At 46.1% G+C, this 72,089-nt stretch overlaps 1 protein-coding gene and 1 pseudogene across 10 annotated transcripts; both read right to left on the bottom strand.

Annotated features, from left to right (window-relative positions):
* Nucleotides 1-23,751: 23,751 nt before the first annotated feature.
* LOC103631511 (U-box domain-containing protein 27-like) lies at nucleotides 23,752-24,768 on the bottom strand (annotated as a pseudogene).
* A 1,088-nt stretch (nucleotides 24,769-25,856) lies between these two features.
* Nucleotides 25,857-47,626, bottom strand: LOC103630323 (cysteine-rich receptor-like protein kinase 2). Of its 10 annotated transcripts, XM_020539554.2 has the most exons (9): nucleotides 46,504-47,626; nucleotides 34,083-34,202; nucleotides 33,863-34,008; nucleotides 33,549-33,774; nucleotides 33,209-33,443; nucleotides 31,472-31,625; nucleotides 26,753-26,900; nucleotides 26,480-26,518; nucleotides 26,290-26,382 (listed from the first exon to the last, which is right to left on the bottom strand). In XM_020539554.2, the coding sequence occupies exons 1-8, from the start codon at nucleotides 47,303-47,305 to the stop codon at nucleotides 26,493-26,495; spliced, it is 1,857 nt and encodes a 618-aa protein (XP_020395143.1). In that variant the 5' UTR covers nucleotides 47,306-47,626; the 3' UTR covers nucleotides 26,290-26,382; nucleotides 26,480-26,492. The 10 variants fall into 10 exon arrangements, with proteins under 10 accessions (XP_020395138.1, XP_020395137.1, XP_035816090.1 ...); XM_020539549.2 differs by lacking the exon at nucleotides 26,480-26,518 and having other exon boundaries at nucleotides 25,857-26,382; nucleotides 33,863-34,002; XM_020539548.2 differs by lacking the exon at nucleotides 26,480-26,518 and having other exon boundaries at nucleotides 25,857-26,382; nucleotides 46,504-47,625.
* Between the last annotated feature and the right edge of the window lie 24,463 nt (nucleotides 47,627-72,089).

Below are 72,089 nucleotides of genomic sequence, written 5' to 3'. Positions count from 1 at the left end.
ACTATCTAGTGAGCTAAGCACCTACCATGAGATGATTGACAACCTTAGGAATGTGTAAGGAAAATGGACCCCGGGCCTTTTGGCTAATTGAGTTTTGGTGTTTGATGAACAACACAATCCGTGAACTAATAAGTTTTCTAGTGTTTGTGTTTGTAGTTCACAGGATGCGAAGAGAATTGGACCAAGGCAATGAGGATGCAACACCTCAAAAGAAGACATAAAAAGATGCATAGGAGTCCAATACTCAAGAACAAAGAAGCCCAAAGAAATCAGCGAAGAAATCCAAGACAAGGGCTGTCAGCCAGCGCCTGGTGGCGCACCGGACATTGGTGTCCGGTGTGCACCGGACTGTCCGGTGAGGCACCGGACTGTCTGCGCAGAGAGGCCGCAGACAGGCGCTCTCTGGCTGTAGCACCGGACTGTCCGGTGTGCACCGGACTGTCCGGTGTGCCAACGGGCAGACGGCAACGGTCGGATCCAACGGTCGACTGCTACAGGCGCCAACGGTCGGCTGACGTGGCGTGCACTGGACATCTACTGTGCAGTGTCCGGTGGTGCACCGGACTGTCCGGTGCACCCGACGACAGAAAGCTGCTGCTTTCTGTCCAACGGCTAGTTTGGGGTGTGGAGGCTATAAATACCACCCCAACCGGCCATTCTCTAGTGTGAGAGCCCAAGCAACATACCAAGGCATATAGTGCACATTTCTAAGAGCTCAAACACCCAAGTGCTTAATAGAATCACTCGGTGATTAGCGTAGGTGCTTTGCGAAGTGCTTAGGTTAGTTAGACCGCTTTAGCGCTTGCTCTAGGTGAATCCTAGTTAGTTGAGTGAGTTTTGTAAAACCACACAACCCCTCGGCTCTTGCGTGAGTCATTGTAATTGTACCGAGTGGGGCGAGAGTCTTGCGAGACCGTGACAACCGCGTTTGTGTCACGGCCGCCACCGTGTACCGGAGGGAACGAGGCCCGCGGCGTTTCGGCCGGAAGCTCGATAGTGGAGACGGCGGGGAGCGTCCGAGAGGAGCCGGAAGCGGAGCACCACTGGCGCGTGGAGAAGGCCCGCGGCTCTCTACGGAGTTACTCGAGCGTGGTGCTTGGCCCTCGCATGGGCTTCCCTTTGCGTAGGGGCACCAACGAGGATTAGTCGAAACCTTGCGTGGTTCCGGATACCTCGGTAAAAATACCGGCGTCATCCACGAGAGTTTGCTTCTCTACTTAGCTCTTTACATTCCGCATTTATATTAAGCATTTAAGTTTCAATCTTGTAGTCATACTTATTTAGTGTAGATTGAAACTTAGCCTTTTGCGGTAGAGATAGCAACACTTAGACAAAACCTAGTTTGCATATTCCAGTTTTGATTATTTGCATAGGTTTTGCTCTAGGGATTTAATTGTGGCCTAGTTTAGTAAAAGTTTTAGAAGTCCTAATTCACCCCCCCTCTTAGGCGTCACCCGTTTCCTACAAGTGGTATCAGAGCCCGGTTTGGCTCATTTGAAACGCTTTAGCTTCACCGCTAAAAGAGCCGACGCTTTTTAGAGGAAGGGATGGATACCCATAGGCCACCACACTTCGACGGCACTAACTTCCCATATTATAGTGCTAGAATGGCTTGTTACCTAGAGGCCGTTGATCTAGGTGTTTGGAGAGTCACTCGTGACGGGATGAAACCCCTCAAGAATCCCGAGAAACCCACCACAAGTGAGGAAAAAGAAATTCATTTAAATGCTAGAGCCAAAAATTGCTTGTATGAATCTCTTAGCATGGATATTTTTAATCAAGTATTTACCTTGAAAACTGCTAATGAGATTTGGCTAAAATTGCATGAGCTCCATGACGGCACATCCAATGTCCGTGAGCAAAAACATTGCTTAGTCTTAAATGAGTATAATTCTTTTGCCATGAAAGATGATGAGCTTGTTAGAGACATGTATTCTCGTTTGAATCTAATAATCAGTGAGCTCAACTCTATTGGCATTAATAAGCTAGGTGATGCGGACATTGTGAGGAAGATTATCTCCCTGCTACCACAACAAAGATATGGGAGCATCATCACCATTCTTCACAACATGGAGGATTTGAGCAACATGACCCCGACCATTGTGATTGGGAAAATCGCGGCCTTTGAGATGTCGCGAAAAATGAGTCGGGGAGAGGAGCCAACTTCCTCAAGACCATATGCTTTTGCATGTGATGAAAGGAAGAAGGCTCCCACTCCAAGTTCCTCAAGCGAAGAAGAGGAAGAAGAAGAAGAAAGTGATGATGATGAAGATAATCAACCATGCACATCATCCTCCGAGGACGAAGAAACAATCCGACGCGTCGGAAAGGTAATGAGGATGATCCGCAAGATTAATCTAATGGGTGTGCCCCTGCAGGTCGAGGATCTTCTCTTTAACATTGACAGGAAAAAGCAAAGGAAGAGAGGATGCTTCGCATGTGGGGAGAAGGGCCACTTCAGGGACAACTGTCCAAATATGGCCAAACCCAAAAAGGAGAGGAGCAAAGGCAAGGCGCTCACAAGTGTTAGAACTTGGGATGATTCTTCAAGTGAAGATGAACCTCCAAGGACGCGCAGCCACCGGTCCTCGTCACGATCATCACGGTCATCACACAAATGCCTTATGGCAAGAGGTAACAAAAGCATTCCATCCTCTAGTGATGAAAGTAGTAGTGATGATGAAGGTGAGGGAAAGGCCTCTCTAGAAGAGCTTGCGGAAGCCGTAAAATTTTTCCAGGATGTTTGCACTAAGCAAAAAGCTCAACTTAAAACTTTGAAAAATAAGTTGGTTAGCTCTCAAAATGATTACAAAGGTTTGCTAGAAAAATTTGAAACTCTTGCAAACTTAAATAGTGAGCTATCAACTAAAATTGAGCTATTAGAATCTAGTGCTCCATCCACTGCTACCGATGATAGCCTTATTAAAAAGAATGAAAAACTTAAGGCTAAGTTAGCTAGCTCCCAAGAAGCTATTGAGAATTTGCTAGAGAAAATGGAAATTCTTAGCATACACAACAATGAGCTAACTACTAAGCTAGAAAACATTGGTAGCACCCCAGCAACATCTTTAGTTGAAATACCTGAAATAATTAAGAAAGATGCTTCTACTTCCTGCTTTGATTTAATTGATGATTCTAACCCCTGCAACCAAGTCGTTGTTCAGAATATTGTTATAGAGACATGTTCGGATGAGGTTGCAAAGGAAAATGAACAATTAAAGCAAGAAGTGGCTCGCCTTGGCAATGCTTTGTATGACAAGAAAGGCAAAGCCAAACAAATCCGACCTCCACAGGATAACACCACTGCGGGAGTGAACAAGCCTATGGAGGGAGAAACTGTGATTTGTAGGCTATGCCACAAAGAAGGCCACAAGTCTTTCCAATGCAAGGCGATGACCGGGGATAAGCAAAGGCAAAAGCTCAAGCAAAAGCCATCAAGCAAAATCTCCAACACCTACATCAAAAAGGTGAACAAGAAGGATGCTACATCATATTTGATCAAGAAGAAAAAGAACGGAAAGGTGATAGCAATCAAGGCGAACAAGCAAGCCAACAAAGGAAAGGAGGCCAAACGCATCTGGGTGCCAAAGGAGATAATCTCAACCATGAAAAGCACCAAGAAGGTTTGGATCTCGAAAGGGAAGTGAGTGGACCGAAGGTCGTCGGGAAATTTGGAGACTTGGCAAAGTTGGGATGTATATCATGGGGTACATCATGTTGGATCAAGTTGATTGCCAAGTGGGTTAGTGAAAACTTTGGACCCAAATTTCCCACCCATGACTAAGGTAACTAGATTTTATTTCTCGTCTTTAGATATGTGTATCTATTTATCTTTTATCTAGTTTACCTTTCTTGCCTAGTATTACATTTGTTATGTACTTTTGTTTAAAATCATGCATACTAGGTAAATCATATGGTAGGATTTCTTGTTTTTAATTCATACACTTAAGCAAACCTACATGGCTTAAAATGTTTATTTAAGCACGGCACATAGCTTTTATATCACTCCATAGTAAATGATGCATCAATTGAAAATTGTTGATTTCCACAAGTGTATCATTTAACTTATATGTGCCAAAGTTTGGATTATGGATAATTTGCCCCTCTTGATATCAAATCAAAGTGCATGTCTCCTACAAGTATTCAAAACTTGTATGCACACCTTTAGGGGGAGGTTACTCTATAATCTAACACTTTGAGACTAACACCTTTTCAAGTCTATTTCATGTGATAGTCTCATTGTAAGGAAAATGAAGTCCCCGGAGAAAGACAACAATCTTCCACTGCAAAATCTCCAAGAACTCTCATGTCTCTCAAACTCACCATTGACTTTCAATTGGTATCTTTTGAGACTACATTCAGTATCATTTACATGTCTTCTCCAATATTTGATTAGACTATATTTCATATCATATGCTTCCATGTTGCTAAAAATGCATAAGTAGTTAACTCATACTCTGTTACCTATGCATAAGGGAAGTTAGTCTTTTCAAATCATGTCTTGCACCTCTAATTTTTCACATGCTTTTTCCTAAGTAGAGGATCTCTGTCAGGGGGAGTATTTCTTCATCTCTAAAGGGGGAGAAAAACTCTTTCTAAAGGAGAATACTCATTTAGGGGGAGTAATCTTTTGAGGAACTCCTACCAGTGGTATCATTCATGGCTTAATTTAATATCTTTCTAGTGATATCATTTGATACAATTCCGGTGAGGGCAAGCTTTTATTTACTTCCTACATGCTTTTAATGTCTTCCTTTTTCGGTGGTTGATGCCAAAGGGGGAGAAGTTTAGGGACCAAAGCAATGAAAACTATATCAAACACCAAACACCACTAATTTAAAATTTTATATGTCCAAATGACTTTTTCAAGTGGTTTTGGTTATTTGGTCCAAAAATAGGAAGTAAGTGAATTATGGAGTTAGGGGGAGGCTTAAGTCCATAATATCACAATGTGGGGACAATCATGCATCTTAGCAAGTAGATTGCATAGTTTCACCCAAATACTTGTATTATTTGCTTGCTTTGGTTGTGTTGTCATCAATCACCAAAAAGGGGGAGATTGTAAGGAAAATGGACCCCGGGCCTTTTGGCTAATTGAGTTTTGGTGTTTGATGAACAACACAATCCGTGAACTAATAAGTTTTCTAGTGTTTGTGTTTGTAGTTCACAGGATGCGAAGAGAATTGGACCAAGGCAATGAGGATGCAACACCTCAAAAGAAGACATAAAAAGATGCATAGGAGTCCAATACTCAAGAACAAAGAAGCCCGAAGAAATCAGCGAAGAAATCCAAGACAAGGGCTGTCAGCCAGCGCCTGGTGGCGCACCGGACATTGGTGTCCGGTGTGCACCGGACTGTCCGGTGAGGCACCAGACAGTCTGCGCAGAGAGGCCGCAGACAGGCGCTCTCTGGCTATAGCACCGGACTGTCCGGTGTGCACCGGACTGTCCGGTGTGCCAACGGGCAGACGGCAACGGTCGGATCCAACGGTCGACTGCTACAGGCGCCAACGGTCGGCTGACGTGGCGTGCACCGGACATCTACTGTGCAGTGTCCGGTGGTGCACCGGACTGTCCGGTGCACCCGACGACAGAAAGCTGCTGCTTTCTGTCCAACGGCTAGTTTGGGGTGTGGAGGCTATAAATACCACCCCAACCGGCCATTCTCTAGTGTGAGAGCCCAAGCAACATACCAAGGCATATAGTGCACATTTCTAAGAGCTCAAACACCCAAGTGCTTAATAGAATCACTCGGTGATTAGCGTAGGTGCTTTGCGAAGTGCTTAGGTTAGTTAGACCGCTTTAGCGCTTGCTCTAGGTGAATCCTAGTTAGTTGAGTGAGTTTTGTAAAACCACACAACCCCTCGGCTCTTGCGTGAGTCGTTGTAATTGTACCGAGTGGGGCGAGAGTCTTGCGAGACCGTGACAACCGCGTTTGTGTCACGGCCGCCACCGTGTACCGGAGGGAACGAGGCCCGCGGCGTTTCGGCCGGAAGCTCGATAGTGGAGACGGCGGGGAGCGTCCGAGAGGAGCCGGAAGCGGAGCACCACTGGCGCGTGGAGAAGGCCCGCGGCTCTCTACGGAGTTACTCGACCGTGGTGCTTGGCCCTCGCATGGGCTTCCCTTTGCGTAGGGGCACCAACGAGGATTAGTCGAAACCTTGCGTGGTTCCGGATACCTCGGTAAAAATACCGGCGTCATCCACGAGAGTTTGCTTCTCTACTTAGCTCTTTACATTCCGCATTTATATTAAGCATTTAAGTTTCAATCTTGTAGTCATACTTATTTAGTGTAGATTGAAACTTAGCCTTTTGCGGTAGAGATAGCAACACTTAGACAAAACCTAGTTTGCATATTCCAGTTTTGATTATTTGCATAGGTTTTGCTCTAGGGATTTAATTGTGGCCTAGTTTAGTAAAAGTTTTAGAAGTCCTAATTCACCCCCCCCCCTCTTAGGCGTCACCCGTTTCCTACAGAATGAAAATGCTATTTTAAATGCTAAGGTTGATTCACATGTTTGTAATGTTTCGATTCCCAATCCTAGAGATAATAATGATGATTTGCTTGCTAGGATTGAAGAATTGAACATTTCTCTTGCTAGCCTTAGAGTAGAAAATGAAAATTTGATTACTAAGGCTAAAGATCTTGATGTTTGCAATATTACAATTTCCAATCTTAGAGATAACAATGATATTTTGCGTGCTAAGATTGTTGAACTTAATTCTTGCAAATCCTCTACATCTACTGTTGAGCACACTTCTATTTGTACTAGATGTAGAGATGTTGATATCAATGCTATTCATGATCACATGGCTTTAATTAAACAACAAAATGATCATATAGCAATATTAGATGCTAAAATTGCCGAGCATAACCTAGAAAATGAAAAGTTTAAATTTGCTAGAAGTATGCTCTATAATGGGAGACGCCCTGGCATCAAGGATGGCATTGGCTTCCAAAGGGGAGACAATGTTAAACTTAATGCCCCTCCTAAGAACTTGTCTAACTTTGTTAAGGGCAAGTCTCCCATGCCTCAGGATAACGAGGGTTACATTTTATACCCTGCCGGTTATCCCAAGGACAAAATTAGGAAAATTCATTCTAGGAAGTCTCACTCTGGCCCTAATCATGCTTTTATGTATAAGGGTGAGACATCTAGCTCTAGGCAACCAAACCGTGCTAAGTTGCCTAAGAAGAAAATTCCTAATGCATCAAATGAACATGCCATTTCATTTAAGACTTTTGATGCATCTTATGTTTTGACTAACAAATCCGGCAAGGTAGTTGCCAAGTTTGTTGGGGGCAGACACAAGGGATCAAAGACTTGTGTTTGGGTACCCAAAGTTCTTGTTTCTAATGCCAAAGGACCCAAAACCGTTTGGGTACCTAAAGTCAAGAACTAAAATTGTTTTGTAGGTTTATGCATCCGGGGGCTCAAGTTGGATACTCGACAGCGGGTGCACAAACCACATGACAGGGGAGAAGAAGATGTTCTCCTCCTACGAGAAAAACCAAGATTCCCAACGAGCTATCACATTTGGGGATGGAAATCAAGGTTTGGTCAAAGGTCTTGGTAAAATTGCTATATCTCCTGACCATTCTATTTCCAATGTTTTTCTTGTAGATTCTCTAGATTACAATTTGCTTTCCGTTTCACAATTATGTCAAATGGGCTACAACTGTCTATTCACTGATGTAGGTGTCACTGTCTTTAGAAGAAGTGATGATTCAATAGCATTTAAGGGAGTGTTAGAGGGTCAGCTATACTTGGTAGATTTTGATAGAGCTGAACTCGACACTTGCTTAATTGCTAAGACTAACCTGGGTTGGCTCTGGCACCGCCGACTAGCCCATGTTGGAATGAAGAATCTTCATAAGCTTCTAAAGGGAGAGCACATTTTAGGACTAACAAATGTTCATTTTGAGAAAGACAGGATTTGTAGCGCATGCCAAGCCGGGAAGCAAGTTGGCACTCATCATCCACACAAGAACATCATGACTAGTGACAGGCCACTGGAGCTCCTACACATGGATTTATTTGGGCCGATTGCTTACATAAGCATCGGCGGGAGTAAGTACTGTCTAGTTATTGTGGATGATTATTCTCGCTTCACTTGGGTGTTCTTTTTGCAGGAAAAATCTCATACCCAAGAGACCTTAAAGGGATTCTTGAGACGAGCTCAAAATGAGTTCGGCTTAAGGATCAAGAAAATTAGAAGCGACAACGGGACGGAGTTCAAGAACTCACAAATAGAAGGCTTCCTTGAGGAGGAGGGCATCAAGCATGAGTTCTCTTCTCCCCACACTCCACAACAAAATGGTGTAGTGGAGAGGAAGAATCGAACTCTATTGGACATGGCAAGAACCATGCTTGATGAGTACAAGACTCCGGATCGGTTTTGGGCCGAGGCGGTCAACACCGCCTGCTACGCCATCAACCGGTTATATCTACACCGAATCCTCAAGAAGACATCCTATGAACTCCTAACCGGTAAAAAGCCAAATATTTCATATTTTAGAGTTTTTGGTAGCAAATGTTTTATTCTTGTTAAAAGAGGTCGAAAATCTAAATTTGCTCCTAAAACTGTAGAAGGCTTTTTACTAGGATATGACTCAAACACAAGGGCATATAGAGTCTTTAACAAGTCCTCAGGACTTGTTGAAGTTTCTTGTGACGTTGTGTTTGATGAGACTAACGGCTCTCAAGTAGAGCAAGTTGATCTTGATGAGATAGGTGAAGAACAGGCTCCATGCATAGCGCTAAGGAACATGTCCATTGGGGATGTGTGTCCTAAGGAATTCGAAGAGCCTCCACATGCACAAGATCAACCATCCTCCTCCACTCAAGCATCTCCGCCAACTCAAAATGAGGATGAAGCTCAAGTTGATGAAGTAGAAAAACAAGCAAATGAGCCACCTCAAGAAGACGACAATGATCAAGGGGGAGATGCAAATGATCAAGACAAGGAGGATGAAGAGCAAAGGCCGCCACACCCAAGAGTCCACCAAGCAATTCAACGAGATCACCCCGTCGACACCATCCTCGGCGACATTCATAAGGGGGTAACCACTAGATCTCGTGTTGCACATTTTTGTGAGCATTACTCCTTTGTTTCCTCTATTGAGCCACACAGGGTAGAGGAAGCACTTCAAGATTCAGATTGGGTGGTGGCGATGCAAGAGGAGCTCAACAACTTCACTAGAAATGAGGTATGGCATTTGGTTCCACGTCCTAATCAAAATGTTGTAGGAACAAAATGGGTCTTCCGCAACAAGCAAGATGAGCATGGTGTGGTGACAAGGAACAAAGCTCGACTTGTGGCCAAAGGATACTCCCAAGTCGAAGGTTTGGATTTCGGTGAAACCTATGCACCCGTAGCTAGGCTTGAGTCAATTCGCATATTATTGGCCTATGCTACTTACCATGGCTTTAAGCTTTATCAAATGGACGTGAAAAGTGCCTTCCTTAATGGACCAATCAAGGAAGAGGTCTATGTTGAGCAACCTCCCGGCTTTGAAGATAGTAAGTACCCTAACCATGTCTATAAGCTCTCTAAGGCGCTTTATGGGCTCAAGCAAGCCCCAAGAGCATGGTATGAATGCCTTAGAGATTTCCTTATCGCTAATGGCTTCAAAGTCGGCAATGCCGATCCTACTTTGTTCACTAAAACTCTTGACAATGATTTGTTTGTATGCCAAATTTATGTTGATGATATCATATTTGGGTCTACTAACGAATCTACTTGTGAAGAATTTAGTAGGATCATGACACAGAAATTCGAGATGTCTATGATGGGGAGTTGAAGTATTTTCTAGGATTTCAAGTCAAGCAACTCCAAGAGGGCACTTTCATTAGCCAAACGAAGTATACTCAAGACATTTTAAGCAAGTTTGGAATGAAGAATGCCAAGCCCATCAAGACTCCCATGGGAACAAATGGGCATCTCGACCTCGACACGGGAGGTAAGTCCGTGGATCAAAAGGTATACCGGTCGATGATTGGTTCATTGCTTTATTTATGTGCATCTCGATCGGACATTATGCTTTCAGTTTGCATGTGTGCAAGATTCCAATCTGACCCTAAGGAATTCCACCTTACGGCCGTAAAACGAATCTTGAGATATTTAGCTTATACTCCTAAGTTTGGGCTTTGGTACCCTCGGGGATCCACATTTGATTTGATTGGTTATTCGGATGCCGATTGGGCGGGGTGTAAGATTAATAGGAAGAGTACATCGGGGACTTGCCAGTTCTTGGGGAGATCCTTGGTGTCTTGGGCTTCAAAGAAGCAAAATTCGGTCGCTCTTTCTACCGCCGAAGCCGAGTACATTGCCGCAGACCATTGTTGCGCGCAATTGCTTTGGATGAGGCAAACCCTGCGGGACTACGGTTACAAACTAACCAAAGTTCCTCTTCTATGTGATAATGAGAGTGCAATCCGCATGGCGGATAATCCCGTTGAGCATAGCCGCACTAAACACATAGCCATTCGGTATCATTTTCTTAGGGATCACCAACAAAAGGGGGATATCGAGATTTCTTACATTAACACTAAAGATCAATTAGCCGATATCTTTACCAAGCCTCTTGATGAACAAACTTTTACCAAACTTAGGCATGAGCTCAATATTCTTGATTCCCGCAACTTCTTTTGTTAGATTGCACACATAGCTCATTTATATACTTTTGATCATATCTCTTTTATATGCTATGACTAATGTGTTTTCAAGTCTATTTCAAATCAAGTCATAGGTATATTGAAAGGGAATTGGAGTTTTCGGCAAAGACAAAGGCTTCCACTCCGTAACTCATCCTTTGCCGTCGCTCCAAGCCACTCTCCATCTTTGGGGGAGAGAGCAAAAGGACTTCATCTTTGGTATAATCTTAACTCATTTGTTTATGACCAAAGGGAAAAAATTACTTCGAGGGCTCTAATGATTCCGTTTTTGGCGATTCATGCCAAAGGGGGAGAGAGTATGAGCCCAAAGCAAAAGGACCGCACCACCACCAATTCAAAAACTTAGTTTTTCAAAGAATAATTTTTCAATTGGTATCCCATTATGTTCAAAAGGGGGAGAAAGTAGTATTTCAAAAATGATATATCAAAACCCTCTTGAACACTAAGAGGAGGATCTCATTTAGGGGAGTTTTGTTTAGTCAAAGGAAAAGCATTTGAAACAGGGGGAGAAAATTTCAAATCTTGAAAATGCTTTGCAAAATCTTACTCATTTACCCTTGACTATTTGCAAAAGAACTTTGAAAAGGATTTACAAAAGAGTTTGCAAAAACAAAACATGTGGTGCATGCGTGGTCCAAAATGTTAAAAATGAAAGAAACAATCCATGCATATCTTGTAAGTATTTATATTGGCTCAAATTCCAAGCAACCTTTGCACTTACATTGTGCAAACTAGTTCAATCATGCATCTCTATACTTGCTTTGGTTTGTGTTGGCATCAATCACCAAAAAGGGGGAGATTGAAAGGGAATTAGGCTTACACCTAGTTCCTAAATAATTTTGGTGGTTGAATTGCCCAACACAAATAATTGGACTAACTAGTTTGTTCTAGTGTATAAGTTATACAGGTGCTAAAGGTTCACACTTAGCCAATAAAAAGACCAAGAGTTGGGTTCAACAAAAGAGCAAAGGGCCAACCGAAGGCACCTCTGGTGTGGCACACCGGACTGTCCGGTGTGCCACCGGACAGTGTCCGGTGCACCACCGGACATGTCCGGTGCACCAGAGGACTCCAACTCAAACTCGCCACCTTCGGGAATTTCCAGAGGCACTCGCGCTATAAATCACTGGACTGTCCGGTGTACACCGGACAGTGTCCGGTGCGCCAAGGAAGAGCGGCCTCAGGAACTCGCCAGCTTCGGGAATCTCTAACGGCTAGTCCGCTATAATTCACCGGACATGTCCGGTGTGCACCGGACTGTCCGGTGCAACTCCGGAGCAACGGCTATTCGGCGCCAACGGCTACCTGCAACGCAATTAATGCGCGCGCAGCGCGCGCAGAAGTCAGGCGCGCCCATGCTGGCGCACCGGACAAGGAACAGTGCATGTCCGGTGTGCACCGGACATCCAAGCGGGCCCACAAGTCAGAAGCTCCAACGGTCAGAATCCAACGGCAGTGATGACGTGGCGGGGGCACCGGACATGTCCGGTGTGCACCGGACTGTCCGGTGCGCCATCGAACAGACAGGTTCCACCAACGGTCAAGTTTGGTGGTTGGGGCTATAAATACCCCAACCACCCCACCATTCATTGTATCCAAGTTTTTCACTTCCCAACTACTACAAGAGCTCTAGCATTCAATTCTAGACACACCAAAGAGATCAAATCCTCTCCATATTCCACACAACGCCCTAGTGACTAGAGAGAGAGATTTGCTTGTGTTCTTTCGAGCTCTTGCGCTTGGATTGCTTTCTTCTTTCTTGATTCTTTTTTGTGATCAAACACTCACTTGTAATTGAGGCAAGAGACACCAATTGTGTGGTGGTCCTTGCGGGAACTTTGTGTTCCAAGTGATTGAGAAGAGAAAGCTCACTCGGTCCAAGGGACCGTTTGAGAGAGGGAAGGGTTGAAAGATACCCGGCCTTTGTGGCCTCCTCAACGGGGAGTAGGTTTGCAAGAACCGAACCTCGGTAAAACAAATCCGCGTGTCAATCCCCTTGTTCTCTTGCGATTTGTTTTGCACCCTCTCTCGCGGACTCGATTATATTTCTAACGCTAACCCGGCTTGTAGTTGTGTTTATATTTGTAAATTTCAGTTTCGCCCTATTCACCCCCCCCCTCTAGGCGACTATCACCCGCCCATTCCTGCCCGACGTCCTGGCGAATCGGCTCAAGTGCTCCTGCTCCCTCGTCGAGCCTGGCCTACACCCCGCGGGTTTGCTCGAGCTGTGGGTCATGACCCCCCGCCGGAACGGGGACCACAACTAGCTCCCGTAGGATGTCAACGCGTGGCACAGGCCTAGGGAGATCACCGTTCTCCGGCATACCGAGATGGTTGCCCTCGGAGGGACCCCCTAGATCGACATGGAAACATTCACGACTTGGGCCACAGTCCTCGTCGCCGAGGCTGCGTCTACCGTCGGAACAGTCGGAAAGGCAGTAGTCGCATGCGGTCATGAAGTCCCGCATGGCACTGGGGTTGCCAAGTCCAGAGAAATCCCAGCAGAAGTCGGGCTCATCATCTTTCTCGGACCCCGAGGGCTCGTAGGTCGAGACGTCTGTCAGCCGGTCCCAGGGTGACCGCATACGAAACCCCAGAGGGTTTGGACTCGCCTCTACTAGAGCGTCCGCCAAAGCGGAGTCGCTTGGCGGGTCGAGGCTGAATCCAATGGGCGTGAGATGGGAACCGGTGGGTACCTCTTGGTCGACGGGCGGTGACGAAGTCATGTCAGGGACTGACTGCACCATCATCCCAGGTACGAGGGTGACGCCCAGCAAGCCTTTCGCGAGCGTGTTGGCGTCGTCCATTTGCTCGGAATTGGCGTGTCGCGGGGAGACGGCGCTCGTCTTCGTCTCAAACGCGAGGTCGATGCCCGACGCGCCCCCTGTTGGGGCGCCGGCGCCGTCGACTTGCTCGACAGCCGACGAGGGGCCGCCTCCTGCTTGGCCTTAGTTGCCCCGCCTCCTCCTCCGTCGGCGGGGGAGAGGGCGGGGTGAGCTTGAATGTTGTTCTTCCACCAAGCGGGGAAGACGTCGTCGATTCCGCCGCCGGCGGGCGGGCTGTCGGCCGCCATTGTCGCTGTCGCACGGCGGGGGAAGGAGTATCATGTCGTAGCTGCCGTCGAGGGACATGAACTCAAGACTCCCGAAACGGAGCACCGTCCCGGGCTGGAAAGGTTGCTGGAGACTGCCCATCTGGAGCTTGACGGGAAGCTGTTCGTCAACATGCAGCATGCCCCTACCTGGCGCGCCAACTGTCGGCGTTTCAAGACCGGGGGGTCCCTGGGTCGACGAGTGAAATGTCGCCGCGTGCCCCAGCCCAGATGGGTCGGCGCGAGGCCGAGCGCGAAGGGGGAAGAAAGGCAGCCAGAGACGGGCGTGAGAGAGGTGGGAATCCCGCAGCCTTCGTGTTCGTCCCGCGCCCAGGTCGGGTGCGCTTGCAGTAGGGGGTTACAAGCGTCCACGCGGGAGGGGGAGCGAGCGGCCTCACGCGAGCGCCTGTCCCGTCCACTTCCCCGCGCGGCCCACCCTCTGTAAGAGGGCCCTGGTCCTTCCTTTTATAGGCGTAAGGAGAGGATCCAGGTGTACAATGGGGGTGTAGCAGAGTGCTACGTGTCTAGCGGAGGAGAGCTAGCGCCCTAAGTACATGTCGTCGTGGCAGCCGGAGAGGTTTTGGCACCCGGTTCGTGTGGTGTCGTGGCCGTCGGAGGAGCGCTGGAGCCTGGCGGAAGGACAGCTGTCGGGGCTGTCGAGTCCTTGCTGACGTCCTCTTGCTTCCGTAAGGGGGCTGAGAGCCGCCGTCGTCACAGAGCGTGCGGGGCGCCATCATTGCCTATCTAGCGGAGTGAGCCAGATGGGACGCCGGTCTTGTTCCCCGTAGCCTGAGTCAGCTTGGGGTAGGGTAATGATGGCGCCTCCTGTCGACGTGGTCGGTCCGCGCCCTAGGTTGGGCGATGTGGAGGCTCCTCCGAGGTCGGGGTCGAGTCTGTCTTCCGTGGCCGTGGTCGAGTCTGAGCCCCTAGGTCGGGTGAGGCGGAGACCGTCGGCTGAGGCCAGGGCTGAGTCCGAGCCCTGGGTCGGGCGAAGCGGAGTTCGTCGTCTTCTGGGGCTGAGCTCAAGTCCGAGCCCTGGGTCGGGCGGAGCGGAGTTCGTCGTCTTCTGGGGCTGAGCCCAAGTCCGAGCCCTGGGTCGGGCGGAGCGGAGTTCGCTGTCTTCCGGGGCTGAGCCCAAGTCCGAGCCCTGGGTCGGGCAGAGCGGAGTTCGCCGTCTTCCGGGGCTGAGCCCGAGTCCGAGCCCTGGGTCGGGCGGAGCGGAGCTTCCTATGGTGCCTGAGGTCGGGCCTGACTGCCTGTCAGTCTCACTCTGTCGAGCGGCACAACAGTCGGAGCGGCGCAGGCGGCGCTGTCCTTTTGTCAGGCCAGTCAGTGGAGCGGCGAAGTGACTGCGGTCACTTCGGCTCTGTCGACTGGAGGACACGTGTCACGATAAAGGTGTCAGGCCACCTTTGCATTAAATGCTCCTGCAATCTGGTCGGTTGGCGCGGCGATTTGGTCAGGGTTGCTTCTTGGCGAAGACAGGGCCTCGGGCGAGCCGGAAGTATGTTCGCCGCTGGAGGGGGGCCTCGGGCGAGACGGAGATCCTCCGGGGTCGGCTGCCCTTGTCTGAGGCTAGGCTCGGGCGAGGCGTGATCGAGTCCGTCGAATGGACCGATCCCTGACTTAATCGCACCCATCAGGCCTTTGCAGCTTTATGCTGATGGGGGTTACCAGCTGAGAATTAGGAGACTTGAGGGTACCCCTAATTATGGTCCCCGACACTATATTTAATATATCTAATGATTATTTAAATATTTGATGAAACATATACTAAAGTTTAGTTAAGTGGAACCAAACACGTAGACCAACCTTCTAGTTAGAACAGTGTAAGGGCCCGTTTGGTAGGGCTTATTTTTCAGCTTCGGCTCTGGCTCATGCAAAAGTTGTGCCAAACACCTCTTTTTCAAATGGCTTCACCAATGAAGTGCTTTTCCAAAATGAACTAGAGGGCATGAGCCAAAAAAAGTGGCTCACCCGGCTTTAGCTCACATCATTTTTGCACAATAGCCCTCCCACCAGTCCAAATTATTATTTTTTGGTCCTGCCCTTAATCCCTAGCCACGTACAAGAGAGATCGACCAGTATAGGGTTTTTATGAAAAACAACCTATAAGCCGTTTTACCAAATGATTTTTCAGAATGGCTTTGGTTCATCTAAAGAAGTGGCTTGACCTCGTGAACCAGAGCCAAAGCCATTTTTGGAGAAGCCAGAGCCTTGCCAAAGGGGCCCTAAGTTTGAGTCTTTATTTGTATTTAATATTTAATATCACGATACTTGAGCAAATTTGATAAATTTGAGGGATAGAGACAATTTCATTATAATAAAACTTATTAGCATAGTTACTAACATAAAAATTTATATGACAATTTTATTAATTGTGCTATGAAAAGTTCCTATTAAAATTGTTCTTATATAAAAAACGATTCACTCATTCAGAGACAAGTTTGGTCAAATCCAACATAATGACTATGGGAGAAATAATCAGATTAGAGTATGATTTTGAGGTTCTGCTTGGTTTCCATGGATTAACAACTACTCCTCCCTCCCAATATATAAGGACACGTACAACACTATGTAATATAGGGTCTCTTGAGAGGTTTTTAAATGGTTAGTTGAAAAATACAAAAGACAGACTCTTCACATCTCTACACAACTTTCCATATAAATTGTCTCTTACTTATATTTATGATATAGAAGCTCAAAGTTGTATTATGCAGTCTCTTAGTTATCACTTGTAGTCTTGTACTTGAAAAATCAATAGAGAGTCTTAGGGTTGTACATGCCCTAAGGCGTAATCACCTCTTGTTCAAAGACTAGGAATGTATTTAATTTTCTCTATCAACATTAATACTATTGTATCGCTGTACTTATGCCTAGAGAGAGCATGTCCTATATTACTCCCTTCCGTCTCAAGATATAAGGTGTAACTACTTTTTAGTTTGTCTTACGATACTAGGTGCTGACCTAGCTCCTTTGCCAATTTTTGCTGGATGCTTTGGAATTGCATACATGCATGCAAAGGGCTACATGAGTGGGAGAATGTATAGCCTGCAATTAAGGCTATTCTCAATGGTGGTTTTATGCACATTTAATAGTATGACACATCGTATTTTTTGGTGATATGAGATAGATTTAAGAGGATTGAGTTTTATGGGATGAAATTAGTTTCATGGGAATAAAACTATGTCAACTCGTTTCCAAGGTCTTGGAAACCCTGTGAAACCTCCATTGAGAGTGATTTGTTTCATATTCACATAATTTACTAACTTCTATTGGTCATTGAGTTGCAACATTTAATTTGTATGTTAGCCTATGAAGTAGTAATGTGAAATATTGCATTGAGAGACATTGTTTCATTCATAGTTTCATAGCACTTATGATGATGTGACATCGTTGGAAAAAGTGCTACGAAACTCCTATTATGAATAGCCTAATTAGTGGTGGAATACATGCCTTTTTTAAGAAATAAGTGGTAATTAATGTCTTTCTTGGTCTTTGTGTTTTTTGAGTTGCGCCTAGTATCCTAGGATAGAGATATTACGAGATTAGAATAAAAAGCGGTTACACCTTATGTATTAGGACAGAGGGAGTAGCTGCTAAACTTTAACCGCTTGTTTGGTTAGAAGGGGATCAGAGGTTGGTGAGCACCAAATCTGGCGTTTGGATGACCGGACGGTCCGGTCTTGTGGCCTAGACGGTTTGGACCTCTGATGATCGCAAGAGTAGCCCAAACAGTCAGTGATTAAATTAGTTCAGACTCGAATTCGTATCCATTGCGTGGTTATCTTAACAACTCATAGGAAACTATTGGGTTTCACCTAGAAACGAATCTAGACCTCCCCATATAATAGGGTACAACCAATTGAAACACAAAACAATCGATCTATCGATCCAATTTCATCTTATGCATTACGAGGAGTAGTAGTTTAGCCTTAGTTTGACCCTTCCTCGGCCTCAAACTTCACCTCTCTTCGGCTCTACGTCGTCTTGGGTGGCCTGCCGACCCCAAGACAATTATAGGATCTTAGAGGCGAGATCTGAGTTCTACATAAGATTTATGAAGCCTTCTATGCCCTCGCGGACGGTCTATCACGCCCACGTGGACGACCTGTGAGACTGCATAGAAGAGAAGAGCTCTCTGTGGAAAGTCGCAGACGGTTCGATGAGCTATCGTGGACGGTCCACGCTCTCGTAGAGAGATCCTAAGGTTTCGTTTCTCGTGAGTATGATGTATGGATTGTTAGTGTTTGACCAAAAAGGTGCCAACACACTTTTTGGCGACTCCATTAGGGATAACTATGTTTTAGATCTATTAGATCGGCCACGATGGTGGTTCCCAAGATTGTTCTATAGATTCCACGATAGCAATATAAGTAATTCCAATGATGAAAAGCATTTTATGGAATTACAACGGGATCAACTAGAACAACACATCAGGAGAATAGAATAAATACTCAAAAACTCACACGTGTATTTGAAAAATCTATTATTCCCGGTTTTCCATCAAATGATGTCGCAATAGAGGTGACCTCGCTAGATGCATTGGCAACAAATGGGCCTACAGTCCCAACCATTATATGGTATGCCAAAAAACTCATGCCTAGGGAACCGTTGCCCCCACAACCCATATGCAAGATGACAGCGCCCCTGGCCATGTTTGGACCATCCAGTAACCCATCGCAGACCGTTCGGTATCTCGCCGGACCGTCCGGTGACCTATTACAGACCGTCCGGAATACAGTACGCACAATGGCACAATATTGACAACACACATTGACACTCTGCACCACAACAGACTACCCTCCTCCACCTTTGGCCCATCAAAGTCGAAGCGTTCCCGCACCTAGGACCGAGTACTGCTCAACACATAGGGAAATAGAAGGGTTCTCACCACTACAAACAGCCAACATAGCAATACCGGCCATCTAGGCTTCATGTTTCAGGATCTAATCCTATACCACAAGCTACTATAGATAAGATCTGGGAAGAAATAGCCAAATTATTTTGATAAAGGCTAGGTATTAGTATGACGGGCTTAGGATCTTCATATTGGAAACCCTACGATCACTGATCTGACACCGTCCCATATCCATAAGGGACTAGAATATCGGATTTCTCCAAATTTTCCGGTGAATGCGGTAAAAGCAAACACGAGCACATTGGTCAGTTCTTAGCACAACTAGGAGATTGGTCGATAGGGAGGTATTATGCGTTTGTTTGTTTTCTTTATCCCTTACTGGTGCCACTTTCGCATGGTAATCTGCCTTACCGTCTAACTCTATTAGCTCCTAGGGTGATTTAGAACATAAATTCCATGAGCATTTTTTCCATGGAAGATATGAGTTAGAAATTAGTTGATCTAGTAGCGCTACGGCACGGGAGCGATGAATCAGTTAATGACTATATCCGAAGATTCTAGGATACTAGAAACTGATGCTTTCAAATCAAAGTCACAAATAAGCAATTAATAGATCTAGCTTTTAGTGGGTTGTGTTCGTATTTAAAGGAAAAATTGGATGCCTCACAGTTTTTATCGCTAACCCAATTACATTAGCGGGCTTTGGCTTGTGAAAACCGAAGCAAGGAAACATCAAATCCAATTCATCATGACATGCACCTTATTGATCGTAATGATAGTAGTTCAGATGATGACTCGAAGGATATGTACGCCGCTAAACTTGTTTGGCCAACTAAGGCCAAACCTCTAGCTTGTTCCTCCTTGCAACCGGTTCAGAAGAACCGACAAGAGGAAGTTAAATTTAATTTTAATGTTGCTAAGTGTGATAAGATATTTGATGAATTATTGAAAAGTGGCAACAATAAAATAACGCATACCATTCAACCTTTAAATGAGCTAAAAAGACGTGCTTATTGTAAGCGGCACAATTCCTTTTCTCATGCCACTAATGATTGCATCGTCTTTCATCGACATGTACAATCGGCTATAAATGAAGGCCAATTGAGTTTTCATGAGATGCAAATTGACAGGAAGCCATTTCCTATCAATATACTATATTTAAAGGAAAAGAAAGTCTTGGTTCAGCCGGATGTGGCCAATAAAGTCAAAGCAAAAAGTGTTGTCATTGGTGACCCTTGCGTGATCGATGAGAACAAGCAAATTCATTCTAAGGAAGTGATTGCACAAAAGACTCTTGATGGGAAAGAGACATTAAAGATCACCATCAAGACTAAGAGATCTAGCCCCCTGTCCAGCATATTATGGATGGTCTGGCCACTAAGGTCGGACGGTCCAAACCCCTGGCAGACAGTCCGACTACCCACCGTGGATGGGCCACAAATGAACAAAAACACCAGCGCCCCTGGACCTTTAGACCACGATGTCCAGAGATAGGTATGTGGAAGCAAAACACATCCAATGCATCTGGATGGCTCGTTAGTGCCGACCCTACATTTGATCAGCTTATCTCTAAATATGTCAATAAGAAGGCTGCTCCAAGGGATCGACTAACAAAGTGACCTCATTCACCTTTACTAGATAGACAAGCAAAAGAACCATGACAGACTAAAACGACCCAAAAGGTAGTCCAGCTAATTCCACCCACACCACAAACACCATGGACGACACCACATCCACATCCACTGCTTACATATCCACCACCAACATATTCGCCCATGTACCCATCTACATATCCACCTGCCTACCCGCCTGCTTATCCACCCATGTGGTGAGGAGAGACACCACACCCATAGTATCCATATAGAATACCACATCACCTAGCTTGGGAGGCACCACAAGCTTCAGTATTTGATAAGCTAGGTACACTATTACAAGACCGATCGGAAATTCCACAATCTAACCTACATGCACTAGATCAGTAGGCATGTTAGAACATTCAACCCCAAAGACCGACAGTTCTGGTAAGGGCATAAGGGGAAAACTCTCGTGTTTGTGGCACCTGAGTCACCGGCCACAACAAGTTCTAAAAATTTAGAGAGAACTACAGCCGGCAACACCATCAAAATAGGCACAATAGATGTTGTAGTCGATAAAGAAATAAATGAAGGATCGATAATTTTTTGAACATCAACCAAAACACAATTAGATGAGGATGATGCTATGGATGCTATCCATAAGGCCGCCAACCTAAAAACACACCCAATCCAAAATATTCCATGCCTAGATGGTGCCCTTTGGGTTTGACACATTCTCAAAAGCGCAAACTTTAGTGCTTGAGAGCAAAAGAGAAGAGGGGAAAGGAAGCTGAGCAAGTGTTCAATGAAACACATTCTATTTAACCTCAGAAGCAATGGAAAATTAAGGTCGCTAGCACCAACACACAAAGTGGCCATAGTGACAGAAATTAGATCACCAGACCGTTTGTCGGACTGTCCGGAGGTACTATGGACAGTTCGGCAGCGAGGGTCGGACCGCCCGGTAGTTCTAAAGACCCTGCCATAACTTTGCAAGAGGATCTCGAGGACACTACGACCACAATGGACCACTCCGAGACCCTTAAGGAAAAGGTCACATAGGAGGAAGTACCTGTGGAAGAGATGGTGGACTACAAGGCATCCCTCAAATGCCTAGGTATGGAAATAAATATTATTACTTTTCTCATCATTTATGATATAATCGGTAATGATGATAATGTTATGGATCAGTTTGATTTAGGTCCTAAGTAAGCACTCTTCACCAAACAAAAGGTATCAATCAATCATCTAATGCCACTCTTTGTGCACGACCAAATTGATGGGACATTGATTTCAATGTTATTGATAGATGGTGACATGACCGTTAATCTTATTCCATATTCTTTATACCAAAAGCTAAGAAAACTAGATAATTAGTTGATCAAGACCAACATGACTCTCGTGTTGGGAGTGACAGTCTGATCAAGACCAAAGGTGTGATGTTCATTGAATTAACTATTGATGCCAAAACCATGGCCACAACATTCATCATTATAACAGTAGAACACAATTATAGTGTAATTTTAGGAAGAGATTGGATACATGTCAATCAGAAGAACACCTCCGTGAAGAACACCCAAGAATAGCGAGAAAAGTCGTCAACAATCACAAGAACATACCACTTCACCCCAAAAGAGCAAACCCGAGCTAGACCAACAATGTCCATGTGAAGCAACTCATCGGTTTACGAGGTCATCACCTTGGTGATCGAGGAATGGGAATCAACAACCATTTTCCCATGACAACAAGAGTGGCAGACAAGATCTTTCTTAAATTTTAATTTGGTCAATTCTTGGATGAGGTCAAGTGATCTTAATTGAGCCAAAAGATCAAAGCTCAAATGACCTACCCTCATATGCCACTTTCAAATCAGATAGGAAGATCCTACCAAAATACATCGAGAGGGGCCAGACGAATGGGAAAATTAGCTCAAAAAACTCGACCAAAAGGGGAAATCTCACAAATAAGATCCCCCTGGGCATCCAAAACATGAGAAAGGCCCCTTTTAAAGCGCACTTCATAATTGTCCTCAAAGAGTTGCAAAACCGAAAGCAGATTAAAATGCAAATTCGAAACCAAAGTAACATCCTTGAGCACAAAGCTCTCATTCACTTGAATGGTGCCACGAGAGACAACCTTACCTCTCGACCTATCCCCCAATATGATGTATTCCTTACCAATCATAGGGTCAAGGCGGGAGAACTATCTGGATCTTTCGATCATGTGACACGAACAACTAGAATCCATAAGCCATGTGTTCTCAAGACCTCCGTCCTGCATCAATAGAAAGACACGATGTGAGCAAATGACACAACACTAGGGTTAGGGTACTGAGCAGAAAACTAGTGTTGCGACATTTGCCCTTGAAAAGTTTTAGGAAAAACACCAAATATCCTGGTCCCATGGGGGGTAACGATCACCACGAGAAGGAAACCATGCTTCGCTAGAGATGTGGGGGTCAAAACCTATAGCATGGGGTCTTTGGCCATATGGAACACGACCAACACCCCGTATGGCACAACCATCATGTGGTCTCACTGCCTGAGGCTTAGAAACCTAAGAAAAAGCACCTCTAGGCCTAGTAGTGCGTCTTTGAGCAGGAGGATCACGTACACCATGAGAAGGGTGGTGCATGTCCCACCATTCATCTCTCTTCCTCCTAAAGCAAAAAACAACCAAGTGACCATCCCTGTCACAATATTCACAATGGTACCTCACCTCTCTCTTAAGTGGAATCTATTTGTGGGAGTGGGTATTCTTGGGTGGCTAAGGTGCTCTAGGAAGGGGATGACTAGAGATATCTAGCAAGGTGTCAAGTGTGTTCCTGATATGGTTTGGTTTGGGCTTGTGCTTACCGGAGGTGTAGTGACGCTTGCCATTGCGCCAGTCATAGTGATGGCCGCGTTGTCCAGCCTTCGGCTTGCCCTTTTGGGACATCTCAAGATGAAGTGGTCGAGGTTGCCATAATTATAGGCTTACTAGGTGAGTGCACGTGCGTTACAACGGGAACATAAAGATATGTGTTATAAGGTTGCAGAGGTATGCACGCCATGTCCCTTTTTTCGCACAGGACTACAGGGCCTCACTTCTGTGTCTTGGTGACTACAGAGCAACGACGACTCCAGTGCAAACGTCAAGAGTCTCGAGGAAGAAACGGCGGCGAAGATCGAGCAACTCACCCAGCAGGCCGCAAGCATCTCCCTGACCGCCATGGTGGGTCCCCGGCGAGGCAACCCGAGCGAACCCCGGATCCGAATATCGAATATCGTAAACTATGATCTGGCAGCAAGCAACAATCATTATTGCTTCCAGTTGCTACCTTATCATTCCACATCTCCTGTTGATCATCATCTCTCAAAAGAGATCGAAAACCTTTCAGGAAGAGCAATGAAACAATTCCAATTTCTTTGGCCTAAAAATCAATCCTTTGGTTAAATTGTCCACTATGCATGTTCTGATCATGTCTGTACAGATTATTCTTCATCTCACCTTCATGAACTAATTCTTGTTTGTTTCTCTACCGGCTTACATCAAAAGAAAAAGAGGAGGGGGAGTGGAAATCAATAAACATCACAGGAACAAGAACACGTTCCCTTGTTCCATGCGATTTAATTGATTCACTGAATTAAATCCATTTCATCATGTCAAAACAGCCACCCAGGATCACGGCAAGCCATTCTCGTCCGCTCCGGTTCCTCAGAACGGCATGATGTGGGTGGTCTTGGAGTCGTAGCCGGCGAGGCAGCTCTTGGTGTTCACCCTGTATATCTTCAGCAGCTCCAGCGCCATCTGTCTTGCTGCTGGCGAGCACCCGCTCTGCATCAGGAGGAGCAGCCTCGTCAGCCCGCCCTCGGCCGCCACAGCCGCGTCCGCTGCCCGGCGGTCCTGGTACCGGTGGCAGACCGCTCAGAGCACGGCCACGGCGGCCTCCGCGTCGTCGCGCCCAGCCTTCATCATCTTGTCCACCACCGCAGGGATGGCGTCCTCCGCGTTGGCGCATAGCGCGGCACGGCCCTCGGCGCAACCCACGGTGGACTCGAGGACCCGGAGCGCCTTCGCGGACGCGCCGGACTCCGTCGAGGCACGCAGAGCACGCACAGCAGCCGGGACCGCGCCATGGCGCACCATCTCGCCGCGCGCGACACGACACAACCCGCAGATGGCGGCCAGGCAGGAAAGGCTGGTGTCCACGGCGTTCCTATCCAGGGCGCCCATCTCGTCGACGGTGCCCACGAGGCGTACCAGCTCGGACGATTTGGTCGCCGCCGCCTTCGCCTCGCCGGCCGCATTGACGAGCAACAGCTCTGCCAGCCTGGCCGCGTCGATCCTCGCCTCCAGGCCGCTCCCGCCGTGCTTCACACGCGCCAGCGACGCGGTCGAGGCCGCCGCGTCTGCGGCGAGGCCAGTGGCCACCCGCTTCTTGTTCGAGTCGTCGATGCCATCCGAGGCCAAGATCAAGGCTAGCACTCTCGTGGCCGCCTCCATGCCTTCGACGCCGGTTTCCTCGGCTCTTCTCCAAAGAACTGACGCGACGGTCTCGGCGACGCGGTCGGCGCCTGGCATCGACAGCTTCAACTCCTACTACGACCCCTCGCTCAAGAAGGCGCGGCGCGCGCTGCTGGGCAGCCACGGCGTGTTCGTCGTGGAGGGCGACATCAACGACGGCCGCCTCCTGGCCAAACTCTTCGACGTCGTGCCCTTCACCCACGTGCTCCACCTCGCGGCGCAGGCCGGCGTGCGCTACGCCATGGAGAACCCGGCGGCGTACGTCCACTCCAACGTCGCCGGCCTCGTCTCCCTCCTCGAGGCCTGCAAGGACGCCGACCCGCAGCCGGCCGTCGTCTGGGCCTCCTCCTCCTTCGTCTACAGCCTCAACGACCGCGTCCCCTTCTCGGGGCTCAGGGGGCGGGGGCATCGCGGGAGGTCGCGGGGGCACGGAGCCGGGGATCCGGGGCCGCCCCACCCACCGCCCTCGCCGATCCGCCATCAACACCGATCCCGTCGATGGAAGGTGAGCGGGGCGGCCGCGTTGATGGCGGGGAGCAGAGATCGAGGAGCGTTGATGGCGGGGAGCGTAGATTGCGGATCGAGGGTGCGTCGGCCGCGCTGCTGGGGCTCCGATTCGCAGGATCGACGTTGATGGCGGCTCGGCGTCGCGTGGATGGCGGGGAGCAGAGGGGCGGTGGGTGGGCAGAGGGAACCGGCAGAACAAGCACATGTGGACGCCTACACCACACAATTAAGTAGTAGTAGAGATTATAGCATCCATCCTTGGATATGCCATGTCGTCAGTTCTGGTAATTGTTGTGGAACCACATGATCCGACTAGCAACAAGCGTCAACTCCTCATCCCCAAGGCTCTCCACCCGCTCCTTTGTGATGGCCAACAACAAAACAAAGCAAACATAGTAGATGAGGGGTTAGAAGAGGAACCACCTCTAGAGACTAGGGCCATGTGGGTGCACCAGGGTTCTCGATCTTGGCCCAAGTCTGGTTGTCAATCTCTATGGACTTGAGCTAGATTCATAGCTTTTATAGTATACTTAGATTGAGTATTATATCTAAGTACATAACATTTACAAAAATTGAAATGCCTTATAATTTAAAATAGAACGAGTGCATCACGAACAAAAAAGTTCCTCACCATGTTATTCCGCAAGACTACCTATACTCTGAATGTTTGCATAATACTAATGGTTGATTAACATTTTCTGGATGTTTTATTACTTACAAACAGAATATTTCCTCAGAAGACTTACACATAGCCACCAAAATGTCACCAGATCAACAAAATATCCATGATCAGAAAATTAAAGTCAAACATCTCTTCAACTTCTGAAAAAAGTGTTACTAACACAACGCCATACACACGTTTTACCTGGCCTGCACCCCACTCATTGAGAGCTGGTTCAGCGAGAACGGCGACCCGAAGTTGTCGCTCTTGATGTTGGGCCCCGTGATGTTGATGAACGGAGGCTGGGTGGGCCGGGGAAGCACCTCCCTGCCGCCGCTGAGCATCTCCACCACCTTCCACATCGGCGGCCGAAGGTTCGGTGACGCTTGGGTGCACAACAACCCGACGTGGAACACCCGGAGGGCATCCTCCTCCGAGCACTGCTCGCGGAGGTTCAGGTCCAACAGCTCCATCAGGGTGCCGGTGTTGTAGTGACTCCATATCTGATAAAAAACATACCTCTCTATCAGTTTTTTCCTCTGAAATGGTACCGTTACAACAATAGCCTTTCAAGCAAAGAACTTTATTTATTTATTTTACCATTGTTGATTTTTTATAAAACAAGAGGAATTGCAGCCCCTGCGAACATTTTAAAAAAACAGAGTTCCACAAAAAGTTCAAGAGACAAAAAAATGTAAAGAAGAAAATAGCTAAAGTTTCACAAATCCCAGCCATAAATCTATAAGGGCTAGTCTGGGAGCCACGAAACCGGAGGAGATTGGAGAGACTAAAATAATATTTTTATTCAAAATTGAATAAGGATAGGATTTAAGTCCCTTCAATACCCTCTGGTTTTGTGGCTCCTAAACTAACCATAAGTTGATGATATTTTGCTTTTGCTCTTAGAATAACTAGAGCAAATTCCTTCTTGTGGAAAGCTTTGCATCCATTTCGTAAGATCCATATTGCCCAACACATTGTGATGGTGATTTCTACGAACAAAGGTTCTCTGATCTGATCCCTGACGCCAAAATGACAAAAATATCATCAGTGTTTGATAGGAACACATTTAAGCTGAACCAGCAAGCCAAGCAAAAGGGCAATGATACAGAAGGTGAAGAAGATTTTCCTCAGTATGAGGCACGCAAAGGACACAATTATAATCTAGAATCAGGCCCGGCCCTGAGGGTAGGCAGGGTATGCCGCCGCTCAGGGCCCCCAAAGTTAGTAGGGTCCCCAGTCCGACCTAAATAGATATATACTCTTATATATATGTATGATATATATTTATTCTATTCCCAAAATCTCTAGCCGCTGCTCGCTGGTAACCATTGTTAAAGATATTGCAAATGATTTTGGTGTAAATACATCATTTCCAATAAAGCGTAAAGCGGTGAGAAAGAAACAATTTGATGAAAGTAGGTGCCACGAAGAAATTCTAGAAAATGAGAGAGCTTTTCAAGTCAACTATTTTTTGGTATTAGTTGACATGGCGAGCACTTCTTTGAGGACCAGATTTGAAGAACTCTCCATGTTTAGGTATATTTGGGTTTTTATTGAGCTCAAGCACACTAAGCTCACTAAATGATAGAGAACTTGAAGAGTTTTGCACTAAATTTGCAAACACTTTCTCTCATAATGGTTCATGTGATGTTGAGTTAAATGATTTGATTTCTAAATTGAATATTCTAAAGTTTACTTTGCCTAACGACACATTATCTGTTGTGGAGATTTTTGAGCATATCAGAGTTGTGGATTGTTATCCTAATGCCTCTATTGCTTATAGAATATTATTTACTGTGTTTGTTACTATTGCATCTGCTGAAAGAAGCTTCTCAAAATTGAAGTTACTGAATAATTATTTAAGATCAGCAATGAGTCAAGAAAGGTTGAATGGTTTGACGCCTTTATGGTCGAGAAGAAGCTATTGAATGATATCGATATCAATAGTATAATCGATGATTTTGTATCAAAAAATGTTAGAAGAAATTTTATAAGATGAGAAGTGACAAGTAAATTTTTATTATTTCAGCCAATGTTATTTTATAAACAATAATGTGTAATATTCTATATTACAGTAACTTATATACAGTTTCTTTACTGATATGTATTTAGTAGATATGTAGATGATATATACATATACCTAGTTATATGGGGCCTCTATATAAATTTTTGCTTAGGGCCCCCGAAATGTCAGGACCGGCCCTGTCTAGAATATGCATGTTTCTCAATTTGAAGAGGGTCCTGGTAGGCCGGTACTCAACCGCACTTATAGAATTAGCCAAAAAACTTCCTTTATTCTCAGAAACTAGTTTCCATAACTATTTCTAGGCTTTGTGCAGTGAATATTGACCCGAAAGATGCTTAGACCGGTGCCAATGACAGTCGGTACCGACCGCTGGCGTGGCATCACAGACGGTCGGTACTTACCCCATCGGATGCAGTGGCGGGTGACAGGTGACACGACCAACTAGTCGGTTGGATTACGGGCGATCGATCTGGACGACACATGTCACATTGGAGACCTCGTGGTCGATACCGACCAACGTGTTAAGGTCGCAGCTGCTGCCGACCTGGTACGGTCGGTATCGGTGAACATGTGGCCGCCTGTGATTGGTCCATTCAATTTCAACCGTTTGAATTTAAAAAAATCCCAAAAAATTCTAAAAAAATCAAAAAAAACTGAATCCACACTATAGATAGAGAGGGGTTCTTGGCTTCCTTCACATACTTTCACCTCTAATTGTCAAGTTCTCTACTTCATTCACACAATTTCATCTTCGTTTAGGGTCTTTCGAACCTCTGTTTCGATATGGATCGGATGTGGAGTCCCAACTATGACTCTTTCATGGACTTGTTCAACGAGTAATGTCTGGCTGTCTGCAACATCCTGAGGTCCCTATCGGTGCGGGATAAGTCTATTTCGGCGGTCTTCCTCACATCTACCATCGATGAGCGGAAGGTCATAATCATCCCAATGGCCTAATTTCTCAACCTCTCTTTCCTTATATGTATGCTCCTCCTTTATATCCTTACTAACCAAATATCAAAGCCCCTCCTCCTACTGAGCCTCCAACCACTGACTCTCCTCCTCTTAGAACTGAAGAAGCACCTTCCACTGATGCTTGTCATCCATAACCTTTCACTTATTTGAATCCTCCTCCATATCCATACGAGTATCGATACGCTCTTCCTCCATATGGCTCGTATGGTGCTCCTCCTCTATATACTCCTCCTTATGGTGCTCCTTGTATGTTCCCTCCAACCTGTGATGCTTCTCCAGCATATGGTGTCCCTACTCCTTCTCATGCTCCCTCAGACATGATAGTGCCACCAAACAACCATATAATGATGTGGCTTCTAACTAGTCCGCATTCTCCACTGCATCGTAGTTCCAACGCAGATGGGATTGGACTAAGATGGAGGATGAAAGGCTTATAAGTACACATAATTTTATAAATTCCACACTTTTTTTGTAAACAGAGAACATTTTGTGAGTTTGTACATTTGTAGATGCATGCATGGTTAATACAATCCATTGACCTTGTTGAGGGCAACGATAAAAAAGATTGGTCTTTTGGGGCAAATTGCGACCACATCCAACTGCAACACTGAGCCTCCTCGCCAGCGTACCACAAAGCTGTTCAAGGATTGGTGGTCCATAAGCAACCGAAACTTCACCCTCTTTAATGGCATATACAATCGCTTGTTATGCCCCAGTCAAACGGAGCAAATGATGCTCAGTTGTTCCAAGCGGCAAAGGGTAACTTTCACAACAAGCCTGGCAAAATAGAATTCAATAAGCTAGAGCATATGTTGTCTGCACTTCGCAATCAACCAAAGTGGTGTGTATGGTACGGTGACTTCGACTCGAGCGATGCGAGCAGAGGATCCCGCCTCAACGTTGGAGGGAGACTATAGCTTCAGATCACCTAATGGTGTCGAAGCACCACACCTCTATTGGTCGCGATAGAATAAGAGCGCAATACAAAGGAATAGTGCCACAAACGAGCAACAACGATAGCCCTAACCAGAAGAAGGCCATAGAAAAGCATATCTACAAGTCAAGCGAGAAATTAAATTATACAAAGTTATACGAGCAGTTCACTAAGTTGATAAATTAGAACAATAATATGAATGACGACATGAGAAGGCTTCACATGTTGGACAAATAAATGATTGACCAAATAATTAAAATATATGCAAGGAAACGAGGAAGAGGTTGAGGAGGCGGAGGACGATGAGGATGAAGAGTAGTCTTTTATGAACTTTGTGATTTTATTGTTTTTAACATTTGATGTATTTTATGTACATAAATGAGCAGAGCTGGTAAATATGACACTGACTCAAAAAATGGAGTACTAAACGGGAGTACAAAATGAAGTACTAAGAGCATCTCCAACATGAGTACTAATCGGAGTTGTATTTTAAAATATAGGACATTGACTCCAAAAACTTTTCTATTTCATAAAATTTTAAAAATAATTATAGGACTCGGTCTCTCAGGTCCTAAATATAGGACCTCATACACTGGAGCTCTATCCTCATTTTGTACATTATTTCTAACATTTTATTTCCTAAATAACATGATCCTATAACATAATATAACACTCAAATGGTGGAGTTGCAAATAATTTTTTTTCGTCTTAAGAGCAACTTCAAAAGACTCTTTATATCCTTTGTAATTTATAGAAATAGAAATTTTGGTGAAAAAGTATCCTATAACACCTTATTTAATTGAATCTCTAAATATAGAGATCCTCTATTCTGAATTTCTTGATAGCCAAATATGGAGAGCGATGATGGTTTTCTAGAGTGCACACAATATATAGGAAAGCTATTGGAGGGTATAAAGATATAGAAAGTGATTTTTACTCAAATAGCTCTCCAATTGATGATTAGACTTTAGAAGTAAATTTTAGAAAGATGCTTGGAGATGTTCTAAACACTTCAAACTAGGTTATATTTTATTTTTAGGATTTCATGTCGTCAGTGCCACCTTACCGAAGAATGACATGGTGATGCAGGGGAAGGACATGAAAGTCGCCGACTTATGGTCGATGGATAAATACCATTGTTGATTCGATTAAGGGCATATTTGGTTACAAGGACTAAAGATTAGTCTTTCATTTTTGTCCCTAAATTGCTAAACAGTAGGACTAAACTTCTTTAGTCTATAGTCCCTCAAGGGTGGCTAAAAGGGGTTAAACCATAATAATTTCACCTTTTATCTTCCATTTATTTTAGTCGCATTAATGGCGGAAGAATGATAGGAGACTTTTTAGTATTCTTATGAGCCATTTATTGCATTATGAATACTTTGTGTTTGCAACCAACTTTTGAGTAAGCTTTAGTCCCTGAATTAAAGAAATCAAACAAGCCCTAAATTATGTCATGCCTTGTAAAATTCGATGGCCTAGATTCACCTAAGCTATTAGGTTATCTCCAGCAGTTTATTCGTCTTTATACCTATATTGAAACTCCATTCTACGAACAGTACAACTTATAATGCAAAACAGTGTTTTGTATGATTATATGTGTAAACTGTTAGACATGATATTACTTCTTAGCATGTAACCAGCATTACCATACCAGTGCCATGAGTGAAAGGCCTTCTTCCGACGACGCCACCGAGTTGTTGCTCTTCCTGCCAGTGACGATCTCGAGGATCAGCACGCCGTAGCTGTAGATGTCGGCCTTCTCCGTGAGCTGCCCGTGGACGATGTACTCTGGAGCCATGTATCCACTGCGCCAGAAATTGAAATCATAAATTAATGAGGGAGATTGATTTGTATTGATTTCTTCAGTCATCAGGAAAAGAAAAGAAAAATAAAAGAAAGAAAAGTTTGGTTGCACTCACTACCGGAATTTGGCTCTTTGCCGAGTGCCATATTCTTTGCCGAGTGTTTTATTTCGGGCACTCGGCAAAGAGCTCTTTGCCGAGTGCCACACAAAAAACCCTCGGTAAAAGAAAACACTCGGCGAAGAAGCTCTTTGCCGAGTGTTTTATTTTTGACACTCGGCAAAGAGTTTCTTTGCCGAGTGTCTTTTTTTGACACTCGGCAAAGGGCTCTTTGCCGAGTGTCACAAATACAACACTCGGCAAAGAGCTCTTTGCCGAGTGTTTTTTCTCCAACACTAGGCAAAGTCAATTTAAAAATCACATTTTAAAGTAGTAAATTAATTTAAATGAAAAAGTTTTCAACTACAAATTTGTATAACTCATCATGATGTACAATTTATATATTGAACATTTCTTCATATGACAAAATAAAAATAAATTTGTTCATAAAACCCATATCTCTCTCGTATAGTTTATGAAACTACGAGAGAGACGTATAGAATTTGTGCATATTGTTAGAACCATCATCTGAGATAAACAAATTACCAAACAACCAAAATAAACTTTGTAGATCTTGAGAAGTTATAGAAGTTTATAGTTGACAACTTTTTCATTTAAAGTCATATTGTCAACGAAAACTACGTCTGAATTTAAAAAATTTAAAATTTGAATTTTGAAAACGACTTCGAAAGGAAAAACCACCAACATGAAAGTTGTAGGTATTGAAGAGTTATGAAACTTTGTAGTTGACAATGTTTTAGTTTGAAATCATCTTGTTATGCAAAACTATGTTTGAATTTTGAAATTTGAATTTTTCAAACTGTCTCGAATGGAAAAACCACCAAAATAAAAGTTGTAGGTCTTGAAATGTAATGAAACTTTGTAGTTGACAATTTTTTGATTTGAAATCATCTTATCATTGAAAATTTCGTGTGAAGTTTTTAAATTTAAAATTCAAATTTTATAAACGGTCTCGGATGTAGAAACTATTAAAATAAAACTTTTTGATCTCAAAAAGTTATGCAACTTTATAGTTGGTCATATTTTCAAATGAACTCATTTAGTGCCTTAAATAATCAAATTACTCTCGATTTGTTATAGTATATGGGGAATGGAAACGTAATATAAACATAATTGGTGTAGTAGTGTAGTGGTATAGGAGGGTATGCGCGAGAGAGAGGTTGCGAGTTCGAATCTCACCATTTACAAAACATATAAGCAACGGGTAAGGTAATAGGGTAGGGTTGTAGAGTTGTTCCTAGAATTTAAAAAATGTTTTGCTGTTTTTTTTTAAATTTTTTCGATTCTTAATTTGCCGAGTGCTTTTTGACACTCGGCAAAGTCGCAAAGAATCCTTTGCCGATGAAAACTTTGCCGAGTGTTCTTTGCCGAGTGTTACACTCGGCAAAGGCTTTGCCGAGTGTAAAATAGTCTTTGCCGAGTGTCTTAGACACTCGGCAAAGAACGCGATTCCGGTAGTGACTCACAAAGTTCCGGCGAGGCCGGTGCTGAGATGGCTCTGGTCGTCCATGATGTTCCTGGCGAGGCCGAAGTCGGCGATCTTTGGCCTGAACCTGCCGTCCAGCAGGACGTTGCCAGCCTTGATGTCCCGGTGTATGATCCTGACCTCCGAAGCGCTGTGCAGGTAGGAGAGGCCCTCCGCGGTGCCCAGCACGATCTCGAACCTCCGCTCCCAATCCAGCACGGCCTTCTTGAGCGCGTCTGCGTTGCATTACATGCATGATGCATCGAAATGCCAGTCAGAAAGAAGGAAGAATCCAATCCAAATTGTATGAGTGTTGTGTTACCAATTGAGTGTTACGATACAAGTAGTATATATACTGAAGAGGTAGTGGTCGAGGCTGGTGTTGCAGAGGTACTCGTAGACGAGGAGGCTCTCGGGGCCGTCCACGCTGCAGCCCAGCAGCTTGACCAGGTTCTTGTGCCTCACCTGGCTCACCAGCTTCACCTCGTTGAAGAACTGCTCCGCCCACTGCCGCGTGCTGAAGAAGAGCCGCTTCACCGCCACCTCCCGCCCGTCCGCCAGCACACCCTGCTACCACCACCACCAAGCACCGTACCGTGGTGGATGCAATCAGCTCAGTTGTTGCATTGCGTATCTGTGTGCTAGCTTCTCGCACCTTGTAGACGGAGCCGTAGCCTCCCTGGCCGAGCTTGTTGGTCTGGCTGAACTCGCCGGTGGCCGTCCGCAGCTCCTGGTACTTGAAGCTCAGATGCGACGCGGCGATGGCGCGGATCATCCCGCCGGAGCCGTCCATGTCTGTATCTATACATGTCGTAGCACGTACGCACGGCGTCAAAGACTTGTCACCGGAGGTTTGCGTTGCGTTGCATACGTACCGTCATGGAGGAGATCGTCTCTTGATCTGGACCTCATTCTTGTCCAGATGAATAATATGCCCATGGCTACAAGCAGCGCCGACAAGACTGAAGCGACCACGATGACAGCAATGCGCCGTGCTGCCATGAAGGAAACCCAAAATAGCATCTGTGAGAATTTCTTTTCTAGGGGAGGCGGTGTTCTTCTTCAGACTAGGTTGTGCGCCCTCCTCTATCACTGGGGTCTGGGGGCACTTTTTTCTTCAACGGATCCCTCTATCACCTCTCAACTCCCATACCAGGATTATACAGGGAGACGCTAAGTGTGGGGTGCGGCACTGAGCTCCCTACCATCGGTTTGCGTGCGTATCAGTGTTTGTTTGTTGGGAAAAAATGGTAATAAATGGTAAATATGTATGAACAACACTGACTCATTTCTCAAATATTTGTCGTCCTCCGGTTCATTTTTAAACTAAAACACGATAAATAAAAAGTACGAAGAGAGTAATATTTTATGGTTGTAGCTGGGTATATGAAGAGAATTAGAATGAACCATTGTAGAGAGTAGAGATATAGGAGAAGAGAGATAGCTGATGTGGCGGAATAGTGAGATATAGGAGGATAAATTTAAAGTAGACCGTTAAAGACAGTCTCAGTTATAGATGTCCAATAAGCACGAGGCCCGTGAGCCCGACACGAAGACCGTTGTTTGGGCCCGGTCTGTCGGTGTTTTGGGTCCGACCGCACACCCGGGGTTGCCCCTCACGGTGCTTTTAGGAGTAGGACGGTGTCGACGACTGTAGCAAAATGGTTCGTGCCGATCGCACGAGGGACAATGGACAAGATTTGCAGGTTCGGGCCGCTTAGAAGTGCGTAATACCCTACGTCCTGGTGAGTATATGAGCGTGGTTACAAGGGGATTCTCTGGGTAGAGGGCGCAGAGAGTTTTTGTGGGTGGCTAAGTAGAACAGGGTCGATCGATCTGAAGGGGTGCCCCCTAGGCCTTATATACTCGGCCGTGGAGCAGTACATGTGATACGATAACAACAAGTAGCTAAAAGATAGTGAACCTCTTGAGTTTATCCCTACGTAACCTTCGCCGACTTATCCTCGCATGGCTCCGTTGCATGAGGGCTTCAGCGCGGGAAAGTCGGGTCTCTGTTGTGATCCATTCGTTCGACGTTGTGGGCCGCCTGTGTTTGCACTAATCAGTCTCGCGTCTCCTTTGTTGGCTGTCTCTCCCTAGGCCCACGAAAGAATGACCTTACGAATTATTGGGCCCTTGGGCCGTTCGTGAGGCCTTTTACTTCTTTAGTGGACCCAGGGGATATCTATCCCCCACAAGCCCCCGATCTTTGGGTTGATTTAGAGGTAATCAACTCAAAGATCCAAGGTCCAAAAAATGATTCCTTGCTGTCTTCTCTGGTTTTGATCACTCGTCCGACCAAAGTTCGGCTTTGTGCTTGTGCCTTAGAGGTCGGCATTTTGGATTGTAAGACCCTGGATTTTATTGGGTGCACCGGAGGTGCACCCAATGGGTGTAGCCCCCGACCTTCAAATGGATTTTTTAAGGATAATCCGTTCGAAGGTCTTCCTTTCACTTGCGAAAACTGGCATGAGGCTATTTTGCATTATGCTTTGGAGGTCAGCATTATGTCATCAATATTTTGCTGCTCAGGTCAGCGTATATTTTTGTCTTTAGCAGCCGAGTTTGCAATCCATCCATATCTTGCTAGGTAGTGCAATTTATTTGCTTCTGCGATTGATTGGACGTTTGACGGACGTTCTCTGTCTAGTCTTCACGTCGCTTCTGTCGGCCATATCTTGTACTTTGCTGGTTATATTTGGCTTTCCTCTGATCCTTACTGATATCTCATTTTTGTCTTGAGGTATTCACTGCATGCTCTGCACAGATGTGACCGTTTGAAAAATATACCGATAATTCCTGGGCGTCCCCCCCCAATGGGTGTGGGCAAGGGACGGCTTGGTACGCTGAGTGTTTTAGCCGGTTGCCTCTGAGTAGTAATGCGATGGGACGGCTAGTGTAATCATATCCTTCGCGCTGTTGACTGGAGTCCCAATGGGTGTAGTGTTGCATGAAACGGCGTCCGCCGTCTGACGTGTCTTCGGGTGGGTGGAAGTGCTTATTGAATGCCTTGCGACTGTTCAGTGACCGCGGTTAGAAGTGAGCGGTTGCCTTTCCCTTCTATAAATAACCCCTTTGCTTCTCTGGTTTCTTCACATCTCTTCGCTGCTCCTTACTGCCTCTTCCCTTTCTTCTCTCCCAAAGCTTTAACCATGGGCAAGAACAACAAGCGCAAGCGTGAGCCGACTCCTCCATCGGAGGAGTTTGGTGATTCAGAGTACTCGGAGGAGGAGTTCTCCTCCGAGCCCGAGGGGTCTCCGGCTCCCGTCTCTCCCCCGGCGTCGTCCGATGACTCGGACGACTCCCAGGGGATAGCCGCGGAGGTCTGGACATACATCCGGGCCGTCGAGCGCGCCGGGCTCGAAGGCTCGGATGAGTCGGAGTACTCCTCGGATGAGGAGGACTCGGACGGCGGCGACGAGGGTGAAGACGACGACGACGACGACGACGATGGCGACGGCAGCGGCAGAGGCGGCGGCGACGGCAGGGACAGCACCAAGGGCAGCAGCAGGGGCAGCACCAAGGGCAGCAGCGGCGGCAGCGGGGACGGCACCAGGGGCAGCAGCAGGGGCAGCACCAAGGGCGGCGGCGGCGGCAGGGGCAGGGCCAGTGGCTAGGTGCCACTGGTCTTCTTAGATATTAGTATAGTTTATTATAGCTAGAATAATGTAGTAGTAATTAGTATAATTTAGTAGTAGTAGTAGTGTAGAGTAGTATAATGTAGTTTAGTAGTAGTAGTAATGTAGAGTAGAATTAGGAAGTACCAACTCATAAAGAGTTGGTTTGTAAGCTCGTCAACTTCCCTTTAATGAAGATTGCCGTTTATCCCTTCTTTTTGATGACTCGTCACAGCTTTCGCTGAACGTTGAAACGATTCTTTTGATACAGTAGAAACAGCGCCGAGCGATAGTGAAGATTGACATCAGCGTTTTAGAAGTAACACTGAGCAATCGAACACAAGACCAGCGTTTTAGAGGCAATGTCGAATGATAGAAGGTCGGCATCGGCATTTTAGAAGTAATGCCAAGTGACAAAATACAGAGCTGGTATTTTAGAAATAACGCCGAGTGATTGAAGGTCGGCGTCGGCATTTTAGAAGTAATGCCGAGCGATTGAACACGTGGTCGGCGTTTTAGAGGCAGCGCCGAGTGATTGAAGGTCGGCGTCGGCATTTTAGAAGTAATGCCGAGCGATTGAACACGTGGCCGGCGCTTTAGAGGCAGCGCCGAGTGATTAAAGGTCGGCGTCGGCATTTTAGAAGTAATGCCGAGCGATTGAACTCGTGATCGGCATTTTAGAGGCAGCGCCGAGTGATAGCCAGCTTCTCGAGTTAATTTGAGGAAAACGGCCGAGTGATGAGGTGGCACATCGGCTTTCTTGGAAATAACTGTTAGATATCCACGTGGCATGCTGGGATTTCGGAGATGACCGCCGGGTGATGACTGGGCACTTTTGAAAAGGTATCTGGCTCAAGAATATCCCTTAAGAGTCGCGCTTTTAGCCGTCTTTGCTTTCCGTGCCCTAGTTCTTGCATTTCCGCATCTGAGTTTTCTCTGCCACTCTCCTCCTGCTCTGTTTCGCCAGCGAGAAACAAGATGGCGCCCAAGAGGAAGACCGCAAACTCGTCTGCCGCAGTGATCCCCGCCATCGACCCCAACAGTCAGTTACCCTTCGCAGGTAACCATATGTCTGTGATTTCTGAAGTTGAGCTTCTCCGCCTTGTTTCCATCGGGGTTCTCCCTCCACGGGAACTCTGTTCTTGGCGTTCTTGCCACGGGACCACTGTCCCAACCGAAGATACCCATGAGTCAGTGGTTTACACTCCTTTTCTTCTTCGCGGCCTCGGCCTTCCCATATCTCCTTTTTTCCGTGGTATCCTTGATTTTTATCGCATCAACCTGACTCACTTGAACCCTAACTCCATTCTCCAAATCTCTATTTTCGTTCACCTTTGCGAAGCTTACCTTGGCGTGCTGCCGCATTTTGGCTTGTGGAAGTATCTGTATCACTGCCGTCCTGGGATGGCCGGGGGGCAGCATCAATTGGTCGGAGGTGCCAGTTTAGAGATGCGCCGGGGGCGGAAGACCGAGTATCTCGAGATACCCCTCAAGGACAGCATTAAAGGTTGGCGTCTGGAGTGGTTTATAATGGACAATTATGGAAATTCTCTCCCTCCTCGCTCAGGGAGACAGGCAGACGTTCATACTCCGAGTTGGACTGAATCTCCCACGGACCAAGAAGTAGCCGAGGCGGGCGTGTTGCTTACTGAGGTTGGATTACTGAAAGAGAGAGGTCTGACTGCCGAAGCCGTGGTCACAGATTTTGTTTTCAAAAACATTCAGCCGCTGAAGGACAGGGCCTATCCGGCATATCTTTACCGAGGGCTGGCCGACTCGACTCGAGTTACTAATAAGAGAATTTCTTCTGTTGATTTGGTGAGCCGACTCGAGATGATCCTCAGGGGTAAGGTTTCAAACGTTGGAGCTCCAGTGGCATACTCGGCTTGGAACCTGCCTTCTCCCAAAGATTTCACTCTTTTTGTGTCCAATCCGCCCGTGACAGATAGCAATTTGGGTCTTAGAGTTCGACCTTCTGCTGAAGAGGTCCGTTCCTTAGTTGCTTCGCTCGGGGAGATACCTGATGATGAACGGCAGATTTATTTTGAAGTGCCCCTGAACCCTAGTGACGCAGACATAAATGACATGCTCGATCTGCTAGCTGAGGATTCATCTGATACTGCTCCTGATGGTACATTGGCAGTGGTGCCGCTTCCAGAAGTTGATGCGACCTTGGATGTCTCGAAACCTGCCAATACTCGCCCGAGGCGTCCCAGCCGAACCAGTCAGCCCGAGCCTTCTGCTGATGAGCAGAAAAGGAAAAGAAGACGCCTCCGGCGAGTGTCTAGCTTTGATGAGGATGCCAGCACCTTAGCTCCTACTGCCGAAGAAATGACTGCAACTGGTCTTGCTGACATTGATCCCAATGGGTGCGCTCCGCCTGCTGCTGACCCTAATGAGGATGCTGTTTGTGCTGTTGCTGTGGAAGATGAGGAGGAAGAGAATGAAACTCCATTAACTCGGAAGAACAGTCGGCAGTTCGTCGCTAGCGGTGGTAGTAGTGGGGTTCCTTCTCCTGCCTTGTCTGCTCTTATTGGTCTGCAAGAACTGTCCATGACCAATTTTGATCAAGCTCTAGAGGATATGGTCCCTGAGAACTTGCTGTTGGAACCTGCAGACGTTGATGCAACAGAAACTTGTGCAGCCGTGCCAGATGCTGGGTTGAGGTCGTCCCGTGCCTCGTCGACCTTAGAGCACGATCTCGAGGGCCGGGATAATGACTTGGACCGTCCTGATCCTGTGGAAACAGCTGAAGGCCCGTCGACTTTAGAGGTGGTCACGGCAGAGAGCTTGGATCCTTTGAATAGTGCTGACATGTGCCCAGCCCCCGAGGGTGTCGCCAGGGAGGACTCAACTCAGGCGAGGAGTGTAGGCCACTACCCAGCCCCCGAGGGTGTTGCCGGGGGTGACCCGGCTCAAGTGGGCAGTGCCAACCTTGACCCAGCCCCCGAGGGTGTCCGAGCGGGGTCTCCCTCCTGCACTTCCATGGATGTTCATGTGGGTTCACCTCCACACTCTGGCGGCATGATGGTGGCTCGGACTCCGGATCAGGGGGTCGCTTTGGAGGGCAGCATCCCCACTGGTCTGGAGTTAAACTCTGCTGAATGTACTGAGCTTGTTCCTGCTGGTCTGCTGCAAACTGCTTCGAGTGGTGGTCTGGCACCTGGTCATCAGCCGATTTTGAATGACTTGGGGATCCCTTCGCTTTTCTCCAACCTCCAGGTGCTGTGCTGTGCTTTAGTTGGATCTTTATGTTGCGTGAATTGCTGCCATTATGATCATCCGCTCTTCTTATCAGGCTTTGGTGGATGGAATGGTCGGCCAGCTGAAATCGCAGGGTGCTTCCATCCCGGAGGTGGCTTCATCTCTTGAGCGTTGGAATCCGGTGTTGCTTCGGAGTCGTGTATCTGAGTTGGAGGCCGCCAATGCTGGTTAGTGTCTTTTCTTCTTCTTCTTTGTTTTGCCCGTGGATTGTTTTACCTTCTGACCTCATTTTGTTTGAATACTTCTTGATAGGGATGACTCGGCAGATCACAGTTCTTGAAGAAAAACACTCTCAAGATCAAGCCGAAATGGCTCGACGATGCGCTGACTTCGAGGAGAAGTATTCTCAAAGTCAGATCGAGTTGAGTCAGGTCTCTGCGGCTTTGGATGATGCCAACGCTCTGAGTTCCTCCCTTCATGTCCAGCTTGACTCTGAGAAGGTAGCTTACGAATCTGTGCTTCGCCTTATGATGCTCTTGGATTCTGAATGAGTTGATTTTTGCTTGTAGGAGGAAAAACGCATCCTTGCCGCTTCTCGCGATAACTTGGACAGGTTGTACCGAGATTCCAGCAACTCGCTGACCATCTTGGAGAGGAGCCACCGTTTTACGATGGAGGAGCTTGACAATCAGCGCCGTCAACTGCAAGAATCCTCGGATGAAGTGGCCCGCCTTACACAGTTGCTATCGGCAAAGGACGCCACCATCAAGGGACTCCGAGCTTCTAAGAAATCCATTGCTCAGGAGTTAGAAACTGCTCAGCAGGCTGTTAAAGTTGCTGAAGAAGCTGCTGTCACTTTCAAAACTCAGCGCGATAAGGCCCTGGACAAGGCCATTCGAGTAGGACGAATCTTGATGAGAAGACCCGGCGTGGCTGTCCCTGAAGATATAAAAGCCGACGTGAATGCTGCCCCTGATTCCTCGAATCGCCCTTCTTCGTCAGTCGTTCCTGAGAAAGACATTAGAAAATAAAGAAGCAGTTCGCGTGCTCCGAGCGCGCAGTTAGCGTGATCAAGTATCGGCTTATCATTCGAATGACGTGATTACACCCTTATTGTATCAGAATTTATTAGTTTGCAAGTTTGTGGTAACACTGCATGATGATTATGAAGTTTGTTTGTGGGATATGGAGATCATCCCTTGAACTGCATAAGCGTGGGTACGCTATACTGGTTCAAGCCATCAATTACTTTTAGTCGGTAACTTCCGTTAGTAGGGCATAGTGGTCACCCCCCGTAGAGTAAGCGTGAGCATGTTGCACCGCCTCAAGTCGTTGCCGACTTAAGTCGATTGCTTCGTTCGTAGGGTATAGTGGTCACCCCGAGTTAAGTAAGCGTGAGCATGTTGCACCGCCTTAAGTCGTTGCCGACTTAAGCCGATTGCTCCGTTTGTAGGGCATAGTGGTCACCCCGAGTTGAGTGAGCGTGAGCATGTTGCACCGCCTTAAGTCGTTGCCGACTTAAGCCGATTGCTCCGTTTGTAGGGCATAGTGGTCACCCCGAGTTGAGTGAGCGTGAGCATGTTGCACCGCCTTAAGTCGTTGCCGACTTAAGCCGATTGCTCCGTTTGTAGGGCATAGTGGTCACCCCGAGTTAAGTAAGCGTGAGCATGTTGCACCGCCTTAAGTCGTTGCCGACTTAAGCCGATTGCTCCGTTCGTAGGGCATAGTGGTCACCCCGAGTTAAGTAAGCGTGAGCATGTTGCACCGCCTTAAGTCGTTGCCGACTTAAGCCGATTGCTCCGTTCGTAGGGCATAGTGGTCACCCCGAGTTAAGTAAGAATGCAAGTCAATCATAAATGAGTCAAGTATCTTTGAAATCTCTCTTTATTGATGACGTATTTCCTTTATACAGAATACATGGTCACCTTGGCTGTTTTGAGATACAGCTATGGGTAAAACTTTCGGAGGTGCTCTATATTCCAGGAGTTCCCGACTTCTGTACCATCCATTTGGGTGAGGCGATATGATCCGGGACGAGTGACTTCTGCTACTATGAAAGGTCCCTCCCATAAGGGTGATAACTTGTGCCGTCCCTCCCCCGTTAGAATTCGGCGGAGGACTAGGTCTCCCATCGAAAAGAAACGTTGCCGCACAGCTTTGTCGTGGTAGCGCCTTAGAGTCTGCTGGTATCGTGCTGATTGAATCACCGCATTCAGTCGCTCTTCCTCGAGTACGTCGATATCCTCCAGCCTAGTGGCTTCGGCTTCTGCTATGCTTTCGAAGATCAATCTTGGCGCCCCAAACTTGAGATCAGCGGGTAGCACTGCCTCCGACCCATAGACCATAAAGAAAGGAGTGTTTCCATGCAGGGCCCGGCTAGGTTGAGTTCTCAAGCTCCAAACAACATAAGGCAATTCTCTTATCCATTTTCCTGCGAATTTTTCATTTTTATCAAAGACCCTTTTTCTATGTGCTTCCAATATCATTCCGTTGGCTCGCTCAACCTGCCCGTTGGCTCTCGGATGGGCTACAGATGCATACTTGATCTGAATGCTTTTTTGCTCGCAGAAGTCAAAGAATTCTGAACTGGTGAAGTTGGATCCCAAGTCAGTGATGATACTGTTCGGTATCCCAAATCTGAATATTATGTTTCGTATGAATTCCACGGCTTTAGCAGAGGTTAAGGAGGCAATGGGCTGAAACTCTATCCACTTGGTGAACTTGTCAATTGCCACCAATACATGGGTGTATCCTCCTTGAGCTTTCTTGAAAGGTCCAATCATATCATATCCAATCCAGTCCATTGGGTATTCCCCTTCCGTCGGCACGATGCCGAAGAAAGGAGTGTCTGACTCGTGGAGCTCTTTGAGGTGAACTCCCAAGCCTTGAAGCGTACGGGGGAAGGTGACATTGATGCTGCTCCCCCCGTCCACTAGCACCTTCTTCACCCGGCTTTCTCGGATCACCGGATCGACGAGGAGCGGGTATTTACCCGGGTGGTCGAAGTTGAGCCATTGATCATCCCGAGTGACCGTGATTGGGTGCTCCGACCACCGGTACGGGGCGGGAGGGCCGGTGGTCGCCACCAGTATCTGCCGGTCGTTGAGCTTTTGTTGTCTCTTGTTCTCCTGCGACCCATGTCCGCCGAAGATGACGTTGACCTCCCTGTCAACGCGCGGGAAAGCTCCTCCTCCCCCCTCCTCCGGCTGATGGGGCTGTCGTGGTTCATCTGGTCCTCCCCTCGGCGGAGGAGGTGGTAGAGGTTGGAAGGGTCGGCCATGCCCGACGGAGTGCTTGAAGTCCCGGCAGTTGCGGAGAGTGTGGCGCATATCCTTGTGGTACGGGCACTGGGCGTCGAGGATGTCGTCCAGCGTGCGTTCGCCTCCACGAGGTCCTCCTCGGGCGCGAGAGGCGGGTGGTCCGGCGGCGTGTACCTCTTCGCGAGGCCTCTTCTCCCAGCGCTTGTCGGGCGGCTGGTTCGCGTCGCGTCGTGGTGCCGCCGGTGCGGGCTTTGCTCCTCCGATGAGGTCCTGGGCCCGCTCGTCAGCGGTGATGTAGAGGTCGGCTTCCCGGAATAGCTCCTCGGAGGTGGTTGGCGCCTTTTGCAGTATGGCTCGGACGAAAGCCGAGTCATTAGATCCTCTGTAGAAGTCCTCGATCACGGCCGCCTCCGTGACCTCGGGGATGCGGTTTCTCATGGTCTGGAACCTTTTAAGGTATGACCGGAGAGTCTCATCCCCCGGCGCTTGATGGATTTGAGGTCCCATGGTTGCGCTGGCTTGTCGGAGAGAGACTGGAAGTTGGCGGTGAAACGTCGACTGAAGTCTCCCCAGTCGTCGATGCAGTGTCGGGGTAGATGTCGTAGCCACTGCAGCGCGTCTTGCCCGAGGACGATGGGCAGATACGCAGTCATGACGTCCTCGGATGCCCCGGCGGCCCGAGCAGCGGTGGTGTAGACGGCCAACCAGCCCCCTGGATCCTGCTTAGGTTCATATTTGTCGACATTGGATACCTTGAAGTTGGGAGGCCATTGGATGGCCCTAAGGCGCGGAGTAAGGGCAGATACTCCGCACGTGTCCTCCTGTCGTCGAGGATGTCGTCTGTCCCGGGGAGGGGAGTGGCGGTGGTGGTTCCTCGACCGTCCCCGGGTGGTTCCACCAGTTGAAGCTGTTGCCGACTCAGTTTGGGTGGCCTGGCTTTGAGTCGGGAAGCCATGGTCTCGGTCATACTCCTCCCGACGGCGAATTTCGTTCTCGTGCCGCCGTTCGCGCGAAGCATTGATAGAGCTTCGCGCGTCTCGGCGACTGTTGATGGCGTGTCGCAGATCGTTCGGCGGGTGGGCGAGCGGTAGAAGATGGTTGGCTGCCTGAGTGAACAGGCGCCGGTATCCCTCGGCATCGGGGGTCCGAGGAAGTCCGTCAGCTATCCGGGCCAGAACGCCTCCGACCTCGCTCGGCGTATTCATAGCTCGGGCGAAGTCGGGGTTCAGGTTGCGCCCGAAGAGCGGGTTCTCGCGTCGTTGCCTTGCGTCTTGCTCGGCTTGCTCCTGAGTCCGACGGCGATCTCGTCGTCGGGAGTTCCTTCGTTCCCTGAAGACGCGTTCTTCCGGAGTTTCTCCTATCTCTGAGACCTCGTCTCGTGAGACAGGCTGCTCCGGATCCCGTTCTCCAGCTGCGTGATGTCGTCGAACATTCCTGCGTCGATTCCTTCGTCGGCGGGATTCTCGCTGAGGTGGTTCTTCTCCAGGCGCGGTCGGTTCGTCGTCGGAGACGGTGGGCGACTCTGCTCTCCCGATGAAGAGGACGTCGGGGTAGAGCGGTATTGCTGCCGTGGCGACTTTCTTTCCGTTCTCCTTTGAGGTCGGAGGAACGGGAAGAACGACTGGCCTTTCCTTGATCTCCTTCCTTCTCATGATCTGTGTCCATTCTTTTGTCGGGGAAGTAGACAGCGGAGTCTTCCGGGTCAGCGAGCTTCTAGCTCCAGCCTCCCCGGAGACGATCTCGTTCCGAAGAGCCGGAGGTAGCGTTTTTCCAGCATTTTCGGAGTTTGTTGGAGGAGACTTCTGTTCCGGTAGATCCGCGAGGCGGTGTAGAATTCCCTCTTCGTCCGCCACGGATGATATCGTCCCGAAGCAGAATGTGGATCCGGGACGCATGGTAATCTTGCTGTGGAAGGTGACGGCCATTGAGCTAGCTTGGATCGTCGACACACCCCCTACCTGGCGCGCCAGCTGTCGGTGTTTTGGGTCCGACCGCACACCCGGGGTTGCCCCTCACGGTGCTTTTAGGAGTAGGACGGTGTCGACGACTGTAGCAAAATGGTTCGTGCCGATCGCACGAGGGACAATGGACAAGATTTGCAGGTTCGGGCCGCTTAGAAGTGCGTAATACCCTACGTCCTGGTGAGTATATGAGCGTGGTTACAAGGGGATTCTCTGGGTAGAGGGCGCAGAGAGTTTTTGTGGGTGGCTAAGTAGAACAGGGTCGATCGATCTGAAGGGGTGCCCCCTAGGCCTTATATACTCGGCCGTGGAGCAGTACATGTGATACGATAACAACAAGTAGCTAAAAGATAGTGAACCTCTTGAGTTTATCCCTACGTAACCTTCGCCGACTTATCCTCGCATGACTCCGTTGCATGAGGGCTTCAGCGCGGGAAAGTCGGGTCTTTGTTGTGATCCATTCGTTCGACGTTGTGGGCCGCCTGTGTTTGCACTAATCAGTCTCGCGTCTCCTTTGTTGGCTGTCTCTCCCTAGGCCCACGAAAGAATGACCTTACGAATTATTGGGCCCTTGGGTCGTTCGTGAGGCCTTTTACTTCTTTAGTGGACCCAGGGGATATCTATCCCCCACACGGTCCGAGCCCGGCATGGCCCGGTTCTATGCGGGCCCGGGCCGACCCGACACGAATAAGCGGGCCGGGCTCGGACAAGAAACTAGGCACGGTGGGCTAGCCCGACACGACCTGTTTACCTCTAAGCCCGTTAAGCCCGCTTTTTAACACTAAAACGTACTTACCGGCCCGCATAGCCCGTTTTTCGGCCCGCTTTTTCGTGCTAAACTGGCCGGCCCAGCCCGTTTAGACCCGCTGCGGGCCGGGCTCGGACAGGGGACTGAGCCCGCGTGCCTAGACGGCCCGGCCTGGTTTTCTAACCGTACCTGGCGGGCCGGGCCGGGCGGCCCATTTGGACATCTCTAGTCTCAGTGCTTGACTTCTTCTCTACTGATTTTGTGATTTAGCCCTATGGATCTTTTGTATTTGCATATATTAGCTCGCCCCCACGAAGTTGCAGGAGTAGGAGTTGGAGTTGCTATCGCTAAAATTCAGACACGGCACGCTTCTCTGATCTTCCCCATTAAACATTTTTGACCAGCAATGACAGACCACAAAGTCTAACCGATGTCGTTTTCCTCTCTTTATAACCAAGTGAAACGGGGAAATTCAAAGGTCAGCACGAGGTAGAAAATGTAATCACCGGACGATCTGCCGCTGCCGCTGCCGCCGCCGGCGTTGACGGGCAGGTAGAACGCCCGCGTGGAGTACCTGACGACGCACCCGGCGTTGAGGCCGTACCCCTCGGGCGCGGCCGGTAGGCACTCGCGGACAAGCTGGTCGCGCGCGCTGCCCACGCACGCGGCGCACGCGCTGGCGTTGAGCGACCTCCAGCACTGCGCTGCGGCGTATGCGCCGCGCCCGGATGCCGCCGCGTAGTAGTAGTCCTTGGCGCCCGGCGCAGCCGCCGTGACGTTCCGCACCAGCGCGGCGGCGGCGGCCGCGAACCCAGCCGGCGCGGTGGCGTTGGAACACACCGCAGCGTCGCTGGCGTCGGTGGCAGCGGCCGTGAAGTTGTCGCCACCGTAGCGGAGGAAGCAGCCGTCGAGGTAGATGCGGCCGCCGTCGGCGGGGAGGCAGTGCGGCAGCTTCACGCGGGCCTGTCCGTAGCAGAGTTGGCAGTCGGTGGGGGAGAGGTAGCTCATGCACTGCGCGAGGCCGAACACTGTGTTGCTGCCCTCGCCGGAGCCGACGGCACCGAAGCCCGAGCTCTTCACGTTCTGGTAGATCATCTCCATGGTTGTGTCGAAGCTCATGTCGAAGGCCTCTGGATCCACAGTCTGCGTAGCCGCGCACACCGTGTCCAGAATCGCCGGTGTGTCCGCGTCATCATCGACGCCGGCAGCGGACACGGCGCTGAGGAGGAGGAGGTGGATGTGGAACGAGGCGGCCGCCGCCGTGAGGAAGCGGCAGCGGTGCGCTGCTCTTGGTCGCCGCCGTTGCATGGCGCCGAACGCACATCCCAAAGTAGGAGTCCTCGCGCGAGTGCTTAAGAGCAACTCCAATCATGAGAGTCCCATAGTTGGGCCCTATAATTTAATTTAGCTACCTGTTCTATTTATTTAGGGTCCAAATACAATTGTTGATTTCAACCGTGGACCCTAAAATAGCTTACATTTGTAACCAACCCATATTCCCCTGTACGTAGACCCTCTGATATCTGCCACTCCGAACGCCATTCCTGCGCAGACTGTTTTTTGCGCCGCCGCTAATTCCAGGGTGGTGTTCCGGCGCTCATCCAGTAGAAGCCGCCACTCAATGCATCGACTAGGATTGCTGCCTTCATTTCAGGTACACAGCGACATCAGTTGATCGTGGAACCGGCTACAATCAAATTTTGTGAATAGAACAGAGGTGGCCCAACATCCTCATTCGATGGTTTTGTCCTGTTTGAACAATATATGTTGTCCTCATTTGTTGCAGGATGGTGTATGGAAGTAGGAGATCAAAAATGCATCAAGAAGATGATGAGATTGATGATGACCTTCAGCACATATTGGTTTTTATGCTAGGTGAATACCGGAAGAGGAAGAATGAAGATCAACGTAAAAAGCATCAAGGTTCAGTTTTTTGACATGAGGTATATGATCGTAGTAGAGGAGAGCATGATTTAAAATTATTCAATGACTACTTTGCTGAGCGTCCAACATATCCTGAGAAGTATTTCCGACGACGCTTTCGGATGAGTCGTCCTCTTTTCTTGCGGATAGCTGAAGCGGTTAAACAACATGATCACTATTTTGCTCAGAAAAGAAATGTTGTCGGTGCTCTTGGGTTTTCTTGTCTTTAAAAGGTGACTGCAGCTTTTAGACAACTTGCTTATGGTGTTCCAGTAGTTTACGTTGACGAGTATTTGCGGATTGGAGAAAGCATGGCTATCGAGAGCCTACGAAAATTTGTCAGGGCAGTGTGTGAGGTTTTTGGACCAGAGTATTTGAGACCTCCAAATGAAAATGATATAGCTAGGTTGCTTACTATTGGTGAACAACGTGGATTTCCTGGAATGATTGGTAGTGTCGATTGTATGCATTGGAAGTGGAAAAATTGTCCTACAGCTTATCAAGGCATGTATTGTGGTCATGTGAAAGAACCAACTATTGTACTAGAGGCTGTGGCGTCTACCGATTTATGGATATGGCATGCATTCTTTGGTCTACCAGGGTCTTTCAATGATATTAATGTCTTGCACATATCCTATCTTTTTGATTGGAGTTGCTCTTAAGCACTCGCATTTAGATAGAGGGGTTCAGACTAATCTATGTACAGCCATAACTAAATTATTTGGTAGTCACTCTGATTTATGATAAAGTGAATACATATTTATGATGCATATATTAAATGATATAGAAGGAAGTTATACTTATCTCTTGAATTAGAATATATACATGTTATTGCTGTCCATTCCTACCTCTTGTAGAAGTAAAGCTAAACAGTATGTATACATGATGCTACACGTTACATGATGCTACAAATTACCTCTGTCCATTCAGATTAGACAGGAAAAACACGACATTCAGATAATGGAATCATATAATATATAGCTAGATGCATTCAGATATGTATCCCGCACCTGTAGCTATCCATGTTTGGCAAAGGAGCCTGGATTGTCGCTTGTGATGCAGAGCCATGGTCGCCAGCAACGTTTGATGGCCGACGGCGAGATGCCGATGTGGGAACCTGGCGAGACGCTGGTGTGGAAACCTGGTGAGACGCGCCACAGGCGAGCTGTCTTTTATTGTTTAGGCCCTATATTTCAATTTATTTTTGTGTTTAGGGCTCCTATTCGAGTTGCTCTAAGAGTGTTTGGTTTCATTGTAAATGAGGAGTGTACTATCTATTTTATAAATTTGATGAAATAAATTTATCTCTCATATTATTTAATAAAGAAATAAAATGATGATAAATTAGTTTATTCTATTCTACAAATCAAATAAAAAACTAAATAAGAAAGCAAAGGAGTGAAAAAATAATAAACCGTTTTATTTCTTAAATCAAACAAGCTATAAAAGTTTCGTGTCGGCTTTATTTTTGTACGTGTCATGACGTGGCCGGCCGGATGCCCAGATCAGAATTCATAGTCTGAACTTGTCGACACTGTGACGTCGAATAATTGACATTTCTTTGTTTTGATTATTATTGTAAGTATTGGTGTAAATGTAAGGGTATATAATGCTACAGTGCTGACTCATTAGTCACTGTCGAATTTGACCTCCCTGGAACCAATGAAAGAATTCCTTAATCTTCTCTACATGTACAATAAAACATAGTTCTTTATCGAGTGCTGCAGACACTCGGCAAAGGCTAGATAACACTCAACAAGTTCTCTGTCGAACATAGTGTTAGAATTATAGGCATTTTCTGTATTATTTTAATTCCATAAATTAACATTATGATGATGACATATAATAAATAATTACCCATAGAAATCGTGATCTTAAAATGATCCATACCAATATGAATCAAGAGAACATAGAGCATGTGAATTATATAAATCATATGAATAAGATAAACATGTATACTGACTGAACAAATGAAAATAAACAGATAGAAACATAAATAGCATGACTGTAAAATTAAAACAGACAGATCTATCATATTATAATAAGACAGAACAGATAAGATAAAATCATTCGTAAATACGAAACAACATAGATGAATATATGAAACATATATAATCTCCAGAACACAAAACAGTAATTAAATAAACTGGTCATACCCTCCTATGTGCTCTGATGATTCAGATCCTTGGCCAGCTTCCTTTGTCATGTTGAAGATGTTTTGGGCAGTCGCGTAGACGCTCCCCAAAAACCTAATTGCCGATCCCCCATGCAAGGTCTCGAACGGCACCGACTTCGGAGGCACCTGCCCTCTCGCTCCTCTATGCGCGCAGAGTCACGAGATGGAAATACCCTCACTCGACGGCTGGACTGTGAGACTGAAAGTGTTTCTCGCGTGTACCGAGTGACAGGGGTGCTCCTCTATTTAACCTCTCGCAGAGGGAAGCTGAAGGAGAAAGGTCGCTGAGTCACGCCAAGAGTCGGTCAGCTCTAGCTGAGTCATGCCATGAGTCGGCCAGCTCTCGCCTTGAGTCGGCAGCTGAAGGAGAAGGATCACTCGGCTGGCTGACGAAGAGACAGGGTCACTCGGCAGACGAAGAGACAGGGTCACTCGGCTGACGTACGCGGTTAGTGAGTGCTAAAAATTAACACAACCACACCACGCCCGCTCGCCTGCCTGCCTCGCCTCGCCTCGCCTCGCCACGCCACGCCACGCCCGGCCCGGCCCGGCCGGCGGCGGCGGCGGCGCGCGCGCGCGCGTGTGGCACGCCCTTGTCCATTTCTTGACTTCTCAAGTTAAGTGGAATAAATCCCACCATATAAGTCAAGGCAAAAGACCCTTGGACTTTCAATGTGGTACTATTGGTATTCTCCACCATTACACACCATAGAGTTTATTCAATAAATGGGCCAAGCCCATAAAAGATCCAACAATCCCCACCAAACTCTAGGGTTTGTAATGATGAAGTATCAGAATCACAATCCTTTGATATACCAGTGTTTCGATGGAGACTGTTAAGTTGAACATCCATCTAGAATAAGAGTTTCACTCATTCACAACTGAACAATGGACTATGCCTTGAATTGACAGTTTTGTGCGAAATAAGATTCGCTCAAATCCTTTGCTGATACTAGGCTGCAAAAGGGTATTCCCGCTGTTTAGAAGCATATAAGTCACACTTCAGTGCCTTTCGTGAGTATTTAGGGATTACTCAAGTCCCATAGACTGTGACTAGCAGTCTGACTCATATAGGTGTATTCCTCAGAAGATGTTCTGTAGGACAACATCTCACCTTTATAAGACTCTTGGAATACATTAAGGTAAAAACCATCCTTCCTTACAGATAGGAAAGATGTGCATCAGAAATGAGTTAAAGAAGGGATCTTTCCTCACAATCTACTCCTAGCTTGTTTCTCCACTCTACTTCACGGGATCTCCGATCACATAGAGCAGGTTACCACTAGAGTAGATCTCACATGGGTCTCATACCCATTTCCCTCGATGCACTTTCTATCACATTGCGTGATAGACCCTTAGTGAATTGATCTTCCAGATTATTTGATGTGTGGACATAATCCACAGTTATAACTCCGGAGTTTTTCAACTTTCTGACAGATTTCAATCTCCTCTTAACATGCCTTGTAGACTTCATGTTATTCCTAGAACTGTTAACCTTTGTAATCACCGTTTGGTTGTCACAGTTCATGGAAATAGCCGGTATCGGTTTTTCAACTACCGGTAAGTCCAATAGGAAATCACGAAGCCACTCGGCCTCAGCCCTAGCAGTGTCTAATGCTGCGAGTTCTGCTTCCATTGTAGGCTTCGTTAAGATAGTCTGCTTGCAAGACTTCCAGGAAACAGCGCCACCTCCAAACAGAAACACATATCCGCTTGTGGCATAAAGCTCATCAGCATCAGAAATCCAGTTGGCATCACAATAGCCTTCCAGCACCTTTGGGTTTCCGGTATAATGAATACCGTATGTCATAGTACCTTTCAAATACCGCAACACTCTCTCAAGAGCACGCCAGTGATCATCTCCTGGTTTCGACACAAACCGACTTAACTTACTCACAGCATAAGAGATGTCTGGTCTTGTTGCACTTGCAAGGTACATGAGCGAGCCAATGATCTGGGAGTATGTCAATTGATCCCTTGTTATTCTCTGATTCTTTCTTAATAGCACACTGGGGTCATAAGGTGTTGGAGCAGGATCACAGTCACTAAAACCAAAGCGACTCAATACCTTTTCCACATAATGGGATTGTAACAAAGTTACCCCACCATCAGCTTCTCTAACAAGCTTGATGTTTAGAATGACATCAGCTTCTCCCAAATCTTTCATCTCGAAATTGCTCGATAGAAGATTTTTAACTTCCTCAATCACATTGAGATTTGATCCAAAGATCAAAATGTCATCAACATAAAGGCACAGCATAACAGACTCACCCCCACCATACCGATAGTATACACACGTGTCAGATTCATTTACAACAAAGCCATCTGCTGTAAGAGTATTATCAAAATTTTCATGTCATTGCTTAGGTGCTTGTTTTAGGCCATATAATGATTTTATCAACATGCACACCTTGTTCTCTTGACCATCCGCGATGAACCCTTCTGGCTGATCCATATAGATCTCCTCATCCAACTCTCCATTTAGGAAAGCTGTCTTAACATCCATCTGATGAATGATAAGACCATAAGAGGCTGCCACGGCTATTAATGTGTGAATTGTAGTCAATCGAGCCACTGGTGAGTAGGTATCAAAGAAATCTTCACCCTCCTTTTGGGTATATCCTTTGGCCACAAGCCTTGCCTTGTACCTCTCGATTGTACCATCAGGCCTAAGCTTTTTCTTGAAGATCCATTTGCAACCTATAGGTTGACAACCATAAGGTCGGTCAACGACCTCCCAAGTTACATTAGACATAATAGATTCCATCTCACTCCTTACTGCTTCCTTCCATAAGTCAGCATCAGGAGAGGAATATGCCTCACTAATGGTAGTTGGTGTGTCTTCCACAAGGTACACTATAAAGTCATTACCAAAGGATTTTGCAACCCTCTGTCTCTTGCTCTTTCGAGTGACTATAGTGTCATCCTCCTCAGGGATGTGCACGTGAGAATCCTCAGCATGATCTATAGGAATCGACAGTTCGTGCTCATGGGGAATTATAGTCTCATGACTTATATCACTAGGTGTATTCTTCATGGGAAACTCATTCTCAAAAAATGTTGTGTCTCTTGATTCCATGATAGTATCAACATACATATCAGGCACATCAGATTTTATAATTAAGAACCTATACCGAGTGCTGTGAAAAGAGTACCCAAGGAATACACAATCAACAGTTTTAGGCCCAAGTTTACGCTTTTTGTTGATTGGCACATTCACTTTAGCCAAGCAACCCCAAGTGCGCAAATATGAGAGATTTAATCTTCTCTTTTCCCATTCCTCAAATGGAGTGATCTCTTTGTTCTTTGTTGGAACTCTATTCAGGACATGACATGTTGTCAAAATCGCCTCACCCCACCATGCCTTGGATAATCCCGCTGTACTCAACATGGCATTCACCAAATCTGTTAGAGTGCGGTTTTTCCTTTCAGCAATCCCATTGGATTGTGGTGAGAATGGCGGTGTCCTCTCATGAATAATACCATGTTCCACGCAGAACTCATCGAACACATTAGAGAAATATTCTCCACCTCGGTCGGACCTTAAACGTTTTATTTTCCTCTCAAGTTGGTTCTCAACTTCAGCTTTATAGGCCTTAAAATAATTGAACGCTTCATCTTTTGTTTTTAAGAGATACACATAACAAAATCTAGTGGAGTCATCTATAAAAGTGAGAAAGTATCTTTTACCACCTTTGGTCAAAATTCCATTCATCTCGCACAGATCAGAATGAACAAGTTCTAGAGGTGCCAAACTCCTCGCCTCAGCAGCCTTGTGAGGCTTGCGGGGTTGTTTTGATTCAACACACACATGGCACTTAGACTTTTTGACCAAGTTAAATTTAGGAATTAAATTTATATTTGCTAACCGCATAAGACAGCCAAAGCTTGCATGACAAAAACGTGAATGCCATAAATCTGACTCATCAGAAAAATGAACAGAATTCAACAGTTTATTACACACATCATGCAGTGATAAGCAGAACAAGCCTCCGCAGTCATATCCTTTACCAACAAAAGTACCATGTTTCGACACAACACATTTATTAGATTCAAAAACAACTTTGTATCCATCTCGACATAGCATAGAAGCGCTAACGAGATTCTTCTTGATAGAGGGCACATGCTGCACGCTCTTCAATGGCACCCTCTTTCCCGAAGTAAACTTCAGAATGACCGTACCAACACCAAGAACATGAGCACGCGACCCATTTTCCATCAACAAGGCGCCAGACCTCCCGACCTGGTAGGAATTGAACATAGAGGCATCATCATACACATGAATGTTTGCACCACTGTCCATCCACCACTCAGGTGAATTACAGACTGAAAGAACAAATGGTAAAGAATTACCATACCCAGATGTTCCACCTTCAGTTTCAGTGGTTACAACATTAGCTGATTTCTTGTCTTGAGTGAACTTGCGATCGGGGCACTCTCTTGCCCAATGTTGATCACTGCCACAGACAAAGCATCCTCCCTTTCCCTTGTTATTGTTGTTCTTCTTTTTAAACTGTGCTGGTTGAACAGGTTTATTCGCGTTCTCTGGTTTGTTCTGGTTTTTCTTCTTGTTAAACTTGCGGAAGTTTCTCTTCTGCACCACATTAGCAGTAGAGGTCTCCACACCTTTTCCATTGTCCTTAGTTCTAGCCCTTTCCTCAACATCAAGAGTACCAATGAGCTCTTCCACATTGAACTCTTGTCTCTTATGTTTAAGAGAGGTAGCAAAGTCCTTCCAAGAAGGTGGCAACTTGGCGATTATACCGCAAGCCACAAACTTGTCAGGCAAAGGACAAGGAAAAAGTTCGAGTTCCTTAGCTAGTGCCTGAAACTCATGAGCCTGTTCCACTACAGATCGGTTCTCAACCATCTTGTAGTCATACAGCTGCTCCATGAGATATAGCTCGCTACCAGCGTCAGTTACTCCAAACTTTCCAACAAGTGCATCCCACAGCTCTTTCCCTGTAGGAAGGATGATATAGCTTTTCTGGAATTTAGTATCCAGTGCGCTAATTACTGCTCCTCGAAAGAGGTTGTCTTCAGCCTTAAACTTAGCCTCATCCTCAGGAGGTAAGTTGGCAGGCTTGCCCTCAGCGGCATGAAAACAAGACATTGCAGTTAGCCACAATTCCATCTTAGCTTTCCATATCAAGAAGTTTTTACCATCAAAAGGATCAGGCTTTAGCACAGCAGCAAAACCTCTGACAGAAAAATGCCTAACATTAGGTTTTTGGATTGTTAGAATTATAGGCATTTTCTGTATTATTTTAATTCCATAAATTAACATTATGATGATGACATATAATAAATAATTAACCATAGAAATCGTGATCTTAAAATGATCCATACCAATATGAATCAAGAGAACATAGAGCATGTGAATTATATAAATCATATGAATAAGATAAACATGTATACTGACTGAACAAATGAAAATAAACAGATAGAAACATAAATAGCATGACTGTAAAATTAAAACAGACAAGTCTATCATATTATAATAAGACAGAACAGATAGGATAAAATCATTCGTAAATATGAAACAGCATAGATGAATATATGAAACATATATAATCTCCAGAACACAAAACAGTAAGTAAATAAACTGATCATACCCTCCTATGCGCTCTGATGATCCAGATCCTTGGCCAGCTTCCTTTGTCATGTTGAAGATGTTTTAGGCAGTCGCGTAGACGCTCCCCAAAAACCTAATTGTCGATCCCCCGTGCAAGGTCTCGAACGGCACCGGCTTCGGAGGCACCTGCCCTCTCGCTCCTCTGTGCGCGCAGAGTCACGAGATGGAAATACCCTCACTCGGTGGCTGGACTGTGAGACTGAAAGTGTTTCTCGCGTGTACCGAGTGACAGGGGTGCTCCTCTATTTAACCTCTCGCAGAGGGAAGCTGAAGGAGAAAGGTCGCCGAGTCACGCCAAGAGTCGGCCAGCTCTAGCCGAGTCATGCCATGAGTCGGCCAGCTCTCGCCGAGTCACGCCATGAGTCGGCAGCTGAAGGAGAAGGGTCACTCGGCTGGCTGACGAAGAGAACGAAGAGACAGGGTCACTCGGCAGACGAAGAGACAGGGTCACTCGGCTGACGTACGCGGTTAGTGAGTGCTAAAAATTAACTAAAAATTAACACAACCACACCACGCCCGCTCGCCTGCCTCGCCACGCCACGCCCGGCCCGGCCCGGCCGGCGTCGGCGGCGCGCGCGCGCGTGTGGCACGCCCTTGTCCATTTCTTGACTTCTCAAGTTAAGTGGAATAAATCCCACCATATAAGTCAAGGCAAAAGACCCTTGAACTTTCAATGTGGTACTATTGGTATTCTCCACCATTACACACCATAGAGTTTATTCAATAAATGGGCCAAGCCCATAAAAGATCCAACACATAGCACTCATCAAAGAAGATTCGATGAACAGTTTATCGACAATGGCCTATTTATCAAGTATATATCGGATACTCGGCAAAGAAAAGTCGTTGTGATCGTGCCAGTGACTGACCTTTGTCGAGTGCTCATCCGACAGACACTCGACAAAAGGAGTTCCCTTGGGCCCCATGCAGTTTTCTTTGACGAGTGTGCAGGACGGCACTCGGCCAAGGAGGAGCTTTTGCGGAGTGCCGGGCCAACAGGCACTCGGCAAAGGGAGCTCCCGTGAGCCTGAAGCACAACCTCAATGTCGAGTGTGCGGCTAGCACTCGGCAAATGTTTCTTTTTTGTCGAGTACCACAACCATAACACTCGGCAAAGAAGCTTTATCGGTTCACGTTTCCGATAGTATGCATATATGGACATTTTAACAGGTGGTTCCATACTTCCACACTAACGCGAAAAGGGTCGTAACAATAGATCCCAATCTATTTAATTAATGGATTTTGGTGTTTTATAATCAATATAATTTACTAGTTTTTATAACTATAGTTTAAAAGATGCAGTGTGGATTTAGATAAATACAACGTGATTGTCGGGGACCATAATTAGGGGTACCCCCAAGACTCCTAATCTCAGCTGGTAACCCCCATCAGCACAAAGCTGCAAAGGCCTGATGGGCGCGATTAATGTCAAGGCTCAGTCCACTCAAGGGACACGATCTCGCCTCGCCCGAGCCCAGCCTCGGGCAAAGGCAGCCGACCCCGAAGGATTCACATCTCGCCCGAGGGCCCCCTCAAGCAACGGACGCACCTTCGGCTCGCCCGAGGCCCAGTCTTCGCAGAGAAGCAACCTTGGCCAGATCGCTATGCCAACCGACCGTATCGCAGGAGCATTTAATGCAAGGGGGCCTGACACCTTATCCTGACGCGCGCTCTTCAGTCGACAGAGCCGAAGTGACCGCAGTCACTTCACCGCTCCACTGGCCGACCTGACAAGAAAACAGCGCCGCCTGCGTTGCTCCGACTGCTGTGCCACTCGACAGAGTGAGGCTGACAGCAGCTAAGTCCCGCCTCGGGCGCCACAGGAAGCTCCGCCTCGCCCGACCCCAGGGCTCGGCCCCCGTCTCGGCCTCGGAAGATGGACTCCGCCTCGCCCGACCCCAGGGCTCGGACTCAGCCTCGGCTCCGGAAGACGACGAACTCCGCCTCGCCCGACCCCAGGGCTCGGACTCAGCCTCAGCTCCGGAAGACGACGAACTCCGCCTCGCCCGACCCCAGGGCTCGGACTCAGCCTCGGCTCCGGAAGACGACGAACTCCGCCTCGCCCGACCCCAGGGCTCGGACTCAGCCTCGGCTCCGGAAGACGATGGACTCCGCCTCGCCCGACCTAGGGCTCGGACCGACCACGTCACAGGAGGGGCCATCATTACCCTACCCCTAGCTAGCTCAGGCTACGGGGAACAAGACCGGCGTCCCATCTGCTCGCCCCGGTAAACAAATAATGATGGCGCCCCGCGTGCTCCATGACGACGGCGGCTCTCAGCCCCTTACGGAAGCAAGGAGACGTCAGCAAGGATTCGACAGCCCCGACAGTTGTCCTTCCGCAGGGCTCCAGCTCTCCTCCGACGGCCACGACATCACATGAACAGGGTGCCAAAACCTCTCCGACTGCCATGACGGCATGTACTTAGGGCTCTAGCTCCTCTCTGCTAGACACGTTAGCACACTGCTACACCCCCCATTGTACACCTGGACCCTCTCCTTACGCCTATAAAAGAAAGGTCCAGGGCTCTCGTACGGGAAGGTTGGCCGCGCGGGAGAACAGACCGACGCATAAGGCTCTCGCTCTCTCTCTCTCCCACGCGAACGCTTGTAACCCCCTACTGCAAGCGCACCCGACCTGGGCGCAGGGCAACACGAAGGCCGCGGGTTTTCCCTTTTGCCTGTTTCTTCCCCCTTCGTGCTCCGTCTCGCGCCGACCCATCTGGGCTGGGACACGCGGCGATAATTTACTCGTCGGTCCAGGGACCCCCCGGGGTCGAAACGCCGACAGTGATGATAGAGAAGATCAATATGTCAAAGCAAAACATTAAAAGATTCATTGAAGATCTATAAAGATCATGCAAGAGTCCAAGACAGGAGACATAAAGAGGATGAACGAAGAAACATGAAGAAATGAAGAAACCATACTGCTTAGCAGCATTGGACGTGTCTGGTGGTGTCTCGGATAAAACACTAAACAAGAGTAGTGCTGAACTAAATAAATGGCTAAAGATTTAGAATACACCGGACGTCGCACCGAATACGACACTCGGTAAGATATGCAGCGCGGCTAGGGTGTTCCATAAGACACTGGATATATCCGATGACACACCAGATGCCAAATCAATAGGATGGCAAATAAAAATTAAATGACAAGGTATAAAAAGGAATGCATGGACAAAGCAAAAACAGGTACATACCTAGAGATTGGCATACATCATACTATCGACAAGGTCACATTTGTTGAGGCATGTTAGCTTGTGCTTGAGCACGGGCATGCTAAAGCTGTCCATGTTCGCTCGCGTAGTATGGATTTTGTTTGTATTTGGGATGCACTCAAGCAGTGTCGAAGGACCATGGCCGAAGATACTGTAATCAGACATGTAGCCTAGGCCTTTGCCTAAATGCTTTAGCTGGGCAGCCTCCGATCCTCTTCATTAAAATTCACCCCCAAGAATATTCTGAAGGTGCAACTTCTTCTAGTCATCAAAATACTCTCCCAAGGCTATCTACGTTAGGAAGAAAGAAAGATAGCTGGCAAACTTCTCATTCCGCTGCTGAAGAGGGTTGCTGCACCAGGCTTGTAGTAACCACTAGGAGCGACAGCTCCCGCTTCCCAAATGAAGCTTCTTGCATTGCCTCCCTCACTACCGCTTCTTCAGTTCGGTCCTTCCTAATAAAGGTCCCAAACCTCACTCAAGCGGGGGATACGTCCTCAGCACCTTGGGCTTCTGGTTTCGACAAGTCCTTTTCTAGAACCTCATCGGTCTCTATGTCTTTGTCTTGTTTGACCATAGGCTTGATAAGTTAGCAATATCGGCTCCATTATTTTGAGTCACACTATAGGTGGACTCATTGGTCACACTTCATTTCGTGGGTTCTCATTCAGCCTCTTTGTCAACCGCCTTTTCTTTAGCCATAATGATTCTTGGCTCTACAGGCAGGCTTCAGTGCTATGAGGATGAAATGTTTCTTCTTAAAGATCTGTTCAACCTCTTTCTCCAAAATGCTTACCTTGTGTTTCCTCTTATTTCTAGCTTCATCATTCTTTGCTAGGTTTAGAGCGTCTCCAAGAGTCTGTGCAAAAAAATTCCCCAAAAACTGATTATGAGGGACATACTAAATCTTTTTAGGTGGTGGAACAAACAAATACTCCAGCAGTTTTCCAAAATAAAAAGCTGAAACGAATTGGACCAACATTTATAAATCTCAGGTTCTGACGCAAGCCCAGTTTGCATCTACGACTAGCCCATTTATACATGCCAATGCCCCTTTTATTTTTGCCTTCTCGCTATAACAGTAATCGGCCAACCCACGCTGCTAGTAATTATGACGCCAATGCCTGGATTTATGTTTTAGTTTACAAATATTTATGGTTGACATACCCTGTGCTTCTTTATGTACCTTTGCTGAAATGAAAACCATGTCCTCCTTCCTTTAAAACACTGGAGTACTGGACTCAATCCGTTAGCTAGCTAGCAAGCAAAAAAACTCGTGAACCATGTCTCGTTTCCATGATGCACGGGCACGAGAAAGCGATTGGGGAAAGTACTTTTCTCGCGCATATTTACAGGACGCGATGCCTTGTTTCTGGATCCCGTATAAATGCGGGTGACAAAGAGGGGTCTGTTGGAGCACAAAAAACAAGGTTTCGCATCTAAAACTTGTTTTGGGGAGTCTTTACATGGCTTCTTGGAGATGCTCTTAGATAGTCTGTCTGGGTACTCGATCTCAAAAGTTGCAAAGACATGATTGGATCTTCGTTTCCCCTCGTTTGCCAAAAGCCTCACTTAGCAATCGGTCCTCCTTGGTAATAAAAATACCAAGGATCTTAGGTGCCGTTTGGTTCACATATTTATAATATAATGGGTAGCTGATAATGTTAAATCATGTTTGTTTTAGTCCAACCGTAATCAGATACCACACTAAAAATTGATACCAGCCTATTTAAATTTGTTACCACTAGTAATATGTTGGGAGCCTTCGTCTTCCGAAGGTCCTCAAAAATATGATTTAACAATGCTTCTGGAGTGTAATACATGAACAGGTACCTTCGGACTCGGATCAGAACCACAGTGTGAGAAGCACAAAGAATACGAAGGTTGACGCAACGCCGAAGCTACGCGCAAGAGAGCTTCGGCATGACAGCAGAAAAGGGAACCGACTTAAAAGGGAAAATGTCATTTAGACCTCGATGGATCACTATAGAGTCATTAGCAAATGTAAAGGGCATGAGTGTAATTTTACATGGGCTGCGTTCCGTGTCTATAAATAGATGAACAGTGCTCCCGTACTGTTCACGTTGACTTGGCATTTGTTTTTGCGTCACGCTTGTACCTTTTCTATCTATCAAGTCGAAGGTACTAAATGTAATTCGATATTGCCTTATGTTGACTTTACGTTTATATGATAAGAAATACATGTATAATAATGTTGTTGTTCACATTGTTTCTTATGCTTTACATGCTTCATTCGTTATTAATAATCATATTGTTATGAATGAAGAATTGATGAAGGTATGCCCTTCATGCCCTCCGTCCGAAGATCATTATAACCTTAGGGAAATAATGCTTCAGAGGACGAAGGGCATTAACATTTAACATTTTATGTTGTCTTGTTCTTGATTCATAGCATTTAAGAACAAGCCCCCAACATAATCGATCGTAAACCGTTACCATTACCATTTGCGTTATATTTTTTGAACCAAACAGCACCTTAGTGGCCATGGTCTTAATGACCGCGAACCATTCCTTGCAAGGTTTGTTGATTTTGCCAAAGTACTAGAATTCATATGGTAGTGTTATCAACTCTCGGTTGGCTACCTTCTTCCTGACATCATCTTCATCTTTGGGCTTTGCTATCACCCACCTATCCTTCATGATGCAATGTGATCTCCAGCTATGTCTCAACTGTGTATATTATCGCAGTCTCGTAGACAATACTAAAGGCAATCATCACCATTTTTGCTACACCGCTGGTGTTGCAAAGTGGCCTCTAGAAGCTGGAGGATGGCGTCAATGGTCTCATGATTACATATTTCATCTCCGCCTGCTTTGCCAAATCCATCTTGTAATAAAATCATTCTATTGTTGAGCTATTTAGCCTTTTGTTGTGATAGGCTAACACTGGAGCCGAAGAGTCCCAACATTATTGAAAATTGCAACATCCAAAGTTGTTATACAAACCCTCTTTTCCATGGGCTTTTGGTTTGGTAGTGCAGTCCGTGCATTCGGTAGAAGCAAGCCGAATGGTCTCATAATGGCACTTAGAGTTTTAGTTGATAGAAATAAATCTCATATTTCTTAGAACTTCTATAACCATTTGGTCCACTGGGAAACAAAGGCCAACCCGAAAAACACTTTTGAAAACAACAATCTCATCATCCTTCGACTGTGATGTCTCATTATCGCCAATAAGGCGCACAAACTTACTATTCTCAATGTATCCAAGCTTAGCATACACCTTCAAGTTGCCCTCCTTTATAATGGACTTTCTAATGTCTAGAAAACTTGGCTTCTTCAACCTTAGAGCACCTTCATCTTCCTCAATTTCGTATTTAAGCTCATAACCAATTATCGTGGTCTATCACTTGATCAGACTAGATTGCTTGTTGCTTCTTCGATTCCTTCACCAATGGTGATCATGGTCCCTTTGAAATTCTCCTCGATGCAGCTCACACTCTCTCATTGTAGGGTTGATAGTCACCTAGAGGGGGTGAATAGGTGACACCTTAAAATTCCCAGTTGTAAGGAAAATGGATCCCAGTCCATTTAACTAAGTGATTTTGGTGTTTGATGAAGAACATAACTGGTGAACAAATGTTTTGCAAGTGTTTGTGTTTTATAGTTTACAACATGCGAAGTGGATTGGACTAAGACTTTGAGGATGCAAAACCTCAAAAAGAAGGCCTAAAAGACTCATAGAAGACTTACAAATACCCAGCACAAGTCCAAGACACGAGACCAAAAGAGCCCAAGTGAAGAAGATTGAAGAATAAGAAGATGGACTGAAGCTGGGTGCACCGGACCGAGGCACCAGACCGGTTAGCTAGAGAAGCCCTTCTCGGGTTTTTGGTGAGTTGTGGCACCGGACCGAGTGAGTGTACACTAGACTGGTTCCAACGGTCGGCAATGACTTGACTCCAATGGCTCTCTAGCAGTGGACTGGGTCCGTGTGCACCAGACCAACTATAGTGCTGGCAAAGGCCCAACAACTAGCTGACATGGGGATCCAACCCAGTGCGGCATAGACAGAAAGCTACAGTTTTCCCTAATGACTCTATTTGGATGGGGTCTAGCTACCCTTTGCGTATGTGCACCAACGAGGATTAGTCAGAACCTTGTGCAGTTTCGATACCTTGATAAAAATATCGGCGCGTCTACGGGAGTTTGAATCTCTACCTTTGCTCTTTAGCTTTCGCATTTACATTAAGTACTTAAGTTTCATTCTCTCTATTTCTAGTTTAGAATATTTTGGATTGGAACTCAGGTCGCATAACTTCTGTTGTGATATAGATAGCAACACTTAGACAAAATCTAGTTTGCACTTTTTAGTTTACTTATTTCCATAGGTTTTATTTAAGAGATTTATTTGTGGCCGAGATTAGCGAGACTTTTAGAAGTCCTAATTCACCCCTCTTAGATGTCAGTGTTCCTTTCAATTGATATTAGAGCCGGTTTGGCTCATTTGGAACGTTTTAGTTTCACTGATAATCGAGTCGATGCTTTTTAAAGGAAGGGACGGATACCCATAGGCCACCACACTTGAATGTGATAAAAAGAAGAAAGGCAAGAAGAAGGCTCCTAGCTCAAGTTCTTCAAGCGAAGAAGAAGAGGAATATGAAGAAAAAGATGATGATAATGATAATGAAAAAGATGATCAAGCCTCCACATCATCCTCCGATGATCTGACGCGTCGAAAAGGTAATGAGGATGATTCACAAGATTAATCTAATGGGTGTGCCCCTATAGGTCGAGGATCTTCTCTTTAACATTTACACAAAAACACAAAGAAAGACATGATGCTTCACATGTGGGGAGATGGGCCACTTTCGGGATAATTGCCCAAATACGTCTGAACCCAAGAAGAGGGGGAGCAAAGGCAAGGCGCTTACAAGTATCAAGACTTGGGATGATTCTTCAAGTGAAGATGAACATCCAAGGTCACACAACCACCACTCTTCATCTCGCTCTTCTCGATCATCACACAAATGACTTATGGCAAGAGGTAACACAAATATCCCATCCTCTAGTGATAGCGATATGATGATGAAGATAAGCCCTCCTTAGAATAACTTGTGCATGCCGTTAAGTTTTTTGAGGATGTTTGCACTCAACAAAAGGCTCAATTAAAAGTGATAAAACCTAAGTTGCATAGCTCTTAAAATGATTATAAATGTTTGCTAGAAAAATTTGAAACATTTGCAAATTTGAATTGCGAGATAACAACTAAAATTGAGCAATTAGAGTATAAAGCTCCATCCTCAACTACCGATAATAGCCTTATTAAAAGACATGAAAAACTTAAGGCTAAGTTAGCTCCATCCTCAACTTTGCTAGAGAAAATGGAAATTCTAAGCATACACAATAATGAGCTAACTACTAAGCTCGAAAGCATTGATAGTACCCCAGGAGCATCTTTAATTGAAATTCCTGATATTATAAAAAGGATGCTTTTACTTTTTGCTTAGATTTAATTGACGATTCTAACTCTTGCAATCAAGTTCTTGTTAAAAATGTTGTTATAGAAACTTGTTCAGATTAGATTACATTAGAAAATGAATTATTGAAGCAAGAAGTGGCTCGCCTTGGTAAGGTCTTGTATGATAAGAAAGGCAAAGACAAACAAACTTAACCTCATCAGGGTAACACCACTGCGGGAGTGAACAAGCCTAGTAAGGGTGAAACTATGGTTTGCTGGCTATGTCATATGGAAGGCCACAAGTCTTACCAATGCAAGGTGAAGACCAAGGGAGATAAAAAGAAAATGCCAACAAGCAAAGTCTCCAACACCTAAATCAACAAGGTGGATAAAAAGGTGACTAGATCATACTTAATCAAGAAGAAAAAGAATGGAAAGGTGATAGCCATCAAGGCAAACAAGCAGGCCAATAAGGGAAAGTGGGCCAAACACATTTGGGTGCCAAAAGAGATTATCGCAACCATGATAAGCACCAAGAAGGTTTGGGTCCTGAAAGGGAAGAGAGAAGTCTAAAGGACTTCGGGGAATTTGGAGACTTGGCAAATTTGGATGTTTATGATAGGATGCATCATATCAGATCAAGTCTATTGCCAAGTGGGTTAGTGAATACTTTGGACCCTAATTCCCCACCCATGACTATGGTAACTAGATGTATTGCAATTTCTTATTTTTAGATAAGTGTATCGACTTTCTTGTATTTAGTTTACCATTCATGCCTAGTATTGCTTTCAATTGATACCACTTTCCAATTGATATTATTCATGTCTTTTCAATTAGTGTTTTGTTTTCAATCGAATTGCATACATGCTAGGTACATCATATGGTAGGAATGCTCAGTTTCAATTTATACTTGTTGAGCAAACCTACATTAAAATATTTAGTAAAGCACAACACATAGTATTTTGTTTTCGATTGAATTGCATACATGCTAGGTACATCATATGGTAGGAATGCTCTGCTTCAATTCGTATTTGTTGAGCAAACCTACATTAAAATGTTTAGTAAAGCACAAGACATAGCTTAATTGAATTACCTAGATAAATGGTGAGAGCACCTAGAGGGAGGTGAATAGGTGATCCTATAAAAAATAGCTTAACAACACAAACTTGGACTAATATTAGATTAGTAAAAGCTAAGTCCAAGTTCAAGAGAGAAGTACAAGCGGAGTAAACTTCTTCACCTAATTGCTCTTCCACAATATGAGTATTAAACTTAGAGCAATTATGCAAGTGAAGTAAATGGAGATAGAGAGAATCACACAAGAATAAAGACAAGTGACACAACGATTTGTATCCCGTAGTTCGGTCAAGTATAATACTTGCCTACTCCACGTTGTGGCGTCCCAACGGACGAGGGTTGCACTCAACCCCTTTCAAGTGATTCAACGATCAACTTGAATACCACGGTGTCTTTATCTCAATAATATCCCTTTGTGAGGAATCTCCACACTTTGGAGTCTCTCATACCTTACACAAAAGATCTTGAATGAGCACAGGAGTAAGGAGGGAATAGCAACACACACAAGAGCGAGAGTTGCAGCACCAACATGCACACAAGACAAGAACGAGGACACGAAAGCAACACAACGAAGTTACAACTCAGAAAACTGCTCGAATCTTTATCACAGTGAACTAGATGCGTGAATGCAAAGTCTCGGCGTCTTAGGATGTTCAAGAGGTGCTTGGTGTTCTGCTCCATGCGCCTAGGGGTCCCTTTTCTAGCCCTAAGGCAACTAGGAGCCGTTGGAGCTCCATTTGGAAGGCCATAGTTGCCTTTTGTCCGTGGGCGCACCAGACAGTGAACAATGCGTGATTTTCTTCCTTTTCTGGCGAAGCCGACCGTTGCAGCCACGGCCCCCCGTGGCACACCGGACAGTCCGGTGTGACCTTCCGACCGTTGGTGAAGTCCACGTGTCGCCCGCTGATCGCGCGGCCGACCGTTGGCCTAAGTGCGGCTGCCACACCGAACAGTCTGGTGAATTATAGTCGTGGCTCCTCCAACTTTTCCCGAGAGCAGCCAGTTCGCCGTGCGCGCCAGCCTGAGCACCGGACTGTCCAGTGACACCAGACAGTCCGGTGCGACCGCATGCTGGTGCAAGTTTGGCTGGGCTTAGCCAAACTTCTCCAATCCATTCTCTTTTGAATTGACAAGGTTCTTAGCACTTAGTAGAATATGTTAGTACCAAAAACAATTTACTAAGTCAAGAATCATACCTTGCATTTCCATTTGCATCTTTTTACATTTAGCACAAAACAATATGTGGTGACCATCTAATCACCAGAACATTTATAGAAATGGCCCAAGGGCACATTTCCCTTTCAAATGGTACTGTTTATTGTTTCTAAAAGGAAATATCTTTCAATTGGTGTCATTTTGAATTAAATGTGCCAAAGTACATATTATAAATAATTTGGCCCTTTTGATCTTAAAATCAAAGTGCGTGTCTCCTGTAAGTATTCAGAACTTGTATGCACACTTTTAGCGGGAGGTTACTTTATAATCTAAGTCTTTGAGACTAACACCGCTTTTCAAGTCTATTATGTGTGTAGTAGTCTCATTGAAGGAAAATGGAGTTTCGGAGAAAGACAACGTGCTTCCACTGCAAGAATTCCAAATCTTTCGATTGATATCATTTACATGTCTTGTCCAAGTTTTGAATAGATTATGTTATTTTTCATCTTTTGCACCCCAAGTTGTCATATATGCATATGTTGTTAAATGTTTCATTTGGTATCACTAGAATATCCTCTATCATTTACCTATGCATAGTTTTAGGGGGAGTTAGTCTATTTTAATCATGTCTTATTTCCAATTATATTTACGTGCTTTTCTAAGTAGAGGGTTTTTCGACAGGGGAGTATGTCTTTTTCCAAAAAGGGGGAGATTGCTTTTCCAAATGGGGAGAACTTTCTTTTAGGGGGAGAGATCCTTTTAGAGGGTAAGCCTTTAATTGCTTCCTATGTGCTTTATCATGTCTTCCTTTTTTGTGTTTGATTCCAAAGGTAGAGAAATTGTTTGGACCAAAGCAAGCAAAGTACATCAAATACCAAAAAACACCAATTTTAAAATTTTTATTCGTTTAATTGGTTATCTATGTTGCTTTCAGTCCTAGGTAGGAAGTATGTGGATTATGGAGTTAGGGGGAGGCTTAAGTCCATAATCACACATAGGGGGCCAGTTGCATATGCAAGATTGTACTTTAATTCTAAATGACCTCATATCTGTCATTTTGATATCTAATATATCTTGCCTATGCACATGCATCCAAATCAAGTAGAGTGCATATTTCAATTTGGTTTTCAATATTTGCTTGTTTTTGTTGTGTTGTCATCAATCACCAAAAAGGGAGAGATTGTAAGGAAAATGGACCCGACCCATTTGACTAAATGATTTTGGTGTTTGATGAACAACATAACCACTGTTTTCCAAGAGTTTGTGTTTTATAGTTCACAGGATGCAAAGTGGATTGGACTATGGCTATGAGGATGCAACACCAGAAAGGAGACCTAAAAGACTCTTAGAAGACTTACAAATACTCAGCACAAGTCCAAGACACAAGACCAAAAGAGCCCAAGAAAAGAAGATAGGAGATTCAAGAAGTGGGCTATCAGCTGGGGCATCGGACCGCGTGCGTAGAGAGCTCTGCAAACGGCTCTCAGGCAGCTGGCGCACCGGACCGGACCCGTGGTGCACTGGACCGTGGTCCAATGGCTAGTAACCAACGGTCATCTGACGTGGCGAAACTAGACTGTGCGGGTGGAACACCAGACCATCAATAGTGTTGTAAGTGCCAACGGCTAGCTGACATGGAGAGTCTGGACTAGATGGTCTGGTGGTGCACCGTCCGGTGCGACATAGATAGAAAAATCTGCTTTCTCTCCAACGACTAGAATTGATTGGGGGCTCTATATAAACCCCCTAGCCGGGCATTTGAAGGTGTGGGAGCCCAAGCAACATAACAAGGAAGGTTATACACATCTCCAAGTGCTCAAACACCCAAGTGCTTAATAGAATCACTCAGTGATTAGTGTAGGTGCTTCGCGAAGTACTTAGGTTAGTTAGACCACTTATGTGCTTGCTTTAGGTTGTTCCTACTTTGTTGAGCGAGTTTAGAAAAAACCCACAAAACCCCTTGCTCTTGCGCGAGTAGTTGTAATTGTACCGAGTGTGGAGAGAGTCTTGCGAGACCACATAAACTGAGTTTGTGGTGCGGCCGCCACCGTGTACAGGTGGGAACAAGGCCCACGACGTTTTAGACAGAAGATCGATAGTGAAGACGACGAGGAGCGTCTGATAGGATCTGGAAGCAGAGAACCACTTGCTCGTGGAGAAGGCTCGTGACTCTCTACGAAGTTACTCGTCCATGGTGCTTGGCCCTCACGTGGGCTACACTTTGAGTAGGGGCACCAACAAGGATTAGTCGGGACCTTGTGCGGTTCCGGATACCTCGGTAAAAATACCTGTGTCATCCACGGGAGTTTGCAATCTCTACCTTTACTCTTTAGCTTCTGCATTTACTTCAAGTACATAAGTTTCGATCTCTCTATTCCTAGTTTAGAATATTTACAATTGGAACTTAGGTTGCAAAACTCTTTTTGCGGTAGAGATAGCAACACTTAGGCAAAACCTAGTTGCACATTTTTGTTTAGTTTAGGAGACTTATTTGTGGCCAAGATTAGCAAAGTTTTTAGAAGTTCTAATTGACCCACCCCTCTTAGGTGTCAGTGTCCCTTCCACCGTTAATTTTTTTGAGGATGTTTGTACTAAACAAAAATGTTCAATTAAAAGTGCTAAAATCTAAGTTGCATAGCTATAAAAATGACTATAAATGTTTGCTAAAAAATGAAACCTTTGCAAATTTAAATTATGAGCTAACAACTAAAATTGATACCTCGGTTTAGGGTTATGCAACTTTGAGACCTTGCATGATTTAGGGTTTATGGTTTAGGGCACCAACAAGTATTAGTCAGAACCTTGCGCGATTCTTGATACCTCGGTAAAAATACCGGCACGTCCACGAGAGTCTGCAGTCTCTACCTTTTTTCTTTAGCTTTCACATTTTGATTACTTAACTTTCAATCTTTACTATTCTTAGTTTAGAATATAGTCTTGAAACTGATGTTGCATAACCCTTTTTGCGGTAGACATAACAACACTTAGACAAAACCTAGAATGAATATTAGTTATTTGTATAGGTTTTGTTTAGGTTAATTGTTTGTGGCCTAGATTAGCGAGACTTTCAGAAGTCCGATAAAACCCCACTTTAGGCATCCAAGTTCCTTTCAAGCTCCATCTTGGTGATTCTTGTCATTCTATCACCCTCGTGTGCCGTCTTCAAGGTGTCCCATATATCTTTGGCATTTTACAAGCCATTCACCTTATTGGACTCTTCCCTTTATAGAGAAGCAAGTAGTACTGTAGTGGCTTGGGAGTTGCGATGGGTAATTTCTTCCGCTTCCAGCCGATTGTACGCCTCATCATCGCTATCGAGAATCTGCATTCCTGTGTCAACAATGTCACAAATACTTGGGTGGAGTGAGAATAGATGACTCTTCATTTTATGACTACCAATAATAATCCTGACCATTAAAGTGAGGTTGTTTACTGTTGGGACTATGCTTCGTCGCCGAAGGTCTTGTAGGAAGAAGCAGTTTTCGGCTGAAGCTGTCCGTATGAGATGACCGAAGGTTCCTCTTCATGAAGCTTCGGAATTTACAAACCGACATAAAAGTAGAATGACCTTTTAGTCCATAAATGTTTGAGTCATCGTTGTAATCCCTTATGAGGGGCATAATTGTAATTCCCCACAGGCTACGCCCTGTGCCTATAAATAGGTGAACAGTACCTCTGTACTGTTCATGCGATCTTGTAATCACTGGCACATTACGCTGGAATTATTGCTTTCTGCTAAGACGAAGGTATAAATATGCTTAAATATTATGTTTCAATATTTAAGTTCATACAATAATAAAATATATGTGGATATTGTTATTCATTTTCGGTATGTATTTTTATAATGTTTTGTGTTTTATATTTTACTTCATATTGTTTTTCAAGTCTGATCACGAAGGTATGACCTTCGTGATGTCTTGTTTAAGGCCTTCGTCCGAAGCTCATTAAATCCTTGGGGAGATAATGCCTCCGCGGATGAAGGGCATTAATATTTAACATTTTATGTTGCCTTGTTCTTAATTCATAGCATTTGAGAACAAGTCCCCAACATTGGCGCCCACCTCCGGTGAACTCACTTCCACTTTTTTGAGCTGATGGCTTCGTTCAACGATCAAGCTGGAGCTGCTTCGGCCCCGAAGCTGGTGCTCCCGATAACAGGTGGTTCATGCTTAGAACCAGCCAACAAAAAGCAGAAGAAAGAGGCGCAGAGAAGGGTACAACATGTTGGAGTGCAGGGACCCTTCATCAAGTCAAGGTGGTCCCATATTCCAATCACCTTCTCCCAGGAGGACCTTCAGCTCAAGGATTTTCCTCATAACGATGCTATGGTTATTTCTTGCGTTATCAAAGGGTTTTTGGTCCACAATGTCTTGGTTGACACAGGCAGTGCAGCTGATATCATATTTGCTAAGGCTTTCAGACAAATGCAAGAGCCAGAAGATAAGATTCATGATGCTACACACCCTCTCTGTGGCTTCGGAGGAAGACAGATTGTAGCACTGGGCAAGATTACCATGCCAGTGACCTTCGGATTCATCAACAACACCAGAACTGAGCAAGTTGTGTTTGACATTGTTGACATGGAATACCCTTATAATGCAATTATTGGTCGTGGCACCCTCAATGCTTTCAAAGCAATTCTTCATCCTGCTTACCTTTGCATGAAGATACCTTCGGATCAAGGACCCATTGCTATTCATGGAAGTCAGGAAGCTGCCAGAAGGGCCGAGGGAAACTGGACTGACTCAAAAGCAATCCATAATATAGATGGAGCTGAAGCTTGTGAACAGTACAAATTCAGAAGGGAGAAAGCAGCTTCAGCAGATCAGCCGAAGCCCATGCTCTTATGTGAGGACATAGCAGAGCAGAAGGTGCTGTTGGGCTCTCAATTATCCGAAGAACAGGAGAAAACCTTGATAAGTTTTTTGTTCAACAACAAAGATGTTTTTGCATGGTCAGCCAATGATCTTTGCGGATTTAACAGGGATGTTATTGAACACTCGCTCAACGTTGACCCATCCTTCAGACCCAGAAAGCAGAGGCTTCGGAAAATGTCTAATGAAAAGGCCGAAGGTGCTCGTAATGAAGTCAAAAGACTCCTCAGTGCAGGAGTTATCAGAGAAGTAAAGTACCTAGAATGGCTAGCTAACACTGTTATGGTAAAAAAGGCCAATGGCAAATGGCGAATGTGTATCGATTTTACAGATCTAAACAAGGCCTGTCCGAAGGACGAATTCCCATTGCCAAGGATAGACTCCTTAGTTGATGCAGCAGCTTCGTCAGAGCTTATGAGTCTTCTCGATTGTTATTCAGGTTATCATCAAATTTGGATGAAGAAGGAGGATGAGCCGAAGACCAGTTTCATAACCCCTAGTGGAACATATTGTTACCTTCGGATGCCTGAGGGGCTCAAGAACGCTGGAGGAAGTTTCAGCAGAATGACTGCGAAGGTTCTCCAGTCTCAGATAGGCAGAAATGTGCTAACT

This window comes from Zea mays, chromosome 6 (genome assembly GCF_902167145.1).
Source record: "Zea mays cultivar B73 chromosome 6, Zm-B73-REFERENCE-NAM-5.0, whole genome shotgun sequence".
Taxonomy (NCBI): domain Eukaryota; kingdom Viridiplantae; phylum Streptophyta; class Magnoliopsida; order Poales; family Poaceae; genus Zea; species Zea mays.
Note: the sequence above shows the minus strand (reverse complement) of the source record. Positions and strands in the feature narration are given on the sequence as shown.

What these genes read in the sequence shown, in the direction of transcription:
- LOC103630323 (XM_020539548.2), bottom strand. Translation starts at nt 47,305, where the DNA reads ATGCAACGGCGGCGACCAAGAGCAGCGCACCGCTGCCGCTTCCTCACG. An exon ending in CGGCAGCGGCAGATCGTCCG is followed by an intron (nt 34,203 to 46,503) that starts GTGATTACATTT and finishes CCTTCATGGCAG; the next exon opens with CACGGCGCATTGCTGTCATC. An exon ending in CAAAATATCATCAACTTATG is followed by an intron (nt 26,383 to 26,752) that starts GTTAGTTTAGGA and finishes GTTTTTTATCAG; the next exon opens with ATATGGAGTCACTACAACAC.